At 33.2% G+C, this 72,089-nt stretch overlaps 3 protein-coding genes and 3 long non-coding RNA genes across 8 annotated transcripts in view; 5 read left to right on the top strand and 1 right to left on the bottom strand.

The window, feature by feature from the left end:
- LOC131949285 (uncharacterized) overlaps positions 1-4,620 on the bottom strand; it is a 7,169-nt gene extending 2,549 nt beyond the window's left edge. Inside the window, exons 1-2 of one of the 2 annotated variants that reach the window (XM_059311107.1) lie at positions 4,597-4,620; positions 1-79 (exon numbers count right to left, since the gene is read on the bottom strand). The exon at positions 1-79 is cut by the window's left edge and continues 23 nt beyond it. The gene's annotated coding sequence lies outside the window, so the exon portion shown is untranslated. The remainder of the gene's footprint in view (positions 80-4,596) is intronic. The other variant, XM_059311106.1, reaches the window with a different exon arrangement.
- Positions 4,621-26,243: 21,623 nt separating this feature from the next.
- On the top strand, positions 26,244-28,753 carry LOC131949287 (uncharacterized). Its single transcript, XR_009388143.1, has 3 exons — positions 26,244-26,314; positions 26,414-26,484; positions 28,673-28,753. It is a non-coding gene; the product is annotated as an uncharacterized LOC131949287 (long non-coding RNA).
- A 7,896-nt stretch (positions 28,754-36,649) lies between these two features.
- LOC131949290 (uncharacterized) lies at positions 36,650-42,960 on the top strand. Of its 2 annotated transcripts, none has more exons than XR_009388145.1 (6): positions 36,650-36,868; positions 36,960-37,030; positions 37,234-37,353; positions 42,000-42,036; positions 42,507-42,571; positions 42,876-42,960. It is a non-coding gene; the product is annotated as an uncharacterized LOC131949290 (long non-coding RNA). The 2 variants fall into 2 exon arrangements; XR_009388144.1 differs by having other exon boundaries at positions 36,650-36,873.
- A 2,815-nt stretch (positions 42,961-45,775) lies between these two features.
- Positions 45,776-48,994, top strand: LOC131949288 (fucolectin-1-like). Its single transcript, XM_059311108.1, has 4 exons — positions 45,776-46,032; positions 47,120-47,314; positions 47,914-48,045; positions 48,979-48,994. The coding sequence occupies exons 1-4, from the start codon at positions 45,776-45,778 to the stop codon at positions 48,992-48,994; spliced, it is 600 nt and encodes a 199-aa protein (XP_059167091.1).
- A 1,585-nt stretch (positions 48,995-50,579) lies between these two features.
- On the top strand, positions 50,580-52,876 carry LOC131949291 (uncharacterized). The gene is made up of 4 exons (XR_009388146.1): positions 50,580-50,651; positions 51,485-51,559; positions 52,298-52,327; positions 52,844-52,876. It is a non-coding gene; the product is annotated as an uncharacterized LOC131949291 (long non-coding RNA).
- Positions 52,877-62,571: 9,695 nt separating this feature from the next.
- Positions 62,572-64,817, top strand: LOC131949289 (uncharacterized). The gene is made up of 2 exons (XM_059311109.1): positions 62,572-62,639; positions 63,743-64,817. Exon 2 carries the CDS (start codon positions 63,760-63,762, stop codon positions 64,633-64,635), a length of 876 nt encoding a protein of 291 aa, XP_059167092.1. The 5' UTR covers positions 62,572-62,639; positions 63,743-63,759; the 3' UTR covers positions 64,636-64,817.
- Positions 64,818-72,089: the final 7,272 nt, after the last annotated feature.

Genomic DNA, 72,089 nt, shown 5'->3' with positions numbered 1-72,089 from the left:
TTAATGTTGTCCTTAAAATAAATACAACCTCTTTTCTTGATAGGAAGGAATGGCATTGAACACACAGCAGCAGACAAAACTTCAAAACATGAAAGCATACAATTAAGGTTAGATAAACACATAGACCCTTTAAACCTTTAAAGTATTATGAAGTAAATAAAGACATGCAATTAACTTAAGAATGTGTTAAGAAATATAACACCTTTGGCCTTTACTTATACAAGTAGTTATTCCATTATATATCAATGGCTGCTGACCGAAAAGTCTCGAGTTCAAATCCGCGTCGAAGTCAAAACAAGTAAAACTACGAATAAGCACTCTCTTATAGAATGCTGAACTCGATTAATCTAGATTAGAAATTAGATTTGTTACAATGTTTCAAGTTTAGTCGTTCAAAATGTAAATTCTATATTCTAGAAGGCCTACTTAGTAGAGTAGAGTACTATGATGAGATCTAGATCTAGTCTAGATCTAAATCTAGTCTAGATCTATACAGTTTATTAAATTAGTTGTCTCTAGACTTTGAAGTTCAAACCTAGACTCAAGTAATGATTAGATCTAGATCTAGTTTTAAAAGAAGTTTTATTTAAACTTTAAACCAGAAATCGTAGAGAGACATAACATCATTACTCTTCTCTTACTCTAGGCTAGGAGTCTTGAGTAGTCTAGCCTAGATCTAGGATCTCTGTCTCTAGATCTAGATTATCTCTAGTCTAGTCCTATCGAGATAGTATCTACTATCTAGTTCTATATAATTTAGTAGATTCTAGATCTAGATCTAGATTCTAGATGCAGGCCTGGACTTCAAAATCTAGTTTTCAAGTAAGATTTAGATTTTAGATTTCTAGATTCTCTATATACTATATTATATAGTATATAGATCTAGATCTAGATCTACATCTAGATCTAACTAGAATCTATAAATGTAGATAAAGTGTAGATCCTTAATCGTTTTGCATTTTACATCTAGATCTAACTACTATCTAATTAATTAATATTTAATATGTTATTGCTAACTCTAAGACGTGTAGGCCAACCCGACCAGTTTGGCAGTTTGCTAATGAAAAGACGCGAAATGATCGTCTGCTGTAAAACTGCTTTTTGGAGTATCGATATCATAATTTAGCGACCAACTTGCCATTTAGGCCATAAGCCTAAGTTAGAGAAATTATGCTATTTTACCGGGATTATTAAAAACAAGGTAATAAAAAGTCTAGTGACAATTTTAGCGCAATTTCCTTATGTTATCTAAACATAGCTCTGTCTTAGCGTAAATCAAGAGCAAATTCAAATTCAAATTCAAATTTATTCAAACAACGGTTACAATTGTAGGCACAAAGGCCTTTTTTTCACATTGGCCGTTTAAACAAATAAAACAATTCAATAACACATAGCAGTAACATAGCATTAAAAATGTGGAATAAAGAAACTATGTTACATAGTTATCATACATAATGAGATAAAAAAGAGAATATAATAGATGAATGAGAAATGTTACAATGAGTCAGTTAGGTCATTAAATAATTTTAGTTTTAGTTTAGATTTGAATATATTTTCAGATCTAGATAGCTTTATTTTATTAGGAAGATTGATCCACAAATTAGAACCAGAGTAGGCGAAGCTATGTTTTTGGAAAAAAGTTGAATATGGGAATGGTAAATTAAGACGACGATTTAATTTTATGTTAAAAGAAAATAGATCTGATAAGTAAGAGGGGGCTGTTTCGTGGAATATTTTATAGACTCTATAAGAAAATTAATTTAGTATATATTATCTTTTTATTTAATGGAAGTACTTTAGTTGTAAGAAAAGAATTAGTAAAACCATTGGTTAGTTATTAACAGTGTTTCTTCCAGACTTTTTTCTCCGGGGGGCACTTGAAATTTTCGGGGGGGGGGGGGGCGGTAAACTTTCTTCGTGGGGGGGCGGACACTGTTAAAAGTATATATTTTCTATATAAATTATATAAATTTCATTTCGTTCGGGGGGGAGGGGGGGGCGGTAAAAAAATTTCGGGGGGGGGGGGGGGGGGCAAAAAGCTCATGGTTGAAAAATTCGAACAAAGTTTCGAGTTCAAACCCACTGGCAGATAAATCTCGATTCCCTTCAACACTAATAATTAAGAACGAAGAAGAAGACTGACCTTTGGCAACATTTTTGTAAAGTTATACACAATTTTACTCTAGAACAAGTCCCGTAATTCCATCTTAGCCCCCCCCCCCCACACACACATATTGTATAACAATCCTAAAAACACTGTTACCGTTTAACAAAACGCACGGGGAGTGGGGGTGGGGGTAAATATAGAGCAAAAGTTAAGTTTCTGTGGTGGGGGTTGGGGTGTTATATTTTTAAATATGTAATTTTTGTGTATGCAGATTTAATAATGTTTAAAAAGTTAAATTCACAGCTAAATCCTATGTGTGCAGATAGGTCGAAGCTTAATGATAGCTGTTTAATTTTTATTACTTAGTTAATTTAATGGGTATACGTGTATACCAGTAAAATAATAAAATAATACACACATTTCTTTATATCTCTTACGTTATTTTAATCATCTGCATATGAATAATATATTCAACTTTAATATTATCTTCTGCATGTGTATGTATATATATATATATATATATATATATATATATATATATATATATATATATATATATATATATATATATAAATGTTATTGTTTCTAGTGGTTAAAAAACATCTGTAATAAATTTGCGTCAGAACGTCCTTATTTCCTTTAAAAACCACACACACATTTAATCCACCCCATGTGAACTCTATTCTTCCGCAAAAAATAACTAGTCACAAACGAGTTAAATTTTTCAGCGCCCCAAAAAATCAGTAACTACCCACCCCACACCCACCCAATTCAAACAGCCATTCAGCTGCCTACCGGCAAATGCTAGCTAAAAATGAAGTCTATATGTTAATATATTAACCACGGACGATATATGGATGATAGATGTATAATTTTTAGTTGACTTAATTTATTAAGAATAAATCAAATAATAATATTTCAGTTCATATTATTTAATGTGTCACAGAGAAAATGGGAAGGCAAACAGAGCAACGTTTAGAGTGTGTGGTGCAGGGGCGGAACTACAGTGCCGCCAGACCCCGCAATGCGGGGGGGCCCACGACGTTTAGGGGCCCAATTCCGACCAAAAAAACAATGAATTTTCTTTTCATAAATAATGTTTTTCGTGCACCTTGATAGTGGTTTTGTAAAAAACAAACAGGTCTACTATAGCAGTGATTGTTCTACAGTAACTAACACACACTGTTGCGTAGAAAAATATAAAATCTACAAGAGCTCTGCTTTGAAAGATAGGCAAACGTTCATACTACTTCCATGACTTACTGCCCTTCATTAAAACACAAGGGCCCATAAAGCTCATTTAAATAGTTTTGTACTATGTAAATTAAAGAGCCATTTATTCTCTTATTTATTATTTAAATGAGGCATACTAAAGAATTCTATAGCTATAAAAATGAATGTATTCAAAACTAATAATATAAATACAAAAAATCATAAAAATAAACATAACGCGAGAAACCATTGCAAAATCAAGCTTACGTGTTTATATAATTTTGACCAGCCAACATTATTGTGGCAATTTTCGGTAACCATAAAACGTAATACAAACATTTGTAAAACACGATTATTACGGGCCCGAAATGAGTTAGGACTTATTGTTGACTTTGTTATCTGGTTCGTTATCTCAGAGTGGTTATACATTGCTATAAAATTGATTAAAATACTCAGGTAATAGACTATTTAAAATTTAGAGGAGCGGGCTACTTATATATATATGTATGTATGTATATATATATATGTATGTATATATATATATATATATATATATATGTATATATATATATATATATATATATATATATATATATATATATATATATATATATATATATATATATATATATATATATATATATATATATATTTATTTATTTATTTATTTATTTATATATATACACACACACATATATATATATATATATACATATATATATATACATATATATATATACATATAGGGGGGGGGGCCAAAAATTTTTTTTGCGGGGGAGCCTTTTTTTTCTAGTTCCGCCACTGGTGTGGTGAGGGGTGGGGGGGGGGGGGCTGAATATAAATTAATTTTGTATATAGATATATATTAATATAGATTAATTTTCAAAAAAAAAATTTGTCCCATATTTTTAACGATTTTTTTTTATTTATGAAGCAAAATATTAAATCTGCTTTTTTGTATTCTTTTTAAAAAGTTGAAAAAAAAATGTAGCAAAGTTGAATTCCTTTGGTGCAGATTGGTCGAAGTTTCATGATAGGCTTTCAATTTTCTTTACTTAGTCGTTATAAAATGTATAAGATTGACTAATATTATTTCTATCAGAAAAATTATACGCACATTTATTTTTATATCGGTTACTTTTTAATAATTTGCATACTTATTTTCTTATAACACATACTGCCATACTAAGACACATTTGTTTTTAAATTCATCTATAATTTACAATCAAATCAACTAAATTAATAAAACTAGGTACAGAAATAAGTAGCCTACATACCCTCAGCAACAGTTCGTATAGGACTATGGCGGATTCCTCATAGTGTTTTTTTAGTGCCACGTAAACTCCGTAATCTTAGGTTTTCCCGATCTTATTTAATATGTCTTAGACATTCCCGTTTGGCCAGTACCTTATGAACATTCGCACATTTGCGAAACAATAAACAATATAACTAAAATCAGTTATTTAAAAAATAAACAGTTTGAAAATATTTTTTACGATTATATTTATGATTTAGGTTAAATCTCCATTCTTATTTGTATTATTAATAAAACATAATAAGAACAATCCGTGGTTTGAAAACACTATTGAGTTTTCTTTACAAACCAACACTATTTATATGCAAAACTTTTTTAGCCCATGCCCCACATATTTATAGGCCTATATATATATATATATATATATATATATATATATATATATATATATATATATATATATATATATATATAAATATATATATATAATATATATACAAACACAGAATACGAACATAGGATACTCTATGTTAGAGGACGACTAAGGGACTACACTACTGTTTCATTTAGGAGTTTTCTCCCCTTGATAGGTTGCTGTTCCTAGTTTACAACCCGCATCTGCCAGAGGGGTTAGAACTGATTTGTGTAAATGTAAACAATAGCGATGGTATATCTTAGTTTAAAGGGTCGGGGGTTGATCATACTTACGCCAGCACATACTAGTGAGGTAAATCATCTTGCCGAGACACACGTAATAGTGAAATATATCATCTATTCTAGAAGAACGAGTGTAACATTAAGGTAGATCATCTTTATGACATACATGAAATAGTGAGGTAGATCATCTTTATGACATACATGAAATAGTGAGGTAGATCATCTTTATGACATACATGAAATAGTGAGGTAGATCATTTTTATGACATACATGAAATAGTGAGGTAGATAATCTTTATGACATACATGAAATAGTGAGGTAGATCATCTCTATGACATACATGAAATAGTGAGGTAGATCATCTGAAAGACACGAGTGTAACAGTGAAGCAGATCATCTCGACGACACGAATATAATAATGAGGTAGATCATCTCTACAGCCACAGGTATCTAGTTCGTCAATGGGCACCCTCATGAGCCTTCGTTGATATTGCCGCATGGGTGCCGGGTCCGTCCCCTGGTACGAATAAGTCATCACATGTAGTATCCCACCGTGTCCATGATGTAGTGTGCTCTTTAAAACAAATGTATAAGCCTTAGTGATCGTTAGAAAGCACGGGACGCTCCAGGTCATACCACCGTTAGAGTTACAACTGACGCGCCAGATTCGGTTATCGAATGTACTGTCACACCATGTCCTTAATGCATGGCAGTCTCTGACACGAGCGTAGCTATCATAGTGCTCAAGTAAAATCCCGACTGAATATTTTATTAATACTTTACACTTCAGTAAGAATGTTTCACACCATCACACACAAAATTTTATTTTCGTGCGAATTAACTAGTTCTAAATTTTTTATGAAGTTAATCCACGCAATCAGCATTCAAGTAACAATGTTTTAAAATTAAAAACATTTATTTTCCAAAATATTTTTTTTAGTAAAACAACAAACGTAAATTGTAAATATAATCGTATTGTTTATTGTATATGAAAAATAAAAAAAATTAAATTGTTATAAAATTATTTTTAAGACATTATGTTTTATTCTGTTAAACTATACGTTTCTTAAAGCATATTCACTACATTTATAGCAAATTTTATTTGATATTTTGCAGAATGTTTTCGAAAATCAATTATCTAGAGACTTGAAAAATTCAAGTCGAATAAAATATAAAAAAAAATTATTAGGTAAACAGAATACAAATACAATACGAGCTTAAAACAAAATGAAGAAGTAAGATAAAGAAAAATTGCCAAATTGTACATGTAGATAAGTGAATCTCGGAGATTGTATAAATACGTGTATCTTTAGAAACTATCCCAGGATTCCCCTCTTAATGTCCAGACTTGGAGGGATAAAATAGAAATAAAAACTCTCAGGTTTGTAACAGCCATCAGAATCTCAACGGTTTCAGAATGTTGTTCTAAAAAATTAAAGGTTGTATTTAAATAGTAAGTATTTGACGTGACATTTTTACCAAATTATAAAATATGCAATTGAACAATAAATTCAATAAAGTGAACACATCTTTTAATACATAGAAGACTGTAATTAAAAGAGTAACGTTGGTGTAGAACTGAGAACAACATTATTATAGATACAGATGTCACAAAAATAGTTTAGCTACTCATCTTAGATTCAATACTTACTTGAATAAACAGAAAGCAATAGGTAAATTAAATAAATATGAAGATAGTCTACTAGATCATTGGATGATAGATCAATAAAAGTCCAAGCACCAAATGGACACGACGTTAAATACAGTTTGGAATGAAAAGTGTCGCACTAGTAGCCTTAAGGAAACCAATGTTGGTAAACCTATCACCTAAAGAGCTCCACTCCTGTTTCATTTAGAAGTTGTCTTAGATAGGTCGCTGATCCCAGTTTACAAGCTTCACCTGCCCGCGTTGTGTTGGGGTGGGGGTTCAAATTATTTGTGTAAATGTAAGTGAATCCGTCGTTATATATCTTAGATCCGTGTTGTAATGGCGAGGGTACACCAAAATATCGCCTGAATATAATAGTAAGGTATATCATCTCAATGACCTAAGCGTAATGGTGAGGTTTATTATATCGACGACCAGAATGTAATAGTGATGTAGATAATGTCGACGCCCAGAGTGTAATAGTGGGGTACATCATCACAACGACATACATGTAATAGAGAGATGGATAATTTAGACTACCAGAATATAAAAATGAGGTAGATTATCTCTACGACCTGAATGTAATAATGAGGTAGATCATCTCTACAGCCACAGGTATCTAGTTCGACAATTGGCCCTCTCATAAGCCTTCGTTGATATTGCCGCATGGGTGCCGGGTCCGTCCCCTGGTACGGGTAAGTCATCACATGTAGTGTCCCACCGTGTCCATGATGTAGTGTGCTCTTTAAAATAAATGTATAAGCCTTAGTGCTCGTTAGAGAGCACGGACAGTCCAGTTCATACCACCGTTAGAGTTATAATTGACGCGCCTGATTCGGTTATCGAATGTAGTGTCCCACCGTGTCCCTAATGCATGGCAGTCTCTAACACGAACGTAGCTATCATAGTGCTCAAGTAAAATCCCGACTGAATATTTTGTTAATGCTTTACATTTCAGTAAGAATGTTTCACACGCAAAATTTTATTTTATTTTCGTGCGAATTAACTAGTTCTAAATTTTTATGAAGTTAATCCACGCTATCAGCATTTAAGGAACAATGTTTTAAATTAAAAACATTTATTTTCCATAATATTTTTTTAGTAAAATGACAAACGTTAATTGTAAATATAATTGTATTGTTTGTTTTATATGAAAAATAAAACAATCAAATTGTTATAAAATTATTTTTAAGACATTATGTTTTATTCTGTTAAACTGTACGTTTCTTAAAACATTTTCACTACATTTATAGCAATTTTATTTTACTTTTAGCAGAATGTTTTCGAAAATCAATTATCTAGAGACTTGAAAATTCAAGTAGAATAAAATATTTAAAAAATCATTAGGTAAAAACAACATACACATACAATTTAGATAAATTTGTATCTACTTACCAGCTTAAAACAAAATGAAGAAGTAAGATAAAGCAAAATTGCCGAATTATACGCGTAGATAAAAGAATCTCGGATATTGTATAAATATGTGTATCTTTAGAAACTATCCCAGCTTCCCATCAAAATGTTACAGACTTGTGGGATGAAACAGAACTAAAAACTCTCAGGTTTGTTTACAGCCATCAGAATCTCAACGGTTTCAGAATGTTGTTCTAAAAAATTTAAAGGTCGTATTTACATAGTGAGTATTTGACTTGACATTTTTACCAAATTATAACATATGCAATTAAACAATGAATTCAATAAAGAGAACCAAACTTTTGATACATAGAAGACTGTAATTAAAAGATTTACGTCTGTGTAGAACAGATAACATTATTATAGATACAGACGTCACAAATATAGCTTAGGTACTCATATTGAATTCATTACTTACTTGAATAAACAGAAAGCAATAGGTAAATGAAAGAAATATGTAGATAGTCTACTAGACCAATTTATGATAGATCAATGAAAGTCCAAGCGCCAAAAGAACAGGACGTTAACTACAGTTTGGAATGAAAAGTGTCGCAGTAGTAGCCTTAAGGAAACCAAAGTTGGTAATCCTATCGCCTTAGGGGCTCCACTCCTGTTTCATTTAGAAGTTGTCTTAGATAGGTCGCTGATCCCAGTTTACAAGTCTCATCTTCCCGCGGGGTGAGGGGGTGGGGGTTCAACTGATTTGTGTAAATGTAAACGAATCCTTCGCTATATATCTTAGATCCGTGTTGTAATGGCAAGGGTACACCAAAATATCGCCTGAATATAATAGTAAGTTAGATAATCTCAATGACCTAAGGTTAATGGTGAGGTATATCATATCGACGACCAGAATGTAATACTGAGGTAGATAATGTCGACGTCCAAAGTGTAATAGTGAAGTACATCATCTCAACGACATACATGTAATAGAGAGGTGGATAATTTCGACTACTAGAATATAATAATGAGTTAGATTATCTATTCGAACTGAATGTAATAGTGAGGTAGATCATCTCTACAGCCAAAGGTATCTAGTTCGTCATTGGCGCCCTCATGAGTCTTCGTTGATATTGCCGCTTGGGTGCCGTATTCGTCCCCTAGTTCTGATAAGTCATCACATGTAGTGTCCCTCTGTGTCAATGATGTAGCGTGCTCTTTAAAAGAAATGTATAAGCCTTAGTGCTTATTACAGAGCACGGGACGCTCCAGGGCATACAACCGTTAGAGTTACAACTGACGCGCCTGATTCGGTTATCGCAAGTAGTGTCACACCGTGTCCCTAATGCATGGCAGTCTCTGACACGAACGCAGCTACCATAGTGCTCAAGTAAAATCTCGACTAAATATTTTGTTAATGCTTTACATTTCAGTAAGAATGTTTCACACCACCACACGCAAAATTTTATTTTCGTGCGAATTAACTACTCTTAAATTTTTATGAAGTTAATCCACGCAATCAGATTTAAGTAACAATGTTTTTAATTAAAAACATTTATTTTCCATGATATTTATTTTCAGTAAAACGACAAAACGTAAATTGTAAATTTAATTGCATTGTTTATTTTAGGTGAAAAATAAAAAATTAAATTATTATAAAATTAATTTTAGACATTATGTTTTCTTCTGTTAAACTATACGTTTCTTAAAACTTTTTACTATATTCAAAGCAAATTTTATTTATGCAGAATGTTTCGTAATGCAATTATCTAGAGACTTGAAAATTCAAGTCGAATAAAATAATTAAAAAATCATTAGGTAACAGCATACAAATACAATTGAGATAAATTTGTATCTACCTACCAGCTTAAAACAAAATGAAGAAGTAAGATAAAGCAAAATTGCCGAATTATACGCGTAGATAAAAGAATCTCGGATATTGTATAAATATGTGTATCTTTAGAAACTATCCCAGCTTCCCATCAAAATGTTACAGACTTGTGGGATAAAACAGAAATAAAAACTCTCAGGTTTGTTTACAGCCATCAGAATCTCAACGGTTTGAGAATGTTGTTCTAAAAAATTTAAAGGTCGTATTTACATAGTGAGTATTTGACTTGACATTTTTACCAAATTATAACATATGCAATTAAACAATGAATTCAATAAAGAGAACCAAACTTTTGTACTTTTCTCTCCTAGATAGGTTGTTGTCCAAAGTTGTCCAGCCTCATCTACCGCTGGATTCGAACTCGGGACTTCTCGGTTTAGCTACCATGAGTTCACCTATCCAACGCTGACCTAAGAAACTTTATTTAAAGTTTATAGCATGTGGGCGTTATTGATTGGGTTACAATCTTAAAGACAGTGCTTAAATTGATTGTAAATCTCATCCGCAAGCGTGTAGCTTTAACTCCTGATTGAGTGTGATAAGATATAACTGTGTTGGTAAATTGTCAATAACCACTGCGTGTATGTACACAACAACACTGTCGTGTCAACAATATTTTAATGAGTACATCGACCTTGTAGCTTAGTTAAGTCACATTTCAAGGCCAATATTTTAATAGAATTGTTTAGTTAAAAGTAGGCTAAATTTTTAATGTAATTACTGAATTTAGCTTCTATTTATTTTTTATTTTTTTTGTTTGACTGTATGCTTACATGAGAGCATCTGCACTATCTGTAGAACTATTATGTCATTTATTAAAACTTATTGCTTGCCTAGTGTATGGACTATCGGTTATTATATCCATAGCCAGATGCGTAGCGAGGGGGGGGGGGATATATGTCCCCGGGCGCCGACCGTAGGGGGCGCCAAAATGGGTTGAAAAAAAATATTAAAAACTCATTTTAGCTGCAGTTTTGCATTATAAATATAAAAAATATATGGAGGGGAGGGGGCGCCAAATTGAAAGTTTGTCGCCGGGCGCCGGGAAGGGTCGCTACGCCTCTGTCCATCGCAAATGCATTTAATCGTTTTAATTGGGAATGTAAAGTGTGGTATAATACTAATACAGATCTTGAATTTTCTCTTTTACATAATATGTCACCCCTCTACTCCTTTTATTTATTAGAACATTGTAGCTTGAGCAGTTATTTATAAAGTTGTCTACTTGAGATGTCCAAAAAAAGTAGATGTTATGTTAAAATTACAACAACGGTATGTTGTAATTCCGTATTAGCTTCTTGTAATATGTATTCAAACAAAAGCTGAACTATATAAACAGACTAGTAAGCCCATGTACAATGACGCTGTAGTGGCAGAAATTTAAAAGACCTTGAACACGGTTTAAGTTATAACACATGTTTTAATTAGAAATTATTTATTTTACGATATTTTTTTTTCATTTATAGAATCAACCCACATTTATAAAATTAACTGACAACGTTTAAGCCATTAACACTCTAAGCTGAGTTATTTAGTATTTATTGCTGGCACCAAATACTAAACAAACATTTTGTAGGAATCTTGTGAGACAGAGCTCTGGTCTATAAAAATGTTGGTTTAAATGTAAACAAGGAAAGCTGTGATGTTCCATTTGTTATCACACACAGCAATTGTCAATGTTACGACTGCTCTTGTGAGAGGTTTGAGTCATTTGATCCAATACCCAATACTATATCTCCAGAGTTTCTTCCAGGCATCTCTTCGGGGGGGGGGGGGCAAAGCACCCCCGAAAATTTTTTACCGCCCCCCCCCGGACGAAATGAAATTTCAATAATTTATACAGAAAATAAAAACTTTTAACAGTGCCCGCCCCCCCGAAGAAAGTCTACCGCCCCCCCCCCCACCCCCGAAAATTTCAAGTGCCCCCCCGGAGAAAAAAGTCTGGAAGAAACACTGTATGTCTCTACCATATAACGAGATTACAAACTTATTATGTCATTTGACATACAGACGACCAGGTGACAATCCATAGATAAGACGAAGTCAATAATTCCTTATTTCACTTTATTCTGGTACTAGGCTTGTGTTTATGATCTTCATCTACATTCACAACTCACGAAACAATCTCCCAACTTGAGTCACACAAAACGCCCTTTCACCACGACGATCAAGATATGACTAACTCACACACAAATGCCCAGCAACCAAGTTTCTGCCCAAAAAAACGTCACTACCTTTCAATCCATGTCATCATTCCAATGTGTTGAACATACCTTCGCACCAACATTCACTCGCACAAATATCTAATTGAAACATGCATCATAAAAGTCAATTTTACCACGTGATCGTCGAGTAACGCTATCTCTGATAGCTGGTTGAGCTAAATCCTATCAGCTGGTTGAGCTAAATCCTATCAGCTGGTTGAGCTAAATCCTATCAGCTGGTTGAGCTAAATCCTATCAGCTGGTTGAGCTAAATCCTATCAGCTGGTTGAGCTAAATCCTATCAGCTGGTTGAGCTAAATCCTATCAGCTGGTTGAGCTAAATCCTATCAGCTGGTTGAGCTAAATCCTATCAGCTGGTTGAGCTAAATCCTATCAGGTGGTTGAGCTAAATCCTATCAGCTGGTTGAGCTAAATCCTATCAGCTGGTTGAGCTAAATTTTTACAGATAAATGAGCTAGAGTCTTTTGTTGGTTGCGCTTCAGTCTAAGGGACGTATGAGTTTCAACATTACAGCTGGCTGAACTACAGATGTATGTGTTAACGTCTTGCAGGTAGTTAGACACTACACTAATCAATAAATGATCTGACGTTTTAAACATTTTAAAAAAAATGTGCAATACATTTTTTTTCAGATGCTATATTATTGAATAAAAGAACACAACACATCGCTTAATTATAGAGAACAAACGTGCAAGCTAGACGATTCTTTAAATAATTTAAACATATAGATCCCATGCAATCGATAAACTTAACATTAACAACATGAGCAAATGACTGGGAAGCCAACATCAGAGGCGAGTCTATTATAATTATTAAGTCAACCATGCATGTGAAATACTTTCAAGACCATTCACATACGTCTTGAAAATTAATAATTTTTTTCCACCCTTCGTTACACTTCTTGAATGTGTTTTGTCCAGAAAATCAATTTACTTCGATTAGTTAAAAGGTACAGAATATATAATACCATGGCTAGTCTTATTCCGTCTTTGGTCAATAAAAGTATGATGGTTAAATATTTATGCACGAGTTGACCATGTACAACATTGCTTTGAAGGAGTAAATAGTGCGGCGACTTTTGAAATAGTGTGTCACAGTATAATTCACAGATCCTAAGTAGCCTTGTGTAGTTTGTCTATACGCTTCCAACGTTAACTAACTATTGGTGGCTAATGCTGCCATATTGTAACTTAAGGTTGTGTCAGTGTATGGTTGTGTTAAACATCTAATTTGGTCGCTAATGTTAAAAACGTCGCCCACAGGTGGTACCAAGATTTCGAATTATTATTGATCATTAATGATCGGTATAAGAAATATTTACACAAAACATCTTACCAGGTCCTATAATCTATAAGTAACAGAAACAGATTTTTATAAGTTTGAACATCTCATCAAAACATTTCAGCGCAGACAAAATGTTGCAAATATCTAGCTAACTTTTAAGTCAAGCGTATACGTAATTTGCACAACTACAATATCAAAAAGAAATTATATTTAAAAGAAAAACAACGCTTACAGCTAACGCTAAATTTATATAGCAGCGCTTGCGCAGTAATGTAAGCTTTATCATTATAGAACACAAATAAACGCATATATACACAATTAAAACTAAAATCTTTTTCACACACTGCTTGTACAAATTAATAAACCCATGTAATAACTTATTGTTTCACTTATATTCAGATTTATGTAAATTTAGCAAATATTGAAAGTACATTGTAAAATGTACAATAGAATTGTAACCATTTCTCGCAGTACGATTAATCTGTTGCATAATATACTTTAAGAACAGTTTGATTTCAAATGCAAAAAAAATAATAAAAAAATGTCATAACTATTCGTATATCACTGTGTTGTGTTGTAATATAAGCGACGATCTGGAGTGGCGAACTGGTATAAAGTGTCATCTGATTTATGTAGACCTACTGTTTTACGACATAGAAATTGACATCTTGTATTTTGTTAAGTTGTGCCACAACATTTACAACTCTCGTATCAACATTCAACAGTTGACACAGACGTGTAGAGGGGAACCAGTTGAAAGCTGTACAGCCGTCTGTGTAACGTTTCTTTACACATTCGGAAACACACATCACCGACCTTGACACAGTGAATTCAAACATTGACGCCATGTTCAGCATCTGGTTTTTATAAACTTTAAATTCACTGGTTTGTGTTGCTAGAGGGGACATCACTTGGATTTCACAAAAATTGAGAAACTGTGAAGAAAACCTAACGACAAAGAAAACACTAGTATTTAAAATAACGAATGCGACAAATGCACGAATAAACGTTTACTAAACTTGGGAAATTAACAAATAGCTCATGCTTGATAAAAATAAAATTTTTTACTATAAAGTACAAAATAATTAACGAATTTAATAAAATGTTTTCATAATTTAATAAATTCTAAGCATTAAAAACAGAAATTTAGCTTTCATATTTAGAAATTAATTTTAAAAGTGTGTTATTAAAAATTATAATTTATGGTTTGCATTATCTCAATAAAAATAATAATAATATAACACTACGGGGGATGGCAACTCGGGATAAAGACAATATTTTTAATCCATTTTTAATTACTTAATTTTTTTAAAATAGAATAGAATCTCGTGGAAAAAAGAATTGCACACCGAGTGAACGCCAAACAAAATTGTTGACAATTGACAATCTGAGCATTTGGATCAATGTCCCTTTAAGGCAATCGTCCATCGAGTAAACTGCATTCGGGCAAACGGCATTCGGAGAAGTGTATTAATGTGTACGAGCCGACCCGCGGCGTATGATACGCCGCTATTTAGTTGTTTTATTTTCTACTTTTCAGTAATTCATAATTTGTGAATTCGACAGTACCAACCAATGCTGCCACTGAAAATATTTGCTTTAAAACACTAACCCCCCTCCCCTTTCCCCCAACCCTACACCCCCCCCCCCCCCCCCCCCCCCGTGAAAGCAGCCTCCTCTTAGTTAAATCCTATAAGTTTAAAATCGTTTCAAACTAAATTATCTGCCCCTAATAGCCGTTAACAAACCCGGCTCTACGATTTGTAAACACAGCGTGACCACAGCTCACCAGACCATGTGGGGGTGGGGGTGGGGGTGGTAGTGATAGTGATAGAGAGGAAGAGAGGGGACTGCAAAGGCGCGCTTGCAGCTTGTTTTCTAACGGCTCCCAGAAGAGTATTATATATATAGATGTGCATAAAAGCTAATGTCTTTTTAATAGTATAACTAATCGTTTACACAAACAAAACCTAATAATGTATTGATGTATGATCTTAATCAAATCAACTTGACAAAAGAAATATTTGACACTCACATGATTAACCTGACGTAACGACCAACAAGAGGCTTGACACAGTTCAGTGTAAATACACCAATTGTCGCTGCTTCTGTCTGTTGGTAACAGATGTCTCCAGACACTGAAGGAAAGGATGGCGTAAGTCTGGGATCTTTGGTAAATACATCAATCTGGAAATTGTTTAATCTCGTAGCCCATTGTATGTTGTCGTTTCTGGATAAAAAAGTTAACATAATATTTATAATAAAGTTTATTAATTTTAATTTACATAAATAACTACTCTCACATAAACGCATATATATATATATATATATATATATATATATATATATATATATATATATATATATATTTATTTATTTATTTATTTATTTATTTATTTATTTATTTATTTATTTATTTATTTATTTATTTATTTATTTATTTATTTATTTATTTATTTATATAAATAAATAAATAAATAAATAAATAAATAAATAAATAAATATATATATATGGTTCCATGACAAATGATCTCAGGACAAATGATCTCAGACAAAATATCTCAGACAAAATATCTCACGGACAAATGATCTCAGGACAAATGATCTCAAGGACAAATGATCTCAGGACTAATGATCTCAGGACAAATGATCTCAGGACAAATGATCTCAAGGACAAATGATCTCACGGACAAAAGATACCAGGACAAAATATATCAGGACAAATGATATCATGGATAAATGATCTCAGACAAAACATCTCAGACAAAATATCTCACAGCGAAATTTTAATAATATGTACGATGATTTTAGTTGATTTGAACCTTTTTTATTGACTGTTAATATGGGCTTGTTTACTTTTTTTACGCATAATAATTGTGAATAAAATGAATTTGTTAAACCTAACAAACCATCAAAAGATACAACATTAAGGTTCAAAACAGGATCGTAACGATAAACTATTGTTTTTATTGCATCATTAACACAAACCTAACGTTTACGTTTCTTTGCTGGCAGGTACATCAGTATGATCACACCTCTCATATGTGATTATATATTGTGTGAACTCTTGCTCGACATGTCCTAATTTTACATTTCCAAATCTCTCAAACCTATCTGCGAGGTAACGAAAGAGGACATAAATGAGTAATCACCACTAATACTGCTTTGTTTGATGCACACTACGACAAACTTAGCTCCGCGATGACCGCTGTTTGTTTAAAAAAGAATTTGTCACCTGATCACTAAGGTGTGACCGACGCATAACTATTGACTGTTGATGCTAGTTGTATTGTCCATGGAGGGCGGATGTCTTTTCCTTAAGGCATGTCTCTGCCATCAAAGCGGGCGGCCACCTTGATACGAAGGTGTGTCTTTATTGTTATTTCATTCCTTTTATCTAGTTTCGTCCACCTGACGTGGTACGATTGTCTCATGTTTGGCAAGCCCACCTAAGCTGTCTATCAAAAACAATCTTTAATCTTCGTATACTATATTACTAATACTAACTTTAAAATGTTTAGTGCAATATTACAAATTTATACGGCAAACATTTCTTACAATTATTATATAGGCCTATAAACAATATTAAAACATAATAAACAAAACCATATGACAATCAATAAAAAAAAATTCAGATCAGCTAAAATCATCAACTACTCTATTAAAATTGGGTGTGAGATATTTTGTCTGAGATATTTTGTCTGAGATCAATTGTCCGTGGTATCATTTGTCCTGATATATTTTGTCCTGGTAACTTTTGTCCGTGAGATCATTTGTCCTTGAGATCATTTGTCCTGAGATCATTTGTCCTGAGATCATTTGTCCGTGAGATATTTTGTCTGAGATATTTTGTCTGAGATCATTTGTCCTGAGATCATTTGTCCTGTCACCATATATATATATATATATATATATATATATATATATATATATATATATATATATATATATATATATATATATATATATATATATATATATATATATATATATATATATATATATATATATATATAAAACATTTTTAACACTGCGGATTGTCTTTCAGTGGCCGCGTCTAAACGATTACGTCATCGCATTATAAAATAAACTAAAATAAAATTATTTATACTAACACTAATTAGATCCATGATTTATGTAGAAAAAGGGCACTTATTTTCCATAAATAAGAACTCATGTAAAGTAATTCTTATCATTAATTTTCCCGACAGAAGTGTATTTTTTGCCTGAAAAAAAATCAACTCTTTATTTTTTTTTTCTTTAAAACTAAGTAATTATTTTTCTTCAATAAATAAATAATTACTTAAAATTTGTATCAGCGATTATGGCATTCAATTACGATTAATTTATATCGAAGATGTGTTGGGTTTAAATCAACGGGTAAAAAGATATGGGTCATTAAGCCGCAGAGGTACTGAAAATAAATAAATGGAAACGAAATTCCGGTAAAACGTGAAAATAATTACGGGTTTGAAGAGCTAAAACCCAGACCCGACACAAAATATCAATAACTCCACATAACACAACACATAAATCACCTAACACAACACATCACATGGAGTAAACCAAAACACCACACAACTCGTCCCACAACTGAAAACACTTACATAGCTCGGCACAATGAACAACACCCCCGAACTAAACTTGAAATAACCCTGCCTCGCATGTCACAAATGACACTATACTATCAAAACTCTTCGACAGAGTTTCGTCGGTTAGGCGTGTAGGGTTAGATTTGGTTATTTTTACATGGACAATACTATAAAGCAAAACAAGTGTTACAATACCTGATTTACTCATGTATAAGAAGGAGAAAAAGAAAATGTATAAGTCCGTCTCAAAACACACCTGTTAGTTAAAACAACTGATTTGATGACGTAATTATCCATTAGGTCCACCATCCACCAACCGTTATTTTCTAACAAGGTGTGTACACATTGTACACCCGAATCTGCAACAGTTGTTCCACCATCGTTTCCTTTAATCGGAGTCCAGTCCTCATACACCGAAGATTGGTAAGCTGGCTTGTAAAGAGCTACGTTGTATAATTTATATGTTCCAAATGTAGACTTACAGTAGTACACGAAGAGCATAAACAGTATTAACATTTTGATAATGTTAACGCACATCGTTTCTTTTCAATAGTGATTTTTTCTTTTCGAGTTCCTGTGGGAGTAAAGGCTGCACCCACACCTCACCATCGGAATCTGTTAGGGCAGCTCTTTTTATTTAAGCGGAAGTAAGCAATGCAGTCCTTGGTTGTTTTCAAAATCTCCTACTATAGGATAGACTAGGTTCGCCTACTTTTAAATAGAATATCAATATAGAATTGATAAGAAAGTTACATTTGAAAATAAATAATATTGACAAGTAAAGGCTATGGAAGCAAATCCAAAAAGAAAAGCAGGCTGAAATCGGAGACAATGGCCTCAATGGCGCATAACCAGTTGACACGTATCCTTAATTGTGATGGAGGCGTTGTCGAGTCAACGAAAGCTCATGGTTAATCAATTCGAAAAAACTAGTCTCGAGTTCAAACCCTTTGGCAGATAAGGCTCGATCCCTTCCAACACTAAAAAATAAGAACGAAGAAGAAGACAAAGAAGAGACAAGTAACGATTTGAAATAATTTAGTGCAGATTTTATATATCTAACATCTTATTGATTATATCCGTTGTAATCAAAGTGGTATCTTTGAAAGCACAAAATACCAGCACTATTTCCAATAATGATCTTGAAGCTAAATAACACAGACGATCATTTTCAAATCATTAACATTTCTTCGTGTTTTTTGGGCCATTGAACGAATACACGTTAAAAGAGTAAACACAATTTTATTTTCCTAATAGACCAACTTAGTTCACTAGTCTTTTGATACTGTCAACAAGTATTGATTGTGATTGAATCGTGACCTACTCGAATTTTCTGATGATCCGATGATCTATGAACCTCACACCAAAGAAATAGAACTGCACTTTAAAACCGTTTTGGGACTATATTCCAACTGAATGTTAAAAGTTTGTTTCATCCTAATTTGCAACGCTTCTAGCGAAAGCTAACAGTTACCATTCTTGTACAAACAATTTCAAAAACCGCTCGGCTGGACAAAAAGTTTACAAAGGGAATAATTTATTGATTATAGTGCTCATTATTCAGCCGTGACCATGCGAAAATGTTTAGTGTGTGTGTTTGTACTGACGGAGGGGTGTGGCAAGTAACAGGTTCGTCAAATAAATTTATAACAATAAACGAGTCAAATTTCGCAAAGATTTGTTATATTTCACTACACATACTTGGTATGTAAGTGTAAATATGTAAAAATCTGCTATATATATTTTGAACAAAGAAGCAGGATAGAATTATATCGTACAATAAGTGACTTAATGCAATCTATGTGTTGTTGAGCAAAACATGATTTTTCTAATAGAAAAATGTTATAAATAATTAAAAAAAAAACAGTGCAGCAGTCAGAGACATGAAAGGGAACCTACTATAAGAAAATGTGTCTAACTATCAGGAATCGATTATTATTTAACTATATAAAAACGATATTCAATAACAGAGCGTAAAACCCTTTTAGTGCACTACATGAATGATCATAGGCTATTGAAGTTTAACGAATCCAGACAACATCAAAGACATAATACATTCTCAACAAATGAGCCATGTCTATAGCTGCTAACTCAGCCAAGCATTTGAATTTTACTTGGTTACGTTACAATTCTATTTGCTTTAGAAGTTTAGTTTTCACAAAAATAATAAAAGGATAAAAACACAATATCTTAGTAGTATGAGAGAAATTATGTTGTATAATTGAATAGCAGCAGACTTTGAAAGATACAGCAATCAAATTGTGTATTTCGTTTTGTCAAATATGATTTATCCCTAGTGACGATCACTTGTATTCGAATTGTTAAAATTATCAGTGAAAAATTTACATTTATGCTAATCTATGTGAGTTCAATGGTTTATTTAATTCCGTGTATGAAACTGGTCTTCTGGTTTTTACAAGCGTTTATTTAACTCACTTCCTCGTCAGTCTGTCAATTTGTCCAGACTGAAACGCCCGAGCGAAATTTCGGACACTTCTAACTGACATATTTGTTTCAACGTTGGCACGTGGGTCAAGACATAAAGACAATGCAACCTGACATTAAATTTGACTTAATTGGTTGCCTGATTAATGTTTTATGAATTAATTAAAATTTTGTCCAAATTAGAGGGCTGTTTAATCAAACTATTCCGCACTTTTAGACACGCGTCATTACGTTCAATAGGTGCGCAGTGGTGTTTTGTCATGCAACTCTAGTTTCAATAAAACATGTAAAGAAGTAGCCTACTAACATATTTTTCATAAAAAAACGTTTTAATAACAAGCCCTTGCGAAATTAAGAATTATTTTTTTGACAGAACACTTCCCTAGAGTGTTCTAATCAACTCCCAAGTCTCATGGCTATCGGGTGAACGCTGTCAAACCAAAATCGACTTTTATTTTTATACGTCGTATATAGAGAAAAAACTAATCGCGAATTTGAAAATGTTTTTAACGCAGAAACCTCCCCAGGAATATTCTCAACATCTTCTCAAAGTTTCATGGCGATGGTGTGAACGATGTCACGGCAATTCACTTTTATTATTTTTATATACGATATATAGAGAAAAATTGCACACTCCCGTGGCGCCGCCCTTGTGAAATTAAAAATATTTTTTTTACAGAACCCTTCCCATAGTGTTCTAATGAACTCACCAAAGTTTGATGGCGATCGGATGAAAGCTGTCAGGGGCGCCACCCCTGCGAATTTGATTTTTTTTCGCAGAAACCTCACAAGGAATATTTTCAACAACTTACCAAAGTTTCACGGCGATGTGATAAGAGGTGTGGTAATGCATAAAAGACACACAGACAGACAGACACACGCACTCACATACATTGCTTTATATATATATATATAGATAGATAATTTAAATAACTATAAAGAATAGCGTGGGTCTCTTCCTAAATATTAGTAAAGGTATCCAATAGATACTAACGTGACCCACGCTTTTCTTTATAGTTATTTAAATGGTAGTGTCTAATATTTAGGAAGAGACCCACGCTTTTCTTTATAGTTATTTAAATAGTAGTGTATAATTTATTTTCTACATTTTAGTGCAATATTACATAAAAGCTTGTTATTTAAACGTTTTTTATGATTTTTTTTCTTCATGTTTAGCAATGTAGAGGAAGGCGAATGATGTCGTAGGTAAGGTATATTTTGAAAAGTTGTAAAACTTTTATCAGTTAAATCATCAATTTAAAAAACTGAAAATTACAGATTACTTATTCGAGTATCTTGTCCTTTCTCCTCTATATTAGGAAATACGTTTATTTGTACTATTGATGTTTGGTTAAATGAACGCTATTTTAATTTATTCTTTAACCCAATTCGTTTGTTAAAACAAAAATTTCTTATTGAACGTTCGATTGTTTTCCAGTCGATATTTCTTGATAAAGACATAGGCAGTTACTGTTTTTTGGACATAGAAAATCGATATTACACTAAATTATATATAAAAAACTATCATATGAAATCAAATATGTGTATAGACATAGGTAATATGGAAATCGTATGCAATAAAACAATAGACCTATTATTGAATTTACAACCAATTTTTTTATGTTTTTTTTTTCGATTGTTTTTACGTCTAGAATCTGAATAGAGAAATAAAATTAGTTTGCAGTTGCTTACGACCTTCTTTTCTATGCACTATTGTTTTTAGCTCTCATTTTTATAAAAATTGAGCAGGTGTTCAGGTGCTATGATGTAACAATAGCCTAAGTTTCAAAATGACGACCTAGGTCTACATGCTTGTTAATTTTAGAAAGTTGTACAAATAAGGAAATGAGTTAACCAGGCAGTGTTAACAATGTTATAGAAAAAATAAATTAAACTTCAGAATGTAAGCTTTTAATATTTAATCAAAGTTTTAGAAAGTAAGCCTTTGTTTAAATATCGATAACCTATTTACTAAACAACCAAACTGAAATTTTTCAAATTGTAAATATTCAAAGTGCTGTTCGGTCTTTTTGCAAACATTTGATGAAGTGCGTATACATTCTTTTTTATTACTTCCAGAATAACGCTTGTTTTAAGTTCTAATGGATCAAGACAAAAGAAGATAGCTTAAACTATATTTAATTAACTTCTCTCCCTTTGTCAAACTGCTCGCTTTACTAGCCCGTCATGTGGTGTGTGTGTTACAATCTAAACAAAAACCGATAACGTTCACAGAAGTGTTGTAAGCATTTTCTCCTTATTGAATTTAACCGTAATTTTTAATACGATGCTAAAATTAATTTTTAAAGGTGTTTCCTTTGAACTATTTTATTTTACAATTAAAACAAATATAAAATATTATTTTTTAATGTTCTACACTTCAGTTTGTGATACATTTAAAAATAATATAATACCTTATTGTATTAATACTTTTTATTTATTGATTTCACTATTAATTATGCTTTTTAATCCTATCGATTTGTATAATACATTGTTCATGTCTTTAAAATTGTGTTTAAAATGTTTGCACTTCTTTTGAAGTAATTTATTAATAAAAATCATGTTGTTGCCTTTAAAAAAAAACTTAGTACAATTGATTTGAGACGAACGTACTTTTGTTAAGTTACCAAAAGATTTATAATAAATTGTTAAACAAGTGGACACATTACATATATAATGTGTTCATGTTAAATTTAATTAGGTGGAAACCATCTTTCAATTTATCATATGACCTATTATTTTTAAAGTTATCCCTTGGGGAAGGGTCTTTATACTTTGTATATTCTTTTTAACCAATGTCCGTGCCCCAAATGTTCAAGTGCACTCCCACACCCTAAAATATCTGTTGCGTGTCTGAAAGAAACACTGCAAATGAGTAACCTAGCAGTAAATATGGCAACCTTGTGCCCAGTGATCAATGTAAAATGTAACATTGGAATTGCAGACCCTTTTCATTGTAACTAAAATATAACTAACTAGAACTAATTAAGGAACGTAAATAAATCAATCAACATTCTAATTTTTTTTAAAATGTACCCTTATTTTTTGTATTTGGAAATCTCTAGTAATATGTAATGTAAATGTTTAATACTTTGATTCTACCTAACTAAACAATAGAGCCTGGGTTCCAACAAGAGGCGTTGCGAGGGGGGGGGGTGGACGTCACCGGGTGACACCCGACCTAGCGACGCCCATGTCTCCAACAAGTCTCACGCTTTCAGCCTAATAAAAAAAAATACATTATTTTTATTAATTTTGAAATGATAACCATTCTTTAGTTACGTGCCTTAGAATTGCACCGAAAGGACAATTCTTTAAAGAAATATCGAGATGTATTGTAAGTGTAATACTGGTGTACACATCTGAATTATCATGAGTGTTTCACATCGATTTGTTAATGTGTGTGAAAATATTTAATGGCTTGACATATTTTAGCAGAATTGTTATGGATGAAAGCTCTGCCTGGTAATCGAATACGTATTCTGCGTCAACTAAGTAGTGAGTGCATAATTGAAAACAAACAGAAACACTTAAACGAATTACAGTGTAAGACGACTTCGTTTGATAAAGCTCATTCAGAACTTTGCACCTGGCAACTGCAGTTGATTTAACCCACCTGCATTAAATCTTTAGATTTGTGTGTGTGTATGTGTGCTCTAATAGCATTTTTAAAAGCTGGTTACAAAGACCTATAGTCCTACTATTCAAACTTCTGCAATATGAAATTCTAAATAATGCCATATACATATCCAACATACATTCTACATGATTTATATATATGTATATATATATATATATATATATATATATATATATATATATATATATATATATATATATATATATATATATTTACATATATACATATATATATATACATACACACATGCTTATATATGAGTCCACCCCAGTGTTTCTTCCAGACTTTTATCGAGGGGGTCCTCGAAATTTTCTGGGGGCGGACTAAAATTTCCGAAGGGGGGGGGGGGGAGGGAGGGAGGGCGGACCCTGGTTAAAAAAAGATAATTTCTATATAAATTCTATTTCATTCGGGTGGGGAGGGGGCGTTAGATGTTCTTCGTGGAGTCTCTGCTCCCCCCCCCCCACCATGAACAAAGCCGGTCCGCCGTTCTCTTGAAATGTACAAGTGCCTCCTTGAAGAAAAACGTCTAAAAAAATAAACACTTGTTAATTTTAGTATACTGTGTTGTCCATGACCTATATGTATAGTTAGACGTCAGTAGTAACATTTTAACAAGTACATTGATTTAGTAATAAGTCAAGGCCAAATTCTGTAATACAATTACCAAATTTTGTTTTAAGAAAAAAATTAAGTGATGCATTTTTAAATTTAGAACTAATCACCAACACGCTTAAAAGAAATGCACGCGTGTGCAATAAATATAATCTAAAATAATTTCAACACGTGCAAATAAACAATATAAATTACGAGCCGACCCGCGGTGTATCATACGCCGCTTTTTAGTTGTTGTTTTTTCTACTTTTCAGTAATTCATAATTTGCGAATTCGACAGTACCAATGCTGCCACTGAAAATATTTGCTTTTAAACACTAACACCCCCCCCCCCGTGAAAACAGCCTCCTCTTAGTTACCTCCTCTAAGTTTAAAATCGTTTCAAACTAAATTATCTGCCCCTAATAGCCGTCACCAAACCCGGCTCTACGATTGTAAAATGTAAACATTTAACGTGAACCACAGCTCACCAGACCATGTGAGGAAGAGAGGGGATTGCAAGGCGCGTTTGCAGCTTGTTTTCTAACGGCTCCCAGAAGAGAATTATATATATATAGATAGATTGTTATCATGTAAGAAATAGAAGTAGGATGATAGCACGTACCAATTCACAACATTACTTACCATCATACTACGATCACTCATATTCCTTGTATTCTACTATGACCTACTGTAGCTGTCTACTACCATTACTTATCCTCAATGTATGCTACAATCACTTACGATCAAAGTATGCTACAATTAATTACACTACCTCCTTATTACTATTACTTACACTAAATACCTGCACCATCACCTACACCGCCTACCTTCTACCATCACGTACACTACGTACTTGCTACCATCATCTACACTCTCAGTACTGTTCCATAACATACACATACCTAATGCTACATATACTCAATTTCTGGTAACGTTACATATTTTCCCAGTTTACTGTATAACTTAACACGTTGTATCCTACTATTACCAACACACCCTATTAGCGAGTGCTACCTAGAGTCCCTGCATGTTTATTATCACAAATACTATACGCCTACGTATAGTACATATACGGCCTGTATCACCTTTACCTACAACACCTGTAGTCTAATATGACATAAGCTACTACCTGTAAGTAAATTGGATCTAAACTACACGTTAGTCATTATCACCGGTTATACCTTATTTCAACTAACAAGTCCCACGTCTAATGACAAATACAATTTTTGCATTATCTTGAGCTTGATTTTTAACAGAGGATTTGTCAGTACGTGTTAGAATCAACCAATAGAAATCAACCTAGTGTTGTTTATTTTTATCTGTCTACATTATAATAATTAAGTCGAGTCCAACAACGATTGTTTTTTTGTACATTGCAAAAAATCCAATGCTATTGACCTTTTTCCTGTATGTTAAACAAACATCAACATTTGATTATGAAATGTTTATGTATGTTTTTACAAACTACAGAAATGAATTCATTATTTGTTTTTAAATTCTCAACAGCGGACGAAAATGAAACAAATAGTTTTTCTTCTTCTGATGTGTCTTGCAAATCTTATCGTATTATCAGACAGGTAGGATAAATTATTTACAAGATGTGTTCTACATGAAATCTCAAAAAGACGTAAACATTTTTTCAAACCATCAGTTTTATTTAAAACATATTAAGTTTTTTTTAAATGAAATTTAGGTTTTATGTATGCGAAATTGTAAATCGAAAAATTTTTTAAAAATGTTATCGTATATATATAGTAACAATGGTCTAATTATAGTTGTATTTTAAACACGAAAATGATAATTTGTACTTAAATGATGATTTAAGGTTTTTGGTTTTTTTTCTAGCGTTGTGGGTTGAGGGGTTTTGGGATAATAAGTAGAGATGAAAATAAATGTAGGATTACGAAAATTAATATAAATATTATAAGCAGTCGAAATGATATGTCGAGTACAATGAGACACATCACATCAAATATTCCTCCCTTTCCATCATCTAAATCAATAACAGCACGGGTTTGTATTAACATTCTTTAAATAGATTTATTTACAAATTTTAAACATGAATAATAATTGACCACTTGGGATGTGCGTACGGTGGCTTTGATCTATCTGTCAGACATGTGTGGTTGGGGGAAAAAGGGGGGGGGTGGTTTTGGGGTGGGAGTGGTATGTACTTCTTTCTATCTTTCGGATTGTGGGGACTGTTTTAACGTTAATTTACTCCAAGGCTTATCAAGTGATGCATGGTTAGAGACTGTTTTAATCAATATAAATACTGTTTTTCCTCTCTCTTGTTTAGGTTAGGTGAGAGTTTCCAGTCTATGTCGTAGCTTTTCTTGAAATATTTCTTTTAACTCCATGTCAGAGTATTTTTAAAATAAAATCTGATTTAATTCCTATGTTCCCATAAATTCGATCTATAAATAGCCGTTGCCTCAAGTCTATTTTCGTCTTCTATTCTGTAACTAGTCGTGTTAATTAAATTATGTGTGATTGCTTTATTTGCTGTGGCTGTTTGATTGGTAGCTTTTATTATTTGTGCAAGTTTTTGCTTTGCTTTCTGTACTAATGTATAATCTAAATAAATGTGTTTCTCAGTTTCTTGTATATTTTGTTAAAGTGTTTAACATTTTATTTTAACATTTTCATTTGACTTTGTATTTCGCGAAACTTGTCTTGTGTTAAAGATCAGTCTTTATACTTCATGCGTATGTAGCAAGCCGGTCAAAACTATTTAAACACGAAGTGTTATGGTTACCTATGCTTGTTTTATTTTTATGTTTATTTGCATGTATAATTTTGAATACTTTTATTTTTATAGCTGTGTCATTACTTAGTAAGCCTTATTTTAATAATAATTAAGTGAAGAAATAGATTGTAATCTGCTTAGTACAAAATAAATTAAATGTGCTTTTTGGACAACCCTATTAAATTATTTAAATAGGAACGATAAGTTACGAAAGATGTTTGAAGTTTTGTCTATCTTTCATACTACAGTACAGCTCGTGTAGTGTTTTTTTGTCCATGAAACAGTGAGTTAGTTACTGTAGTTGGCTGTAGTTGATTTAAAAATGTTTTTTTACGAATACCCTAGTCTATTATTGTGCAAAAAATGTATTTGATAGTTTTAACATATACGAACCTTAGAAAAACGAAAAACTTTAAAACATTTTCTCACATAAAATTTATGTTACCTAACCTTAATTAGGTCAATCGATTTGGGAAAGTATGATTTCATTAAACAATTATTTTTTGCAACGTTTTGAACGTAAATTACAACAAAGAGGGTTTCTATACAAGCAATAAAATTCGTCTTACTAAAGAAAAAACAATTTAGGCTTGATTAAAATAACTAAAAATGAATCCATAAATGCAAAAAAGGAAACAATATGTTCTTTTGCAGCTTTGATAACATTTATTCATAAAATTAAATTTCCAAAATTGTTTTAGGATGAAGTTAATTTTTTTTTACAAAATTAAATTGACATAAACAAAATATTCTACCATTTTATTCTTTAAACAAAAGTTAAAGAGAAAGCACTTTTTTGGGACCAAACTGGATAATATTGCGGCCTTTTGGTTTTCTTATATTGCATATGTATACATATTAAGTACTTGCATTTGAGACTTTTTCTTCGACATGTTCGTTTTGATAAGTACTATAAAAAAGCATATTTATACATAAAATGAGACGTATATAATAGACGATCTCATCTTACAACTCAAATTTCTACTGCAAAACGTTTGCTTTTTTGTTTCAAACAGTTGCTGCAGCAAGATCGGTAGTTGTGACTCTAAAACTGGTTACGATTGTTGTGATGACTATATATGTGTGCCACTGAGAGGGTAAAAACAAATTATTTTTCTGTTTATTACAATCAGTTTCCATTCCATTCTGAACGTTAAACACAACCTTTAATACCTTACGGTCGATGGGGCAGGTGAAGAAGAGTTCACATGTTTCAGGTGATATCGGCATATGAATGGACAGTGTGGTCAGCACTATGCCAGGCTGACTTTATTTTCCCTTACGTGAATAAGTTACTCATTAAAGCTTGAAATAACACACAGATGACGTACAGATACGAACTTGATATATTTAAATTCGAGATCTTGGGGTTAGCATTCGAAAGTTCTTTTCTTATGCCATAGGGGTCGTCCATAAATGACGTCACACTCGTAGGGGGGAGGGGGGTCCGTAATTTTGTGACGGTGTGTGATGAGGGGGAGGGGTTTAGATGGTGTGACGTCACGTTTTTGCATTATAAAAAAAGCAATGTTAAAAAACGAGTTTTAGCCGTTATTTCGCGTTTATATAGCGTTTTTAATAATTGTAAATGGAATCGATCAAAATATCGATGTTTTAAGCAAAATTCAACAGCAATTTTGAGGGAGGGGAGGGGGGGGGGGGAATTGTAGGCTGAAGTGAGACGTCATTTTAGGGGGGGGTCTGGCTTTTTGTGACGACGTGTGACGGAGGGGAAGGGGGGGAGGTAAAAATAGTAAAAAAAAGCGTGACGTCATTTATGGATGACCCCATACTGTGCCATATAATTTAGATTGAACTATATAATTACACGAGGGATGAAGTTTGGAACTTTTATAACATGCCAAATAAAACGCTACTTTTAGAAGTAATTTTATTTAGAATAAAAAAAACAAAACATTAAAATTATATAATATCAACGCTCCTGTGAGTTACAGGGATTTACGAATTATTCTCGCATATATCGTGCTTGTGATGATCATATTTATAAAGTACAAAATAAAACGCTCATTTTAGAAATATTTAGAATAAAACCAAAACATTAAAATATGTAATGAACGCCGGGTCTTGTAATCGTGCAAAGAAAACAAACTGAGATTTTTGCAAATCTCGACCTTTTACACCTTACTGATACGGAAAAACATAGTTTTGCAATCTTATCCGTATGTCTGTGTGTATGTGTGTTTGTCTGTGTGTGTGTCTGTAAGCACGATAACTTGAGTACCGTTATAGCTAGGTTGATGAAATTTCATATATAAGTATTTTATCAAAATCGTAGATCCGTATTAACTTTTGAGCGATTTCCGATAACCGGAAATGGTACTTTTTGTACTTTGAATTTTTCAAAAGCCTATAACTTGAGTACTATTTCATATAGATAAATGAAAATTTCACATGTAAGTAAAAGATCTAATTCTCTACCTTCTGTCAAATTTTGAGTAATTTACGCTATTTCCGATTTCTCAACAAAAAAAACAATGTAAATTTATAAAGTACTAATAATATCTCGCACTATTATGCACATTTTATTTGGCCTTCACTGGTGCGCAATTCTTTAATCTGCGAGATTTTATTCTATTTTTAAAAGTTTAAGTATTTAAAATGAAATAAAATTCATGTCTATATCCCGAGTTCCCATCCCCTGTTTTTTATATAAGAATATTCGAGAAAGTTTAGGGGAGATAGCTCCCGGTTTATATATATACGGCAAAAAGTAATTCATGCTGAAGTGAGAATTGAAGCGGGGTATGAGCATATAGACGTTTTCGAAATTGTAATAAAGATACAGAGACAAACTCTTACATAGCGATTGGCTATCTGTAAGAAAACGACTAAACAGTGAAGATAAAGACATCTGTATTTTTCATTACATTTATAGCAATTATAGTTTCATTTCTTCCTTATTTAGCTTTCCAGGGGAAGGACAGTGTCACTATAAGTATGGTATGTTATAGAGAGCTTTAGTATTTGTACCTGTTAAATCGTGACGTTTTCATTGTTAAAATTATAATTTATTTCTTTGCTCGACAAAGTATTCCGGGTTTATTACTTAAGTAACTAGTAAATTATCATGTATATTTGTCAAAACGTTTATTTTGTATCATTGATTTTTTGGAACATGAACATATTTTGATTTATTTTTTCTCCCAAATCTTACTTGATGCAAAAATAATTATTCCTTTTTATTATTGGATTGTATTTAAGTTTATAGTTTATATTTATTTTCTAGAAAAGAAAATATATATCAAACTAAATTTAAAAAAAAACAACAACTTAAGAAAGCAAATATATGTATATACACGTTCTTGTGAGCACACTGATACGCCGTTACGGTAATCAAGTGAGTCACACAACATATAAGACAAACAAACACTATCTATACAAACACAGGCAATTCTAAATACTAACACAAACTATTACACAAAACTAAGACACAGTGGCTATAGATTATAGAACTACAGTACTAACCTACACTAACCTTGTAGAAGTAACGTACTGAGACAAGCGATTCACGTGTACCAACAACGTACATACACATACACAAACGGGTACAAACCTAAATATGATTAAGTGAGTGGTACAACTCACCGCACAAGGATTGAACAGGGACTAACGGGGCAGGGTACAAAGTACAAACAACATTCACCCCCATTCATCCCCCTTCACATGTTCACTACATAGGTAAATAGCTATAGATAAAAATGTACTTTAAATCAAATGTAATTCTTATAAAATAAAAATAATGAGATAGCTAATGGCTTGTTTTAACGTTAATTTAAATTATTTTTTTGCAGGTTAAAGCTGAACAAAGAAATAAAATTGGTTTGCAATAGAATATGGTTTTCTTTTCTGAGTTCTATTATTTTTTAAGTCTGATTTTCTTTAGTTCCGTAGTTCACAATATTGAGAGCCAAGTTCACAAGTAGGCACACGTTTTAGAAATAGGACCAAGGTTCAAACGACTTATGTGTTAACAATTGCTGTGGAAATAAGGAAACCATGCCTTTGAGCTATTTAAATAAAACAAAACTAAGCATCGGTTATTTAAACATTTAAAATTGCATCAAAGTTCAAGGAAGTAAAACTTTATTTCACAATTAAATACTTTTATATGGAATATTAAAACTTTGATTTTTCTTATTGTTAATATTCAAAAGTGCTGTTCAATGTATTTTACAAGCCGTGTACAAGCTACAGGTAAAAACAAAACCACTACTTAACATGTTTCGGTATGTTTAATAAATGCATTTTTGAATCTAATATATAAAGTTCAATTATGTAGGCCTATGTTTGTATGTCGTGGATTACAAAGGAATATAAAAAAAAAGGATAATTCCATGGATTGAAGTGTTAGATTTTTAAAATACTCAAGGTCTTAATTTTTGAGTTAAAAAATTAATATTGAAAGTTTTTTAAAACAATTTTCATTTTGCATACTTAAAATAATAATTTTCGATATGAACAATACATAAAATTTAAAAAAATGTATCAACGTTTATAACATTTCTAATTGTGTCTGAAAAGTTTTTGCATTCAGTCCTTTAGCACTCATTACATCCCTCGATTAGAAAAACACAGTTTTTCCCTTTAAAAAAAACATCGGGGAGAGAAGAATTTACTTTTTATTACTTTGTTTTGGTGTTGGGAAAAAAATAATTACATAATTAGCGGGGATTGATTAAGTGCAATGTTGTTGGTATTTTTAATACTGCCTTTTATTTATTCCATACACTAAACGTACTGTTTTCTTCTTATTAGTTCTAATCAAAGACAGGGGAAGTAACAAAAGACACCTTTATTCGGGAACGGGAATTCCCGCAGGTTATTATTTGTGTCTTTTTTTGCGCATTCGTTTTGTCTGTCCTTTTTTAAGCACGAAGGGGAATTCATTTTTGTGGGTCGCACCAAAAAGCTCTTTTATAGACACCTGCATCAAACTACAAGAAGTTATACCATTTGATATAATACTAGCCGTCCCGGATTGTGTTGTGTTGTGTTGTGTTGTGTTGTGTTAGTGTTGTGTTGTGTTTGTGTTGTGTTTGTGTTGTGTTTGTGTTGTGTTTGTGTTGTGTTGTGTTGTGTTGTGTTTGTGTTGTGTTGTGTTGTGTTATGTTATGTTTGTGTTGTGTTGTGTTTGGGTTTGAGTTTGGATTCGGTTTGTTTTCGTTTGCTTTTTCGTTTGTTTTTTCTTTGTGTTATTATTGGTTTTTGTGGATGTGGTTGGGTTTGTTGTTAGGTTTTTGTTTTTGTTTTCGGTTGTGTTTGTATTTGTAATTGTAATTGTGTTTGCGTTATGTTTGCGTTTTTTTTTTTTTTTTGTTGATTGTAGTTAGGATGGGCAATGCCGGGTATATGATGAGGCCAGAGCAGGGCCTGACCGGGACAGCTAGTAGTGTATAAACTATAGACAAAACTAGTTAAACTTCACAACTAGTAGCTGTGGCTGCTATGGAAATCACAAAAAGGTGTGACAATGTACACTTTTTTGAACCTCCAGAACTTTGCCTCCACAAAAGATACATAAAACCTAATTATACATTTTTATATTTTATTTTAGTTAAGCATTACTACGTTTTTTTATTTATCCACATTTTTACGTAACACAATGTGCAAAAGAAAGGGAGTGGTGCTACATTAACATTAATATGTCCAAAAGTATTGCAAAAACCTGAGTGTAGTATTGAAGATGGTATAATGCTTAAAGGATTTGGAAAGTTACAGTCTTAAATGACAAATCGTTCAAAAAAACTTAATTATTTAAATTTTGAATTTTGCGTAAACTTACAAAGATGAGAAAACGTGAAAAGACGTCTGTTTCTGTATTGAAGAGCTGTTTGACTTAATATTTAAAAGTGTTCCTATGACAATTACAGTTACGTTTCTTAACTAAATTTTAAATATTAACCGAAATGCTGTATAAATTAACAAATTAAAGAGAATTTGCAAGTAAAGTAAATTAACGAAGACAGGCGATATTTTTATTTAGGTAGCAACAAATATGGCTACCTAGCCCACGAGCTTAAGGTGTAATACAGGACTAATCAACATGCAGGTTCAGGTGTAATGAATGAGTCACCACGCAGGTTCAGGTGTAATGTAGAACATTTTCAACACGCAGGTTCAGGTGTAATGTAGAACATTTTCAACACGCAGGTTCAGGTCTAGTGAAGGAGTCAGTACGCAAGTTCAGGTGTAATGTAGAACATTTTCAACACTTAGGTTCAGGTGTAATGTAGAACATTTTCAACACGCAGGTTCAGGTGTAATGTAGAACTAGTTAACACGCAGGTTCAGGTGTAATGAAGGAGTCAATACGCATGTGCAGGTGTAATGTAGAACATTTTCAACACGTAGGTTCAGGTGTAATGTAGAACATTTTCAACACGCAAGTTCAGGTGTAATGTAGAACTAGTTAACACGCAGGTTCAGGTGTAATAAATTAGTCAATACGCAGGTTCAGGTGTAATGTAGAACTAGTTAACACGCAAGTTCAGGTGTAATAAATGAGTTAATACGCAGGTTCGGGTGTTATGTAGAACTAGTTAACAGGCAGGTTCAGGTGTAATGAAGGAGTCAATACCCAGGTTCGGATGTTATGTAGAACTAGTTAACACGCAGGTTTAGGTGTAATGAAGGAGTCAATACCCAGATTCGGGTGTTATGCTAAACTATTAACATTAGCTCACAATTTTAAAAGTGTTTCTCTCTGGCACCTCTCAACGACGTACTAAAATGGACACGTTTAAAACATGGTCTAGCATTAAATAAAAACATTGACGTCGGCCATTGTCTTCTTCTTCGTTCTAAATTATTAGTGTTGAAGGGGATCGAGATTTATCTGCCAGTGGGTTTGAACACAATTAAGCGTTACGTGTCAATTGGTTATGCGCCATTGAGGCATTGACTCCGATTTCAGCCTGCTTTTCTTTTTGGATTTGCTTCCATAGCCTTTGTCCAACCAAGAACAAACTACAAGGCAGCAGTTGTTTAATTTTGGAGTTGTCTCTCCTAGAAGAGTGGCTGTCCCCAGCTAACGAGCCTCATCTGCCCGAGGGTTCGAACTCGAGACTTTTCGAAAAACGTGGGTACGTTCACCATCAAATTTCCCGACCCATCTGCCCGACCCACGTTTTTTGTCAGTCATCACAAGAACATGCACAGCTCGAGGAAGCATAAAAGAAAATTTTATTTTCTACTTTTTAGTCCACAAGAAAAACGTGGTTTTTTAAAGTTTTTTTTAAGTATTTTATTTTCTCCTTTTTAGTCCGTTGCTACACATGAAAAACGTGGTTTTTAAAAAGTTTTTTTATATAGTTTATTTTCTACTTTATCTAATGACTTGATTAAGTATGACTTGACTAAGTGTTTATAAATACACGGACTAAAAATCTTGAGCGACCGATACGCTTTAAACAGAGAAAGGGCGTAATTTAATTAAGCCTACATGCCGTGACAAGGATTCGAACCTGGGTTGTTGCGGCCACAACGCGAAGTTCTAACCACTATACGATCACGGCCAGCGCGCTCACATCGATTGGGGCCGAAGTAACTGTGTCAATAGGCCTCCAGTCTTGTCGGTATGTTTAGAAATCATGTCCTCGATTTTATGGTCCTTGGGGCGTAATTTAATTCAGCTAATTTAGGTCTCTAATTGCTAGTTTTTATGATTGCATCTGAAATTGTCAGGCGAAAATAGCCTGCATTCCAAATTTCAGATATCTAGAGCAATCAGAAGTGGGATAATTTTCTATGTCAATTTTAACAACAAACATCCAAACAAACAAACAAATAAACGCGAAGCTGAGTTAAGAAAAACGTGTTAATAAAAATACATGACGAGTCGCTCAGACAGTCCTTCCGCTAGCCAGGTACTCTACATTCATGCAACTTCATGTAAAACACAATATAATACACATGCCTAATAATACAGTCTGTGACAGAAATCAATATGTATTTCTTTTTTTACACTAGGCCACCTGTTCAAAATACGTGTATAATATACTAGACGCTTTTAAAAATGCATGCGGATGAGCTAAATGATTTTCTAAAATAGTTTTATCACGTGCAGGTTAATGTGTTTTGTAAAAAACATGTTCCATCAATCTAAAAAAACAATACTCACAGTACAAAAATGTATGTTATCACAATAGATGAAGAATGATGGTGAGTTTCATGACATTATTTACCATCATGCTACCATCATCTAAACTCACGTAATCTACCATCATCTACATCCATGTAAGCTATCATCTAAACTCCTGTATGGTACTATAGTACTATGGTACTATCACTATATACTACTAATGCCTACACTCAATGTATGCTACCGTCACCTAAAATTAATATACACTAAAACCACCTACACCAAATGTATGCTACCGTTAACAACAGTCCTATCATGCTACCATACCTACCAGCTAACTTAGTCTACACTATCGGTACGCTTTTAAAACATACACCTCCCAAATGCTACCTCCACCACTTATCTGTTACCATCACATAATTTTTATAATCTATACTATTTTCTAGACTTCCTTTACATTACCATTACTCTTTTTTTTTTAAATTTCATATTGAGTCCCCGTATAGTATTTTTACATATATAGCAAACTTACGTCTAGTACCTTTATCACTTGTAAGTAAGCATCACCTGCAATAACTCTAGTCAAATATCGAATAGGTATAAGTAAAGATAATCCAAACTACCGGTAATTCATTATCACTTGTGACAGCTTGCTTCAACTAACATCTCTAACATATTTACACAAACACCATTTTCTCATTATCAGATTAATTTACAACAGAGGATTTAACAGTACGTATTCTATTTACAAACAAAACCAACCACACCAACCAATGTGGGTTATTTATAACTGTCTGTCTAGATCCGGGGTCTCCAAACTTTTCAGACCGAGGGCCGCATTAACTATCAAATTTTAGTTCGTGGGCCAGTTTCTTCCAGACACGTCTTTGATTTTTCAGCGCAAAGTTCCTCAGCCATCACCAACAAACAATTTTTCCTTGGACAAAAAGATCTCCGCGGGCCGGATGAGAGGACTTCGCGGGCCGCATCCGGCCCGCGGGCCGTAGTTTGGAGACCCCTGGTCTAGAGTATAATAAGTGATGGTAGATCCAGCCGTACTTTTTATTTCACATTGCAAGTAATCTACTTTATATAGACCTCTTTTCTATACGTAAAGTAAACATCATAATTTAATTATGAATTATTCTATTTATATTTTTACAAGCTACATGAATTCTTTATTTGTTTTAACTTGTCTACAGCTGATGAAAATGAAGATAGCAGTTTTTCTTCTCTTGATTTGCTTTGCAAATCTCGTTGTCTTATCAGACAGGTAGGAGATATGTTTATTACATGAAACTTCACAAAGAAGTAAACACGTTTTCAAACTAGCAGTGTAAATAACATACGTAATCCTTAAATCTATTTTAGCTTTTATATTTGTTAAATTGATAAAGAAAAGGTTTGCTGTTAAATAATAACTTTTCTGATATAATAAAGAAATTTTATGCGAAGATGTTCTATCATATCATACAGTTGCGCAAGTTTTGAACATAATTGTAAGCAACTTGGTGAACCGTGTTTAATCTCACGGGTAGAAAATGAGTGCTGTCATGAATTCTTTTGTGATTCGAAAGGTGTGGCTCAGGCTATAAGGTAACTAAAATATAATAATATGCTACAAATTATCACTATTACAAACATTATGTGTTTAATAAAACCAAATGAGTGGCCATAAGTGCTGCTTAGTGAGCCGGGTATTAATTTTAAGATCTACAACAATCTTGTTGTTCCAGTCTATTTGTTTTTCAATTTTCTTACAATCTATTATATTACTAAAACTCAAGTTTGTTTACATGTTTGAATATTTAGTTTTTTTGTTTGTCTGATCGATTATTGTAAATATTTCTACTCATTATGGAGAGCTGTAAAATAGTATGTAGGTAGAGAATAATTTTTTAATGCAGACAGACTGTTAATCACACATTTATTTAAAGACGTTATTTAATTTATTGATTTATTCATAGGTAGATTAACCACTATTTTTTTAAAAGATTAGAAAAACAACTAGACTCGACGGAACCGTGACGTCACAGTTTTTTGTTTACTTTATTAGTACAGTAAAATGGCGGCGCTATCGAAGAAGATTGTGTTCCCATTCAAAAGTTTAACGCGTTCTAAATCTAATTTTCTGTCGGCCATAACTTTAACGATACGTCCGTTTGCTGTATGTATTACGTTCCAACGCTTAAAATCAATTTTCAACTGTCTTTTTCATTTAGTTTTACGATAAATTTCACTAGATCTACAGATCAGCTGTCGAAGGAAGAACATGTTATGAAATCTAGATCTAGCTCTAGGGCACTAGACTTTACGTAAATTCTAGATCTAGACTTAATGCAAATTCTACATCTAGAATCTATTTCAGGCCTTATTTTATATAAATCTTTGTTTAGCTTTCATCTATATACTACTAAAAGTCAAGTTTGTTTACATGTTTGAATATTTATTTGTTTGCCTGATCGAAAATTGTGATATGTTCGACTCTATCTGGAAAGCTGTAAAATGGTATGCAGGTAGAGAATAATTTTTTAATGCAGACAGACTGTTGATCACAAATTTATTTAAAGACGTTAATTAATTTATTGATTTATTCCTACGCAGAATAACCCATTTTTTTTTTAAATGTTAAAACCTTGACTAAACTTTGTGGGAATAGTGACGTCACAGGTTTTTGTTTACTCTTTAGTACAATAAAATGGCGGCGTCTATTGAAGAAAATTGTGTTCCCATTCAAAAGTTTAACGCGTTCTAAATCTAATTTTCTGTCGGTCATAACTTTAACAATACGTCCGTTTGCTGTATTTATTACGTTCCAACACTTATATCAATTTTCAACTGTCTTTTTCATTTAGTTTTACGATAAATTTCTCTAGATCTAAAGATCAGCTATCGAAGGAAATTTATGAATCTAGCCTAGATCTAGATCTAGCCTAGATGTAGGTCACTAGATTCAATGTAAATTCTACATCTAGAATCTATTTCAGGCCTTAATTATTTTATATAAATCTTTGTTTGGCTTATTTAAGATAAAATTTAATTTGAAAGTTAGTACTACTAGACTTATTTTTAGATCTAGATCTAGAATCTATACGCGTAAATCAAGTTGCATAAGGAGACACATAGTATAGTATAAAAATTCACTTGTGACGTCACGAGTAAATAGCTAAAATGGTAGCGTAGTCAGCTCTCATGCAGGAGGCACGGGTTCTAGACCAATATGTCAATGAAATATTTTTTTTTCAATTTTTTTTTTTAGATGTGAATGATAACGTTGCCTATCTGAACTTGGCAAGATACAGGGCAGGTGAAGTAGAGTTCATCTGTTTCTTTGTCCTAAGCATATGAAAGGATAGTGTGGTCAGATACATGCTCGGCTGGAATTGTTTTTTAAACGATAAAAACATGTTGTCTGAGACTTGGCAGGACACTGGGCAGGTGAAGTAGAGTTGAGTAGGTCACCTGTGACGTCAGTTTATGAAGGGATAGTCCGAAATCGGTGTTTTCGGTGTTTTTAAAAGATAAAAAACATATATTTGAATGTGGGGTCTGTTTTTTGTGACGATAATTGACACTGCAGTAGCGTACCGAGGAGGGGGGGGGGGGACGGTAGGGGAGGGGAGGCGGGGGGTGGGGAGGGGAGGGGAGGCGGGGGGTGGGGGGGGGAAGGGGAGGCGGGGGTGGGGAGGGGGAAGGGGGGGCATATGTTGGGGCGCCAAAATGGTTTGGAAAAATAAATTGATAGGTTGAGGGGGGTTCAAATCGAAAGTTTGAGTGGGGGGGGGGGGGTGCACATCAAGAGTTTGAGGGGGAGGGGTTCAAATCGAAAACTTTGTCCCCGGGCGCCGGGAAGGGTCGCTATGCCTCTGAGTGACAGACGTGATGTTTTTTGATGGATGACCCCCGAAAGCCACAGTTATCCAACGGATGACGGGTATTCTAGTGACCATCTAATTTGAGAATACATCGGATTTATCTATCTAGAGCTAGATATAATAGGATTACTCGCTTTATTGGAGGCGTGGTCGGTTGCTAACAACAATAACGTCCCGACCGGACGCATGACTTCCGACTATTTTTAGGCTGTGTTTACCACGAGCAAAAGGGCGGGTTTTCACGTTATATAAACAAGCTAAGCGAGTCGTAGATAATTTTAAACCTTCATTATTTAATATAAATCTTTGTTTGGCTAATTTAAGATAAAATTTAATTTGAAAGTTACAATTACTAGACTTAGATCTAGATCTATGCGCGTAAATCAAGTTGCATAAGGAGACTTAAAGTATTAAAGTATAGTATAAAAATTCATCTGTGACGTCACGAGTAAATAGCTAAATTGTTAGTGTAATCGGCTTTCATGCGGGTGGCACAGGTTATAGACCAATACGTCAATGATAATTTTTTTTTTCAATTTTTATTTTATTTTTTAGATGTGAATGATAAAGTTACCTATCTGAACTTGGCGGGATACATGGCAGGTGAAGTAGAGTTCATCTGTTTCTTTGTCCTAAGCATATGAAGGGATAGTGTGGTCAGCGGCATGCTCGGCTGGAATCGTTTTTGAACCGATAAAAACATGTTGTCTGAGACTTGGCGGGACACTGGGCAGGTGAAGTAGAGTTGAGTAGGTCTCATGTGACGTCAGTATATAAAGGGATAGTCCGAAATCGGTAATTTTAAAAGATAAAAAACTTATTTTTGAATGTGGGGTCTGTTTTTATGTGACGATAAGTGACACTGCAGTAGCGTAGCGAGGGGGGCGGGGGAGGGGGGACATATGTCCCCGGGCGCCGACTTTAGGGGGCGCCAAAATGGGTTGGAAAAATAAATTTAAAGGTTGAGGGGGGTGCAAATCGAAAGTTTGAGGGGGGTGCCCATCAAAAGTTTGGGGGGGGGGAAGGAGGATTGCAAATCGACATCTTGAGGGGGGTTGCACATCAAGTTTGAGGGGGGGGGGGGTGGAAATCGAAATCTTGCGGGGGGGGGGGGGTTCAAATCGAAAAGTTTGTCCCCGGGCGCCGGGAAGGGTCGCTACGCCTCTGAGTGACGGACGTGATGTTTTTTGATGGATGACCCCCGAAACCTACAGTTATCCAACGGATGACGGGCAGTCTAGTAAATGTTAAATGTATTGGTACTTTATCATAACATTTGTGAAAATTTGAAAAAAAATTATATTAGAGTGTTTTCTGTTACAAAAACTATTCAGATGACTCTAATATAGTTAGTAAAAGAAAGATCAATGATTATAGGAATAATATATATGACAGTATTTATAATCTTAAGGACGCAGTTGCTATAGCAAGAATCCCTGATGCATGCAAACATTTTCCCTGAAGTACCCTAATTTAGATACACACGCATAAATAAAAGGGCTTATTAATTGAGAATTTTATTTTCAGAACTTGCCCCTTAAAATCAGAGAAATACATTTTATGTGATAAGGGTAACCATTAATCGATAGTACATCTCCAAATTACCACATTGTGTCGCTGCTAATATTATTTACTTAATTAACATGGGTACCATGCCGTCCGACACAGCAATGAAAGGGGAGAGGGCAGAAGGTTTAGGGGCCCGAAATCCTACTTAAAATACTAAATTTATTTTTAATAAATAATGTTGTCATTCACCGTAATAGTGATTTTGTCAAAACGGTCAGGTTTAATGTAACAAAGATTGTTCTACCGTAACTAACACATACTGTTGCACAGAAACATATTTTTAAAATCTACGTGAGCTGCAGCGTGAAAGATAGGCAAGTGTTCACACTACTTGCATAATTTATTGCCTTTATTTAAATAGTCTAAAAAGGGTGCCCTAAAATAGCTTTTCTACTAAGTAATAAAAAAAGCTATCGCTTCTCTTAATTATTACTTTTTAAAAATTTCTAAGGCTTATTTTAACTATAAAAAGAAATGTATTGCCATTACCGAGTTTTACATTTTCACAATTTTCTGCAAACATGAAATGCGGTACAATCATTTTTAAAATACGATTATTTCAGGCCCAAAAATATTTTGAAAATATTTTTGTCCGCATGGTTTATTGTTCCAGAATGGATATATTTTGCAAATTAATTAAATTATTAGATTATTAAATTAGGAAATATAGTTATAAATATTTTAGTTAAGCAGGCAACTATAACACCGGGATGTCTTTTTTTTCTAGCTCCGAAACTTTTTTTAAGATATGATTTTAAAATGACTTGAGTTTGATTTTCTTGTTTTATTTTATTTTAGTTTATATTTTAAAACCGGAAAATGTAGAACACGCTAGGTGAGTAGCCCTAATTTTACATGTATAAGTTATAATCCGGATATATACAGTGAGGTATCGAACATACCAATCGGCTACGACAATATAATAAGAGTTTAATATATTTGAATAATATAACTTTCAAAAATCCCGCATTTTTCAACATATCAGTCTTCAAATTTACATACCATCGCCCTATAGAAACTACTTGTTATTTAATTGTTGAGTGAAGTCTTCCTGAGACTAATTGATCACTAATGTAATATTTGCATCAAACTTTTGTATAACACAACATCAGTCTCCTTCTACTACTTATGCATTGACGTCCCGAATTCATAGATAATAACAAAAAAAAAGAGCTATCTAGTTAGCTTGTAGTAGGATAACATTCCATAACATAAGGATTTATAAAATTACAGTTTTATGTTAACAATAGATTGGAATTATAACACATACATTAAAGTTAGGCTTGAAACCACTTTTATTTTCAGATTCAGTACTATGAATAATTCTTCAGGAAATGAATTTTAACAAACGCACACATATATACATAAACGTATGTACACAAACATATATATATATATATATATATATATATATATATATATATATATATATATATATATATATATATATGTTTGTGTGTGTGTGTGTGTATATAATAATGTTCAAATGGATTCTGCGACTAAGTATGTGGCAGAAAGCTGACGGACACGTGGAACACATGCATGTAGTAAAAAGCTCCACTTTATTGCCAGTGTAATATTTATAAAGTGTATACTTTTAAAAATAATAACGAAATAAATTATTTAAAAAAATCTATATTGTTAAATTGTACATTAATTTTTTTTTTTCAACAGATCATTTTGATTGACATAACCTGAAAAGAACACAATTAAAATAAATGTACTACCCTTCAAAAGATTCCATTATTATGTAAAAAAATGTATATGCATTACATTTTTTTGTTTCTGTTTCTGTTTTTGTTGTGGTTAGTTGTGGTTTAGGTTAAGTTTACAGTTAGAGTTAGGTTTTAAATTAGTCGTCCATATGTGCATAATAACATTTAATTGAAAAAGTAATATATTTCCTTAACCAGGACAATTCTTGGTATATGTTGCTTAATAAACACACAAGTCACGGTTCTTTACAGATAGGTTTTTCATATAGGCCGGTACAGAGCCTGGCCAGGACGGCTAGTTTGATATATATATATATATATATATATATATATATATATATATATATATATATATATATATATATATATATATATATATATATATATATATATGTGTGTGTGTGATTCTGTATATAAATGTGTGTTTCTGTTTTATATTATATATACATATACATATATATATATATATATATATATATATATATATATATATATATATATATATATATATATATAATATATATATATATATATATATATATATATATATATAAATATATATATATATATATATATATATATATATATATATATATATATATATATAATTCTCTACCTTGGATCATGCGGGCCACCACCAAAACTACGTACGCGTTTTGAGACGCCCCCTCCCCAGCAGTGGTTCACGCAGAATGTCTACAATCGTTTCGAATTCGTGACAACTATTAGGGGCAGACAATTTACTTTTCAAACGATTGGAAACTAAGGGGATTTAACAAATTCTGCTTAATCTTTTTATTGTCGTCTGTAAACTGTCTTCAAGGGGGGAGGAGGTTGGAGGGAGGGTCAGATAATATTGCGCTGTATGCTACGCCGCGGGTCGGCTCGTTGGTTATAAAGTGCTTCAGCAATGCTTCGTAACCAGGCAAACAGACAGTTTTGTATCTACCCACAGTGCGTGACACAATCTGGACGTGAAGACTATTTAAAGTGTTGAACTCAGATTTAGAATTATATGCGGGATACGACATCTATAGTTCTGCTAACCCTGAAAAGTGATGTAGATAGTGAAATCCATTTTGATCGATAACATTGATTAGAATTTGATTCTACATAATATTGATTGGATTTATGACATTTTTGTTATTTTTTTGTATTTATGATTGTGTTTGTAGTCTTAGTTCTAAAAATGTTCGCGGATTACTTCCAAACTAAAATGTGCCTTATTTTGATCTTGACTGTAGCTAGGTGCATTGTTCTAGCGGGCTATTAAGACGTAATAATCGTTCAAATTTAGCCGCTGTCTGTGTGATAGTATGAATATTTTGTGGGGAATGACAAGTTTCACATCGCATTACTAAGGGTAATCGCTGGCTTAAGAAGTCCGAAACGTTTGGAATAAAAAGCGAAAAGGTGGTGCTACCACATTAAGGAATAAAATATTTCTAATGATAAAGTGATTTTAATCGAATATGGATATCTTTTATCCTGATTTTGAGCCTGGTACCGAAAATGAAATAAGGTTTCTTTATCTTCATCTTAAGGGGTCCGTAATTTTGTGACGGTGTGTGATGAGGGGGAGGGGGGGGGGGTCAGATGGTGCTACGTCACACTTTTGCATTATAAAAAGTAATGTTAGAAAACGAATTCTAGACGTTATTTCACGTTTTAGAAAACTGTTTTAATAAACTGTAATAGGAATTGATTAAAATACTCTATTTTGAGTTCAAACAAGATTTTGGAAAAATGTCGATGTTTTAAAAAAAGTTCAACTGCAATTTTGAGGGGGGTTGTATGCTGAGGTGTAACGTCATTTTAAGGGAAGGGGGGTCTGGCTTTTTGTGACGATGTGTGACGGAGGGGCGAGGTAAAAATCTTCGAAAAAAGCGTGACGTCATTTATGGATGACCCCAAGTGTAAATGTACTGTAGACGAGTTGTAGGAGTAGGAATACATGTAGATTAATTATCTTATATATATCTTTGTTTGGCTATTGAATTGGCTAATTTGAGATATAATTTAATTTAAAATATTAAACCTATTCGCGTAACTTAAGTTTCTTACGCTAGCTTTACGTCACTAAATAGGCATCTAAATCGGATGTGCCCAGCTTGCTAAGATGATAGTTTAATAAGTTACCATGCGGGTGGTTCGAGACAATGTTATTTTTTTTTTTCTAAAATTTTAATGCACAGTGGGAAATTAAACCACACGCGTTTGGTTCTAATGTATTATTATTAGTTTGACGTTAGTTTTTATAGTTTATTCATTTATTAATCCAATGAGGTTTGAGCTCAGAAAATATTGCAGAAAGAAATCGGTGTTTTTAAAAGACTAAAGTATGCAAGCGGAGGTGTGACATCTGTTTAGATGTGAATGATAAAGTTCCCTGACGTGTCTTGACGGGACACTGGGCAGGTGAAGTAGAGGTTACCTCTCTGTGACCTCAACATATGAAGGGATTGTGTTGTTAGACCCAAGCTCAGCCGAAATCTGTATTTTTTAAAAGACAAAAACATGCCTTCTTTTTAAATGCGGGGTCTTGCTTTTTTTGAAGATGTGTGAGAGTGGGAAGGGAAGGGGAAAGAAAAATCGTCAAACAAACGTGTCGTCATTTATGGATGTTCCCCGAAACACACGGTTATTCAAGAATAACGGGTAGTCTAGTTCTATTTAAAAATTGTAATACTTCAGAAATTTAGGGGAGATCATTCCAGCTTTAATTTGTTCTTTGCTTTTGTTATCATTTCTAAATGTGTCTTGCAAAATCTTAACTTGAGGCAACACAAATCTTTTTAGCTTGAATGTCCATTGTTTTAGTCCCTAAAACATTAAAAATAAGTGTCTGATAAAATTACGATGATACTATCGTGGCTGTTGATGCAATACCTCCTGTCTGCTTCGGGAGCTGATACATTTTACAACGTAGCTCTTTATAAGCCAGCTTTTCAGTCAACGCTGTACAAAGATTGGACTTCGGATAAAGGAAATGACGGTGGCACGAGAGTCGCAGAGAAAGGTGGACAATGTGTACAGACCTGGCCATTTAACAACAGTTGGTGGATGGTGGACCTGCTAGACAGTTACGTCATTAAGTCCGTTGTTCTAGACAACAGGTGGGTTCACACTATGTTTTATGACTTTATGAAACTGTAGTTATAACGTAAAAGTACATTATTGAAATGTGGAACATGCATGGAGACGACAATATGCCAAAATCAAACGACTAGGTTGAAGGCTGGCACAGAAGTTTCCAGTCGAATATGGGATGTTGCCACCCAAATATTTTAAACTTCGTTGACCTTATTAAAAGGGACAATCGCTCCAAGATATTTATTGTACCCAGATAAATTCAGAACAATGTTTACAAAAACACTTTTTTTTAAAGCAGCGCTGAAAGTTCAACAACTTTTAAAAGTTTTAATGCTAGCAAACTCTATACTAAAAGATGGGCATACACATTAACACATGTGTCGTATACAGTCCGATGTGAAGTCTGATGAACGCATTCAAGCCCATCACAGCATGCCGTAACAAGATTATAAACTGGCCGTTGGTTGAATGGCAAGAAGTGGACGAGGGGGATAAAGGGGATGGACTTAGTACATTCTTCAAACTGATAGACATGTGTATGACGCATGTTTCAGCTTAGTATAAAGCGTACGAAACAGTGTTTAATAGTGTTCCAGTGACAATCAACAGTACATTTCTTGGGAAAGTTTCAATTAATTATCTTAATGATGTAAAACTTTAAAACAACAAATAGAAGAGTATTCGCAAATAATGTAAACAAACGACGACAGGAGATTGTTTTGTTTATCTAAAAACAAGATGGCTGCTTAGCACACGTGGTTAGTTGCAACCAATCATCGATTATTTTGATTTACTGTACTATTTTATGACTGGTCAAACGTATCAATGAATTTCTTCCCATTCATTATATTTACGCGCATGCCGTTGTATGTCAGCGTAGTAGTGTGAAAATGTGATGGGGGGGGGGGGGGGGGGTACCATGTTTCACATCCCAATAAACGGATTAACGTTGGCTGTAGAGGTTGGAAACGTTCAGGCTAGATAGCTAAATGGTGTTACTATTAGAATTAGTGTTAAACCCATACAAGTAGAAATAATTTTGAACTGTCGAAACGTGTGATGTCTGGCCTTAAGTTAATTCAATAAAGAAATAATTGTCTTCTTTACTAGAAACGATTATCTGGGGGCATCCACGAGGCTACGTAATTTCAAGATTGATGTGTTTAATGATGATCCCAGACTGGTGTCCACATTTCCTACAGTTTCTGGAGACATTTGCTACAACCAGACAGAACCTGCAACGAATGGCACCTTCACGTGGAACTGTAGAAGACCTCTCATTGGTCGTTACGTTAGAATAATCATGTGAGTTTTTAAAGGTTTAGTGAAAATGCTGCTGACGTACAGTGGCGTCGCTAGGTCGAGAGGGTCAACCGGTTCGGCACCTCAAGGTGTACCCCCCTTTTTTTCTCTGTAAATTTCGCAGTTGGTGTCCCCCGCTGTAAAAGCTTTAAAGTGTTCATATTTAATATTAATGACGTTATCTATACACTGTTGTTAATACTGCTGGGTGTTGCATTGATTTCTTTATAGTTTGCATGTTTAGAACATGGTTTCCAACCCCCCCCCCCCCCCCCACATCGACACTGTGTATTTAAAAATTTTTCAAACTCTAATTAACCGTTCATTGAACTGGCAAAAAACATATTTATTCTATATATATATTGCCTTTTTTGTGTCTTGGTATAACCCCCCCTCCCCCAAATGGTATCAACCTGTGCGGTCCGCAGCCCACGTCCCCGCCTCACGACGCTTCTGCTAACGTATACTAATTTAAAGACTTAAATTAATTAAAGTGTTTTATGAGTAAAATGAACGATTACATACGTCATATTAATATTGTTATAAATTTTGCATTGCAACATAATTAATAAGTATTATTTGTTTTGTTTTTTAAATATCAGGCTACCTGCAGAAATTCTCAATTTTTGTGAGCTGCAAGTGATGTCCCCTTTACCAACAGAAACAAGTGAATTTAAAGTTTATAAAAAACAGATGCTGAACACGACGGCAATGTCTAAAGTCGCAGTGTCAAGGTCTGTGATGTGTGTTTCCGAATGTCTAAAGAAACGTTACACAAACGGATGTACGGCTTTCAACTGGTTCCCTTCTACACGTCTCTGTCAAATGTTCAATATTGATACAAGAGTTGTAAATGTTGTGGCAAAACTTACTACAGCACAGAATGTCAATTTCTATGTAGTTAAATATTAGAGAAGCATGCTCCAATATGTAAATGTTATTTTTATATATACATTCGCAGAAAGATTGTTTACATATTATAAAAATCATAACGCAACCCTTATTTGTATATATATATCTGAGTGGGGTAGGGTAAGGATCACATCACACACCTAAGGACAATACCACCCACCAGACCACTGAACAATAACACGATAACCTACAACATACACCCCATTTTAAAAGACAAATTCCACTACACACATTCATTAAATAAAAAAAAAACAGAACACATTCCTCAATCCATAATAAAAAGCCGTATTATCTAATACATACACTCTATTTCCACTACGCACGCTCCAAAACGCACATACGTCAAGTAACACAAGCCTTAGACCAAATGCCACATCATAACACCCTACTCTCAAAACAGCAACCACACACTACGCTTAAAAACACTTTGAACCATATCCCAAAAATCACAGCCATTTCTTTTTTCTTATTTTCCAACTTTTCATTCAGGAATAAATTGTTGTATTTTATTATATTAAGAAGATTTTGTGTAACACTGTTCTATTGTGTTACATTTTTTTGCTTTGCATTTTGTTGAGCTATGATACGATTTACATTGTTGCATTTGAATTGTGGTTGTTGTAATTAATTTATACCAAAGTATGTTGAATCCTAATTTCCGTTGTTACATTTGCTTTACTGTTTTTAGCAATGTTTTAAGTTATGTATCTTTACATAAGGTGTTGCGTCCATTGTTGTGTTTGATTATGTTTTAGTTGTGCAGTGTTTTAGTTTTTATTAGATAGTGCCTATTTAATATTGCGTCGCGCTGTGTACTATTTCTTATTCATATTTTTAAGTTTTATATTTGTTACATTGTGTTTTCAGCAATGTTCAATATAATTTTCTAAAATGTCGCTGTTTCGTAAGTTATTTTTACATATCGTGCTAACTGATACTTCGATATCTTTTACTGTTCAAATTGTTATATAAACATACTTTGTTGATGTTTAATTATACAGAGCACTTTTATTTGTATATTTAATTAATAATTTCATAAACGTGTGCCGTTTTTACGCTAGAAAATTTATTCTCATATATTCCGTCTCCTGTCAAGAAATTTCAATTACAAGGAATAAATTTGGACGATTTATCTTCGGTAACTTCAACATCTTTCATTTTGACTAAAGAAAAGTTGAGTTCAAATATAATTGCTTCAACACTGATAAAAATTAATGACACGCTCTCTTTCAAATGTGGACTTTCTTGACTGTTTCTCACCTGATTCTATCCTATCCTCGCACAGACATGAATTTTTTAAAGTAAATCTAATGTTATGTCAGAATGATTTTACTATACAAGTAGCAATGTAATTTACATGGAAATTTAAAAAAAAAGTAAAACCTCCAGCGAAGGTCTTTAGGATATGCATGGCTATGTCGATATTTGTTATAGAAAATTGCGAAATAAAGGTCAATGTGAACCAGATCGAAGTGGTTATGACACGTCTCATCTTTTCACTTTACACTATTTATTCTCGGCTCATTTTCCACAACATGCTCCACAACCATTTCATAGGATGCCCTTTCGTGTGAAATAGCCACGTGATGTAGGACTGTGAAATACATCTTGATATTTATTACCACTTGATACTTCATTGTGAGATTTCATAAACACTATTTTAAAACATGTATCAACATACAAATAGAAACGAAACCCAGTGTTCTGTCATAGAGGTACGAAGTGTTTATTTAATATTCTTTTAGAGTGCATTCTTTACTTCATTACTGTATCAGTTTAATTATTCATCTTTGTATAATCTGGGGAGGTATCTGTGGGAAAAAAATCAAATTAGCTGTGGTGGTGTCCCGGCAGGGCGCGATTTGATTCTTCTGTATATTCGGTATAAAAATAAAAGTCTATTGCGGTTTGACACTGTTCAACCGATCGCTATGATACTTTGGGCAGTTGATTAGAACACTCAAGGAAATGTTTCTACACTGGTAAGTTTACATCACCTGAATTAGCTCTAGTCCAATACTAAACATATATAAGTTAATATAATCTAAACTACCGGCAAGTCATTATCACTTGTGATATCTTGCTGCAACTAACATCTCAAACATTAATCAGAACAATTCAATTTTCTGATTATCCTGAGCTTAATTTACGACCGAGGATTTGACTGTACGTATTAAAATCAAACAAATAAAAACCAACCACAACAACAACCAGCAATACATCTTGTTGCACCTTGCAAGCAATCTTATATAGACCTCTTTTCTATACGGCAAGTAAACATTATATTTTGACTATAAATAATTTTATTTATATTTTTACAAGCTGCATAATCTTTATTTGTTTTAACTTGTCTACAGCTGATGAAAATGAAGATAGCAGTTTTTCTTCTTTTGATTTGCCTTGCAAATCTCGTTATCTTATCAGACAGGTAAGAGATATGTGTTCTACATGAAAGTTCGCAAAGAAGTAAACACGTTTTCAAACTAGCAGTGTAATTAAAATACGTATTTCATAAATGTAGCTGTAATATTTCTAAAATTATAAATAGAAAATTATTTTGGTTTTGTAAATAAGAATATATTCGAATAATCTATCAAATGTTTTAAATAGTATGTGCATTTTACTGAATAATAAAATATAAAAATCTTTACTGGGAGGTTCTTTTATCGGACTTTGGGTGTATTTGAAAGTTAGAAAACCTTAGAAAAAAAAACCCGATAAACACGATCCAAGTGGGAAAGTACAAACTATTTTCATGTGAAACTGATCTCTCTAAAATTAGTTATTCATGAAAGATCATTTCTCGATTTCTTAACTAAACAGTAAGTTTCTCTCTCTCTCTCTAAATATATCTATCTTTCTAAGACCATCTTTATATGAAGTTGTATTACTAATACAACGTACAAGAGCTTTCAAATTCGTGTTTATTATTAAGTTATGTTTTCAAATAATTTAATAAATATTTCAATGAGCATTTATTTTAAATAAAAGTCTAATTTTGTATTCTCTAAGTTGTTTGTGTTTTTGAACCTTAAATTTATGTTTCCACATCATACCCTTTGATTTTATTTAGTAAATGGCTGGATAAATGTTGTTATCCATTCATCATTACATCGGAAGTTAATTAACATAACGTTTTTAACCTATCAGGTCATTACTCTTTTTATTGCATTTATAATCATCCTAGGTGGATTATATAATATACGATCTTACCTTGTAACTGATGTAATTATACAAAGCCTTTGCTTTTCCTTGAAACAGTTGTTGTAAAAAAAGTGGTTACTGTGATGTTGATGATGATTGCTGTGAGGACTACTACTGTTTGTGTAAGCGTAGGTAACAGCAATTAATTTCAATTCTTGAAACGGAATCAATAATTTTCCCATTAAAAAATAGCCTACCCTTTTATATATTACGGTCCATAGCTTAGCTGTAGTAGAGTTCACATGATTCGGGTTCACATTGGTATATGAAAGTATAGTTTGGTCAGCACTATGCAAAGCCGTCGTAATTTTCCTTAACCTGGTTCATGTACCTATAAGAAGTATATTGCCTAAAAGATATTCTACGGACTTTATGAAGGTATCCGGATTCGGACTTTGGGGTTAGAAGTCGCAGCCCTATATAGTTAAGATGTAACTTAATTTAATAATTACACGAGAGATGAAATTGGAAACTATTTATAAAGTGCCAAAAAATCTCATTTTAAAAGACATTTTTTTTAGAATAATTAAACAAAACAATATTATTGACTTTCTTTTGTGCGCTATTTTATAACTGGTTAATTATAACAACTTTGGTAAAAAAAACTTATGTGTGTAAATATAATAGTTATTTATATTTAGCCTAATTTTTTCTTCAACTTTCCCTTGTCTGAGTGTATTTGCCCCCTTAAGATATAAAACATGAGCACATAGAACGATTCATATTAGTAACTAAGGTACTGTAACAAACGATTCTATAACCAATGGGTGACCAAAACATAAAACAACGCGACAGTCTCGATTAAGACATTGGTGTTTTTTCATTAAATTGTTATCTAATATGGTTTTATTTGGTTTTTTCCTTGTTTAGCAATATACATGAATTGGTTTGCCGAAAAGAGTAAGTTTAAACAGTTTCAATATTTGTACTAATTAAATCACGAATTGCACAATCTTAAAGCAATTATTGGTTACGATTTCTTATTTCGCTCGACAAAGTATGCTTTATTTTTTTCAAGTATCTGGTCTATTATCTTCTCTATTTAGAAACACGTTTATTTTGTATGATTGAATATTGTTTACATGTACGCAATTTTGAGTTATTTTCTCTTAAAACATATTTGATGCTAAAATATTTATTTCTTTTTTTTAAATTTGACTGTCTTTCAGTTAATATTTTATTTTTACATTGACATAGGCAGATAAAGTTTTTTCATAGAAAAAACATCAAACTAAATTTAAAAAAAAAACAACAGAAGAAATCAAATGTTTGTAATTACACGTTAGAAGCTAAAGATTTTATTTAAAATTAGATGGTTTACATATGAAATTTATAAAAAAATAGACCAATAAAAGACCAATAAAAGATTCTTAATCTAATGATATGTTCTAAATGTTTTTAAATCTTGTTTTACAGATAGAAGCTGAAAACAGAAATAAAATTGGTGTGCAAATGGAATACGATTTTCTTTTCTTTGCTAATATGTTGCAAAGGTAACATGCGCGCACAGTGTGTGGTGTGATATGATTTAACATTTCCGCACAAGTTGTGTAGCTAAGTGCACAAGTTGTTCCGAGTTTCTAGAAATAGGACCTAGGTTCAGACGACTTTTGTTTAACAATAATTGTACAAATAAGAAAATGATCAAAGCAGCCAGTTAATTAAAAACAAATGAAACTAAACATCTATAATGTAAGCATTTAAAATGTCATCAAAGTTCAAGGAAGTAAGCCTTTATTTCCCAATTAAATACTTTTATATTAAAAACATCACTCTATGGTGGTTTCATATTGTAAATATTTAAAGTGCTGTTCAATCTATTTTCCAAAATTTGACAAAGCGCAAATTAAATTTTCCTTTTTCACTTTCGTGATAAGATGTGTTTCTTGTCCCTAATTGCTCAAAACAAAAGACGGCCACTTAAGATATTTTATATTCATTAGTTCCTCTTTGTTGGACTGACTCGTCTCACTAGCCAAACAAAAGACTGCCACTTAGTGAGACTCGTCTCACTAGCCAAACAAAAGACTGCCACTTAGTGAGACTCGTCTCACTTGCCAAACAAAAGACTGCCACTTAGTGAGACTCGTCTCACTAGCCAAACAAAAGACTGCCACTTAGTGAGACTTGTCTCACTAGCCAAACAAAAGACTGCCACTTAGTGAGACTCGTCTCGCTAGCCAAACAAAAGACTGCCACTTAGTGAGACTCGTCTCGCTAGCCTGTCATGTGATGGAGCCTGCATCTTTAAGCCAAAACCATTACTGTTGTAAACAGTATTAAAAACCTTGCCATCTACCTAATCGCAGAGGCGTAGCGATGGGGGGGGGGGGGGAGGGGCAGGGGGAGATATGTCCCCGGGCGCCGATCTTAGGGGGCGCCAAAGTTGGTTGTAAAAACAAATTAAAATGTCATTTTAGCTACGATTTTGCATTATAAATAGTTTGAGAGGGGGGTGGTGCAAATCGAAAGTTTATTGGGGGGGGGGGGTGCAAATCAAAAGTTTGAGCGGGGGTGTGCAAATTAAAAATGTGCTACCGAAAGGGGCGCCAAATTGATAGTTTGTCCCCGGGCGCTGGGAAGGGTCGCTACGCCTCTACCTAATCGTTGTAATGCTTTTATGAATAAAGAGATATTATATGTGTTAACTTATACTAGACAACCTGGGTATCCATTGAACAACGATGTGATAACTAATACTATACTATATTTTTTAAAGTGTCCTTTAACCTGCTAAAGCACTGGGCAACACCAGTCTAAGTTTTACCGTATCCACTACCCGTCTCACATATCCCAACAACATACTGCTAAACCCACCCTTTTCTAAATCTCCTTTAAATGTCATGTAAAATGTATTTCCCCTTAAAAGTGACTCAACCATCAAACAAGTTGAATTAATGCAGGACGAATGTAAAGTAAAAGTAAAGTTCCCTTTAGAAACCTGACGGTCTACGGGGCAAGTGAAGTAGAGTTCACTTGTTGCAGGAATGTACACAAAGACAATATCTGCTGCCCGATCTGGCAGAAAATTGATTTTGAAAAAAAATTAAGAGATTTATTGTATTTTGGAAATTCCGCTGTAGACATGTTAAACCATCGAGCGAATGTTTCCAATCGATTATTTAATGGGTTTCAATGGTTCTCGTAGTAGTGTTTACTGAGTGCTGAGTGCATCTAAAATTGGATGGATACGCTAAAACAAAAGACAGTGTTGGACCCATGTGGTATATGTAACAAATTGTGTACTCTGCAGCTGGAGATTGCTGACTATTTTTTAATCTTCAAGTAACACGTTAAACGCAAATTTACTTTAACATGACCAAATCTACTATCCCACTATATGGTCATTAATGTCTCCAGTGATGCTTAGTAACCAGACAGACAGCAACAGCCAGAGGCGTAGCGATGGGGGGGGGGGGGACATATGTCCCCGGGCGTCGACGGTAGGCGGCGCCAAAATGGGTTGGAAAATGTAATCGAAAGTTTGAGGGCGGGGGGTGCAAACAGAAAGTTTGAAAAGGGGGGGGGGGTGCAAATTAAAAGTTTGAGGGTGGTGCAAATCGAAAGTTTAATTGGGGGCGAGGGGTGCAAATCAGAAGATTGAAGTGGGGGGGGGGGGGGGTGCAAATCGAAAGTTTGTTCCCGGGTGTCGGGAAGGGTCGCTACGCCTCTGACAACAGCAAAGAGAATCGCGTATGTCTTTCACCCCTGTTACCAGCAAAAAAGCGCGTGTCACCCGGAAGAGTTTCGATTCTACCCACAGTGTGTGACACCACTTGGACGTGAAGGGGCAGTTCGTTTAGAAGACGGTATAAAGTGTTGAGCCCAGATTTACAATTGTTGTGTGGATATGGCATTTATCGTTCTGCTACCTCTGGATGGAAAATATTTAGTTACATCTACGATATGGACTCAATAGTTCTTCTATATCTGAATAGTTTGTATGAATTCACATGTTAAAATCCATTTTCGACCGATAACATTGAAGAAAATTCGATTCTACAGTACATAAAATACTGTTGGATTTTTTTCTTTCAGTGGATATATGTTTGAATTGCATTTATAATTCTTCTTAATCTGAATAGATACTATTTATGTACAACTTGGATACGACATCTATAGTTCTGCTAATCCTGAATAGATAATATTAATTTACATGTTAAAATCCATTTTCGACTGATAAATGAGTAAAATATGATTCTACAGTATACAAAATATTATAGGATATCTTAATTCAGTGGAGAAAAGTTTGTATTTATTTGTGTTTGTGTTTGCAGTCTGTTCTAAAAATTTTCGTGGACTACGTTCAAACTAGAATCTTCCTTATATGGACCTTGACTGTTGCTAATATAGACAGTTCTATCTAATGCTGAGAACTACTTATCGATTTTCCAAGGTATCAGCACATTGAAAAAAAATAAAATGGGAGACAAAGTCTTACAAAAAATTGTGATGCTAATGATATTCTACTGTCATACAACTTTAGAAGATGATCCATTATACAACGTTGCTCTATACAAGCCAGCATTCCAATCGTCAGTGTATAACAACTGGGGTGCAAATAACGGAAACGATAACAGAAAAAGTGGATGGGCGAATGATGGCCAGTGTATGCATACCAAGAACGAAAGCAACAGTTGGTGGATGGTGGACCTAATGGACACCTACGTCATCAGCTCAATTTTTTTTATTAACAGGTGGGTTAAATTTTTACTATATGACTTCGAATCTCCAAACTCTCATAATAAAACATCATTACATCCATTCTATCATCATAGGCATGCATGCTTGATTTTAATACACATTTAAATATACTTTCTTATAGATACGAAGTATAGAGAAAGTCTTGTAATCGTGCAAAAAAAAATCGAGAAAAACATAGTTTTGCAATCTTATTTGTATATCTGTGTGAGTGTGTGTGTTTGTGTGTGTGTGTAAACACGATAACTTGAGTATCGTTACAGCTAGTTTGCTGAAATATAAATGTATTATATCAAAATCGTAGATCCGTATCAATTTGTGAGCGATTTCCGTTTACCGCAAGTGGAACTTTTTCTACTTTCAATTCTTCAAAAACCTATAACTTGAGTACTATTAAAGATAGATAAGTGAAATTTCACATGTAACTAACAGATCTTATTCTCTTCTCTGCCTTCAGTCAAATTTAGAGTAATTTTCGCTATTTCCGTTTTCTCAAAAATAAACGCATGCAAATTTATAAGGTACTTATAATATTCCGCACTATTATACACATTTTGTTTTGCGCTCACTTGGTGTGCACTTTTTTTTATATACGAGATTCTATATTATTTTTAAAAGTTTAAGTAATTAAAAATATTGTCTATATCCCGAGCTGCCATCTCCCGTAGTATTATATAAAAATATTCGAGAATGTTTAGGGGAGATCACTCCCGGTTATTTTTCCTGAAATCGATTTTTGTAACACAGGTCTACAAGACGGCTACTATTCCGTGAACAAACAGAGGTGGGAGATGTTATATATATATATATATATATATATATATATATATATATATATATATATATGTATACATATATATATATATATATATATATATATATTTATTTATTTATTTATATATATATATATATAAAATTATTATGCTTACTATTTCCAGAAATGAAAGGTTAGAGTTCAAAATGAGGTTAAACCATTTCCAGATTGACGTATTTAAAGACGACCCTAGACTGCTACCGTCATTTCCTTCAGTATCTGGAGACATTTGCTACGAGCAGACCGAAGCTGCGACAAATGATACCTATACATGGATTTGTAACAAACCTCTTGTTGGCCGATATGTGCGGTTACTCAGGTGAGTCTAGTTGTAGGATAGAGCGTAAGGCTCTACTCTCACATTGTAGGTTCAGATAACTGTTTAAGCACAGTGATTTTGATGCACGTTCATTCTGTGCACCAGTGAAGTACACACCTATTTTTTAACACAAAAAAAATTCTTAAAACTTTTCGGTGAATGTGTACACAAAGATGGTGGTGTTTGGCACCACCAAAAACGGTAAAGAACAACTGTAGGTATGTTTATATATATATATATATATATATATATATATATATATATATATATATATATATATATATATATATATATATATCAAATTGCATATATATATATATATATGTATATATATATATATATATATATATATATATATATATATATATATATATATATATATATATATATATATATATATATATATATATATATATATAATTTGATTTTTTTTTGTAAACTTTTGTCAGGTACTTGGTAGAATTTCTTACTATTTGCGAATTTCAAGTGATGACCTATATCATACCACTGGAAACGGCTGATTTCAAGGTCTACAAAGACAAGAAACTAAACAAGACTTCCATGCTTGAGTATACAGCAACAAAGCCTTCGTCGTGTGGAACCCAGTGCTTAAGGAAACGTTACACAGACGGCTGTACTGCTTTCAACTGGTTCCCTTCTACACGTCTGTGTCAACTGTTGAGTGTGGACCCGAGAGATGTCACTGTTGTAACTAAACTTTTCTCAGTGTCTGGTATACGGTTCTATATTATACAATATTAGAGAAGTATATATATATATATATATATATATATATATATATATATATATATATATATATATGTATATGTATATGTATATGTATACATGTATAAGTTGTAGGGGATACTGTATAATGCGTACCTTAAAAAATAAACCGGGAGTGATCTCCCCTAAACTTTCTCGAATATTCTTATATAACTTGGAATATAGACATGATTTTTAATAACTTAAACTTTTAAAAATAGAATATAATCTCATAGAAAAAAGAATTGCGCACCAAGCGAACGCCTAATAAAATGTGTATAAAAGTGCGGGATATTATTAGTACTTAATTTACATGCGTTTTTTTTTTTTGAGAAACCGGAAATAGCGTAAATTAGTACTTTCGGTAAACGGAAATTACTCAAAATTTTAAAGAAGGTAGAGAATTAGATCTGTTACTTACATGTGAAATTTCATTTATCTATATGAAATAGTACTCAAGTTACAGGCTTTTGAAAAATTCAAAGTAAAAAAAGTACCACTTCCGGTTATCGGAAGTCGCTCAAACGTTGATCAGGATCTACGATTTTGATAAAATACTTATATATGAAATTTCATTAACCTAGCTGTAACGGTACTCAAGTTATCGTGTTTACACACATACAGACACACACACACAGACACACATACGAACTATGTTTTTCCAACTCAGGGAGCTGTAAAACACTCCACTGATTGAAAAAGCAATACACGATTCAGCTGATCTCATCAATGAAATGGCTACCCCTCATGAAGTATTTTACCCCATTTATGTAAGGAAAATCCACAAAAGTTTGTGTTAATACATCAGCTTTAATGTGTTGCACACTTTTACACTTGAAATATTTTAGAAGTACATTATAGATTATTAAGCTACGAACCGACACGCGGCGTATCATACACCACTATTTAGTTGTTTTATTTTCCACATTTTAGTAATTCATAATTTGTGAATTTGACTACCTTTCTTCCTCTGCGAAATTATTCTCTGTGACTACAGTATACAAACGACCATGAAAATATCAAGCATAACTTGTTACCTCCTCTTAGTTTCAACTTATCTATCCCTAGTAGATTAATTCGACTCCGTTCTCTTTGTAAATATTTGGAGTGAACCACAGCTCACCAGCTATACGCTTAGAGAGCGGGGAGTAAAGGCGTGCATTTACGTTGTGTCTCGCATGGTTCCCAATGAAGAGAATTTTTTAATATATATATGTATATATATATATAAATATATATATATATATATATATATATACATATATATATATATATGTATATATATATATATATATATATATATATATATATATATATATATATATATATATATATATATATATGTATATATATATATATATATATATATATATATATATATATATGTACATATATATATATATATATATATATATATATATATATATATATATATATATATGTATATATATATATATATATATCATTTGTATTGATGTGCACATTAAATTTTATATAGGTGTCTTAGTCTTTAAAAATAAGGTAGTGTGTGTCGATTAATTTCTTAAAATATAAATATTTTATTGGATACATCTATGTCGGTTAGTATTACAAAAAAAATACTTTGTAATATTTCAGTCAAGCAATTGCATCTGTAGGGTGAAACAAATTATTGTGAAAAAATAAATGAAACAGCTATTGCATGTTTATACATTCTTTAATAAAAACTGGAAGCTTGATAAAATGTATCTGTTTCATTTCCTTTCCTTTCTGATTAAACAAGGAGATATGCTAGACACACCAGAAGAACAAGAACTGAGATATTCTTTTCAAAATGCTCTGGGATACATAAATAACTGTCTCAACATTAATCGAAACGACTTAAAATATTTTTAAAATCATCTTCGATGATCTTAAAATAAATATGATTAGACAAATGTGTTTGATTTTTGTTGAACTTTACCAAAGATTGCAAGTAATTGATTTTTAATATTTACGATGATTAAACAATTTTTGTATAGCCAAAAATAATTGTATTGTTTACATTTATCACACACATTGAAAACAAAAATGACTAAACTATCTAATGAGTGGAGTGTGTGTACCTCTGGAATACGTCTGGTTGTATGGACACTCCAATAGTTTCATTAAATGGTTTGTGGTAAGACTTAAATGTGCATTTTGTTCTACATCTTATTAATCAAAAGAATTGTTTGTTTACAAATGTTTGACGGTTATTATTTTCACCTGCCAAGATATTATTTAGTTTCCAATGTTGTAAACATGTTGTCTATAAATGAAATACAAATAAGTATGTATGTCTGTAAATTTTTTGCTCTTTATTTTATATGTGCCAGTTAAAAGTGTTATGATTTTATTAGTTTAGACAATCATTTCTTAAACTGAAAATAACTACCACTAAAATGAATTGGTGATCAATTTACCGATTTTGGCTGATGTTTTATTTGCAAATTATTACGTTTGTTTTAATTGGTTCCACGAAACATTTTAATCTCTTTTTTATCTTCAGGTTGTGATTACATTTAAATAACTTTTAAAATTTATCTGCACAGCAAAGTCGCCATGGTAAAATGGTGAAAAAATGTTTCTACAAAAAAAGCAATTCTTATTAAGTAAAGATAAAACTGAGCCATCAAAACGCCTGTGTTGTTTATGCATGTGTATAAATCGACACATCAGTGCTAAACTTATTTTCGCTTTACCCTTTAGTACTAATAAACCTCAGGAGTGGTACAATTTGAACGCATATGCAGGTAATTAGTACCATTTTGTCAATGTTTTGTCTTAATTTCTGTGCTCTTCAGTTAAATAATGATTTGTTTCTTTTGAATTGGTAAAAATTATAAGATTTACCCCAAAATGAATAGTGGTGCATTTTAGATTATAATTTACAGAAATCATTGTATGTTATTTTTTTTAAGTTATAAATAAAATCTTTGTTTATTATAACTGTTTTTTTTACTTTTTATTAATTACATAATTATATAAAGCCGGGAAATAAATAAATATAAGAAATAAACGGGAATATCCATTCTTATTTGTAAGCGGTATTTTTAGTATGAAAATTTCCAATTAGGTCGCCATATTTTAAGCAACATACATCTGTTTTCACCTGAAGGTAATAGCTTATTTATAGTTTATAGGCCAGCTAAATATAATAAACACCAGTATAAAAAGTACATTTATCCACAGTATTAGCTTTTACTGGTAGACATTTGAAAAATGGTTCAGTCAACTTCACAATTCATTGTTTACGATTATATATAGGCCAACATGTAGTAAATTTGATTTAACTAATATTTAATTATTTTTTAATATAGCTTTTATACTTTGAAATGTATTGATGAAAACGATTGTTTGTAGTTCTTGCAAAACACATTTGTAACTTAGCAGTGATAATCAAAACAAACTTCGGTGTGATGTTATAAACTGCATATGACCACCTGTCGCTAATACAACCGATGTAAACGAGTTTGAGCCACCATTCAAATTTATGGAATATAGATTTTGATGTAGAGAGTGTCATAAATAATTAACGTAGCATTTTTAAATGGGCATCGACATATTGTTAGGAGAGAGAAGGTTTTTATGGAAGTGAAATCACACACTTTTGCATAACAGTGTTAGAAAAAAACCCTAATAAAACGGGTTTTGTGTTGTTGTAAATTGAAATACAAATTGATTAATATACTCTTTGTTGATCACGTTCAAATGATAAATAAAGAAATAAATCTGTGTATTAAATAATAAAGGTGTAACTTAGGGTTTGAGGTGTTGTAGGGTGAGGTTCGACGTCATTTTAGTGGCGGGTGTCTTGCTTTTTGTGAGAATATGAGTGAAATAATGTCTAAAGTAGCATGGCGTCATATATTAACGACCCCTTATATAAACTCTTTAGCTTTGATTTTTACTAATTTACACTCTTTAAGTAGGAGAGGGGGGAGGAAGGGTAGTATTCTGCCTGTTATTACCACGCTTACAGTGCTAAAATACATGCTCTACTATGTATAGTGCTTAAGTGTATCTACAATGTATTTAGGCCTACACTTATTGATGGCCTGCTGCATCAGATGTTGTTTTTTTTTAAATTCGTGTATAGATCTTTGTTGTTATTATTTCAGTAATATATAGTAATATTTCCTTTTTTTTTGAGACATACAGTCAAACAAGCACGGGCTACAATTAAATATATAAAAGTAAAAAAAAAAAACATTATGTTATGGGGAACGCGAGAGGGGGGGGGGGGACACAATAAAACATATCTTTTAAATTATTTCGACTATCATCCTAACTTACTGCTTTGGGTGAATTCAAATATAGTGATTCGAGTGGATTGTTTTTCAGTTTTCAATGGCAAATAAGAGGGAAATAGTAGTCAACTTTCTTTAAAAAATCATTACATTTTTTTTTTCATTTAAAACATGTTTTCAAAATAATTTTTACATTTTTTTTGTATCTTTTTAATGTAAATTTTCTTATCTAAAATGTGTACTGCAGAGATTAAAAAAAAAACACTAAAATCTATAAATCATATGTTTTAGATGTAGGCTTATCAGGTTGTGAAATCCCAAGTAAAGCTACAAAGGAGGACCAAGAAAGAGTATTTTACCCAGGTGTGATAAAAAAACAAAGGCCAATGTAATTTTTATAAAATTATAAATGTATTTATTGCAACATATTGTAAACGTAAGCTGTATTCCAATTATTCGATGTTCCGACTCAACTTTCAGCAGTATTTGTCTCAATTTCTTGCAGTATGTACATACATCTAGTTAATTGGAATCTATGCTAAAGGGTTTGTGGTTAACGAAGGGATATAAGAGTTTCATTCAGGCTCTGCAGTTTCCGATTTCTTAATAAACAAGGAGTGATCTCCCCTAAACTTACTCGAATATTCTTATATAACACTACGGGAGATAGCAACTATAGACACTATTGTTAATCAATTTTTAATTACTTAAATTTTTAAAAATAGAATAGAATCTCGTAGAAAAAAGATTTGCACACAAAATGAACGCCAAACAAAATGTGCATAATAGTGCGGGATATTATTAGTACTTTATACATTCACATGCGTTTTTTTAGAAATCGGATATAGCGTAAATTACTATTTCAAGTCAACGGAAATTACTCAGAATTTGACAAAAGTTAAAGCGTTAGATCTTTAAATTACACGTGAAATTTCATTTATCTATCTGAAATAGTATTGAGGTTTTAGGCTTTTGAAAAATTGAAAGTAGAAAAAGATCCACTTCTGGTTATCGGAAATTGCTGAAAAGTTAATACAGTTCTACAAATTTAATAAAATACTTATATATACATTTCATCTACCTAGCTGTAACGGTGCTAAAGTTATCGAGTTTACACACACACACACACACACACACACACACAAACACACACACACATGCACACATACGTGCAGACACACATACACACATACACACATACAGACAAGCTTACAAAACTAAGTTTTTTTCCGAATTAGAGAGGTGTAAAACGCAGAGTTTTATAGAAATCTGGAATTTGATTTTTGTCACGATTGCAATACTTCCTCTATAGGCCGTCTTCATATACGAAAAAGTATAAACAATCAAAAAATTATTTACAGAATTGCTTTGGAAACGCCGTCCCCCTTATTGTTACCTACTGTTACTTACGTTTATATAAGAATGTACGAGAAAGTTTAGATAATACTCCCGCTTTATTCATGTAGGAAAACATGAAGCTGAGATGTGCTATGGAGGAGAAGCTGATCTACACAAACATGTGGCAGACTGTACTAAGAATCCAGGTCACAAAGGTTTTATACCTCTTAAAGATTTCAACATAAATTGTCTCCCTTCACGTTACCAAGACGACCTCATGTCTGAGTCAATCAAAACATTGGCAGCCCTAACTGTCCAGGTAAAAACTAAATTCACCAGTCAAGAGAGACCAGAGTTTTACCCAGGCACTCAAGTTCCATATCCATGTTATAATGACAGAGGAAGTCACGTGATTAGGTTATTGACGGGGAGGATTTGTTATGTATACAAATCAACGGACATTGATGAAGATTGTCAAGTCTCTGCCACACCCAGCAAAGTCTGGGGTGAGATCCGTGTAATAACAGCCACACACATGGTGTTTGATGACAGTGAGGCGAAACAGACCAGGTGTGTTTTAGGTTTTGATGACAATACAAGTCCAGTGGTCAGTCTTGATGGCTGGGAGGTGGTGGGGAAGGCGCACACTGAAAGAGATAGATGTGAGTTAAAATACTTGACATGTGATTTAAGTCTAGTCGATGATCTTGAGAAAGACTGGCGAAGATTTGATGATCTACACTCAGAAGTAAAAAACAAATTCAGAGATACTGTTGATATAGACAAGTTGACAGTTATAGTGTCATATCCGCATGGTTGTCCTAAGCAGATCTCTGTAGGACAGTGGAAATACAAGAAAAAAAGAGAAGATAGGTACTCTAGGTACTGGTACACAACATGTACATGTCCTGGTTCCAGTGGAGCGACTGTCTACATTCCTAGCAGTGGTGGCTGGTGGCGCCAACATCCACACAGTGGATCTAATGATGATGGAAATTACAGTGGCGAGTGGTTGAGCTAATATAATCACCAGTTCTCCTTTGGCTACACAATTTAAAACAAAAACAATGCTCGATATATCAATGTTTTGACAATAAGTGTCTAGACATGTTTGGCAACATTTCGAATATAACATAACTTGCTTTTTAAACCGCTTAACAATTATGATTATTACCAAAGACAATCACATTTTTAGTCAAATGTAAAAAAAAATGTTTTTAATAAATTGTATATGGTTACTTACATTTTCTTCAATACATAACTAATATCTGAAAGGAAATAAAATTATTGTTTTATTAATACTCTTCACATTGTGTTGCGCTATGAGAGTTTGACATTGCTATTGTTGTTATTATGGTCCATATTGTTGTTGCAACTGTGGTCTATACATTTCTATTTATTGATACAGTAGCTTTTAGAAGCCTATTCGGCTCGCAGTATTTCTTTAAGTTATCTCTCCAGGACAACAACAAAAAATGTGTCAGTCTTTAAAATGTTTTCAACCCATACAGCCCAGATTTATACTAACTTCTTCTTCTTCTTCTTCGTTCTTAATTATTAGTGTCGAAGGGGATCGAGATTTATCTGCCAGTGGGTTTTTGAACTCGAGACTGTTCGAATTTATCAACCATGAGCTTTTTTTTTTTTGCCGACTCGACCATGCCTCCAACACAATTAAGCGTTACGTGTCAACTGGTTATGACTCCGATTTCAGCCTGCTTTTCTTTTTTGATTTGCTTCCATAGCCTTTGTCCAACCAAGAACAATCTACAAGGCAGCAGACTTTTCGGTTTAGCAACCATGAGCTTTACCGAATCGACCACGCCGAACCCTTTATACTAACTGAAATTTAAGATTCTTTAGAAACGTCAAATTTTACAGATGGCTCGATGTATAATTAATGAAAATAGGAGGTACATTTACATAGCCATCCTCGCCCTCCCGAAAAAATGTACAGTAAAAAACAAAAATAATATTAATTTAAAATAGACAACTATACTATTTCGGAAACATTATGAAGTAAAATGTAGAAATCTTATAAGAGATACCAATTAAATTAAAGACATAACTGAATTAGCATCAGACTCACGCACAAATTAAATCAATTTATATTTTTTTAGGTTCACGAATTTACAAAATACTAGGGATTCAAAGCGTTTAACAAAAATGCACGCTTAAGAACTTACTGAATTCTAACGTTTTTCAACACGTGCAGATTATATATGTTGTAATGTATCAACATGTGTAACATAAATGAATGTTGATCACGTGTAATATAAATGTAAGCCATGAGTTATCAATACTTACGATTTGAAAGTATGTAATTAGTTAACAAAAAAAAAAACAAGGATGATGGCACGGACCAATTCACAACATAACTTACAATTATGTTACTATTATCTACATCCCAAGTGTTCTACCATCATCTACATTCCATGTATGTTACGATCACCATCTACACTACATATATGCAAACATCACCTACATTATCTTTCTACTACCATCCCCTATACAATCTATCTGCCACCTTCACCTACATTATCTATCTGCTACCATCCCCTATACCATCTATCTGCTACCTTCACTTACATTATCTATCTACTACATCACCTACACTCCATGGCTGCTATAATTACATATAGTATTTATCTGATACCATCAAATACACTATTTATCTACTACAATCACCAACATAAGCTTTCTGTTACCATTATTTACACGTCCTGTTTTCTACCATCACTATCGACGGTACAGTCAAGTTGTTGATTCGTAGTCAAATTACATAATTATATGTCTGATTTTACAATTAATGTATAACCAGATTTTAATTTGAAAATTATGTTCAGATTTTTAATAATCTTATTAAATATTAACAGCAATTTACAGCTAATATGTTAATTAAAATACATATTTTACCCAGTATGATCTGATAAAGATAATTTAATTAGTTGAATCATTCTACATTTAGTACATACTTTAACACACTTTATACTGTTACGCTGCAATTAAAAGAGATTAATTATTATCTATCAGATGCTTCATCATATCGAGATTTAAGAAAACATGACTGCTGTGTCGGATTAGTTTGCAATACGAATAAGGCCTCATGGCATAAAAAGTGATTAAAATATAATAATATATTATATGATGATAGTATTGTTAAAAATACAGTGGCGTAGCGAGGTCGGGTGTCACCCGGTGCGGCACTTAATGGTGTCACCCTGTATAAATACTAGATGTAGGCCCTATATCCTAACCAAATGCGTATGCACAGGACCGAGAGTTAATTTTAAACTCCAACAATATTTATATTCTGTTTATTTTTAGACTCAAGACAAAATAGGAACAATTTTGAAAGTAGATGATATGAAGATCTACGGGGTGTTTTTCGTTAAAGCTGAAAATGAGAAGAATGCTGAATGCCTGGCGTGTCTTATAATCGACAGTGAAAACATAGCTTAAATAATGTTCACTGTATAAAATTCCGAGAGGTAACTGGAGTGTTAACAACTTCAAGGGAGTATTGTTGCCCAACAGGTTACGCCTATGTTTCACAGACTAACGAGTAAAGTGCATATCAAATAGATACATTACCAAGTAGAGTTCATAGAGAATAGATATTATAACAAGTAAAGTGTCTAGCAATTATTCAAATTAGGCTAATTGCTAGTGTTTTAGAAATCCCGAAGTAATACAAAAATATTAATTGGGATATATATTGCTAAAAATAACTCACAGATTGTGGCTCACGGATGATAACACACTTCTCAATTGTTTTACAAAGTGTGATGTCAAGCAATCACCAACAGCATCTGCCTATTTTACTTTCTCGTATACAAAGTATAGAGAAAATATTGCAAACGTGCAAACAAAAAAACAAAAAATATCCAGATTTTTTTTTACAAATCTCGACGTTTTACACCTGCCCGAGTCGGGAAAAAATAGTTTTGCAAACGTATCCGTATGTCTGTGTGTGTGGGTGTATGTTTATATGTGTGTACGTGTGAAAGAGTGTCTGTGAACACGATAACTTCAGTACCGTTACAGCTAGGTTGATGAAATTTCATACGCAATTATTATATCAAATTTGTAAAATCGTATCAACTTTCAATCAATTTTCCGATAACCGGAAGTGGAACTTTTTCTACTTTCAATTTTTCAAAAGCCTATAAATTGTGTATTTCAGATAGATAAATAAAATGTCAGATGTAAGAACAAGATATAATAATCTGCGTTATGTCAAATTTTGAGTAACTTCCGTTGACCGGAAGTAGTAATGTAGGCTATTTCCGATTTCTCAAAAAAAAACCGCATGTAAATTAATTTTATAAAGTACTAATAATGTCTTGCACTATTATACACATTTTGTTTTGGCGTTCACTTGGTGTGCAATTCTTTTTTCCTCGAGATTCTTTTATATTTTAAAAAGTTTAAGTAATTAAAAATTGACAAAAAATATTGTCATATATCCCGAGTTGCCATCCCCCGTAGTGTTATATAAGAATATTCGGGAACGTTTTAGGGAGTTTATTATTGGTTGGTTTAGGGAAAGTTTTGTGTAACATTACGTGTTAATGAATTTCTTGTTTTTCAGTGTATTGTTTGCTCACTTCTCAGTTGGTACATCTCGTTGTTTCTTTGCTTAACTGTTAGTGAGTTAATTAATATGTTTATCTCTTTATGTTTTTTTTATCCCCCGCACATAACACATGTATCCAGAACACACCACCCATTTGTCCTTCACACACAACACATTTGTCCTTCACACACCACACATTTATCCTTCAAATATCACACATTTGTCCAAACAGATCACACATTTGTCCTTCAAACACTCTATATTTGTCCTCCACACATTACTCATTCATCTTACACACACCACACATTTGTACACCACACACCACACATTTTCCTTCACACACCACACATTTGTCCTCCACACACCACACATTTGTCCTCCACACACCTCACATTTGTCCTCCACACACCACACAATTGCCAACTTTTTGTCAAACATAAGATGACATCAGCAGCAAATTAAACACAGTGACCTCAATGAAACATAATGACATTCAAGTGGGGGGTGTAAAATAAAAGTGAAAACATTTTAGATATTTACAAACAAGCTTGCGTGTTGACAAAGATTTTAGTGAAGAATGAGGTCAAGTGTTAATTTGTATAGGCCTAAAGTATGTAGTTTAACTTTAGCTGTTTCAATCAACGTTTACTTTTTGTGGCTCTATAGTGTAGATGTAAGTTATTTAATTTGCTTCTTGTCTGTTACACATTAAAAATCTAACTTTAAATATATACTAGAATACCCGTCATCCGTTGGATAACTGTGGGTTTTGGGGGGTCATCCATCAAAAAACATCACGTCTGTCACTCAGAGGCATAGCGACCCTTCCCGGCGCCCGAGGACAAACTTTTCGATTTTAACCCCCCCCCCAAGATTTCGATTTTCAACCCCCCCCCCCTCAAACTTTTGATGTGCAACCCCCCCCCCCCCAATCAAACTTTCGATCTGAACCCCCCTCAACCTTTCAATTTATTTTTCTAAACCATTTTGGCGCCCCAACATATGTCCCCCCCCCTCCACCTCCCCCCGCCTCCCCTCCCCTCCCCCGCCCCCCCCCCCCTCCTTGCTACGCTACTGCAGTGTCACTTATCGTCACAAAAAACAGACCCCACATTCAAAAATATGTTTTTTATCTTTTAAAAACACCGAAAACAACGATTTCGGACTATCCCTTCATATACTGACGTCACAGGTGACCTACTCAACTCTACTTCACCTGCCCAGTGTCCCGCCAAGTCTCAGACAACAAAAACGATTCCAGCCGAGCATGTCTCTGACCACACTATCCCTTCATTTGCTTATGACAAAGAAACAGATGAACCCTACTTCACCTGCCCTGTGCCCCGCGAGGTCCTGATAGTCAACCTTATCATTCACATATAGGGCTTAAGAAAAAATAATTGAAAACGTAAAAAAAAAAGTTCTATTAATGTTTATGACACTGACTTTAAAATTTAGCCTTCATTCTCCAAAGCAAATTTTAAAATGCTTTTCTGGCATATCTAGCCCTGGACACCTATACCATGTTTAAATAATGTGAACACCCGCCATTTTGCTCGTGGTAAACATGGCCTAAAAATGGTCGGAAGACATGCGTCCGGTCCGTACGCCATATTGTTGTTAGCAGCCGACCACGCCTCCAAGTTAGTGAGTAATCCTACTATATCTAGATATAGAACCTAGATAACAAAAAAATCCCATGTATTCTCGAATTAGATGATCATTGAAGCTAAACAAAGATTTATATAAAATAATTAAGGCTCGAAATAGATTCTAGATGTAGAATTTACATTAAGTCTAGATCTAGAATTTACATTGAGTCTAGTGACCTAGATCTAGAATCTAGATCTAGGCCCTAGGCTAGATTCTAGATTCATAACTTTCCTTCGACAGCTGATCTTTAGATCTAGAGAAATTTATTGTAAAACTAAATGAAAAAAGACAGTTTAAAATTGATATAAGTGTTGGAACGTAATAAATACAGCAAACGGACGTATTGTTTAAGTTATAGCCGGCAGAAAATTAGCTTTGTAACGCGTTAAACTTTTGAATGGGCCACAAAGTCTATGATGGAGTCCGCCATTTTTATTGTACCAAAAAGTAAACACATCAAGGGACGTCACTATTCCCACAAAGTTTAGTCAATGTTTTAACATTTAAAAAAAATGGGTTAATCTACCTATGAATAAATCAATAAATTAATTAACGTCTTTAAATAAATTTGTGATTAACAGTCTGTCTGCATTAAAAAATTATTCTCTACCTACATACTATTTTATAGCTCTCCACAATGAGTGCAACCATGCGAGATAGTCAATCAGCCAAACAAACAAACAAACAAAAAAACAAATAAATATTCAAACATGTAAACAAACTTGACTTTTAGTAGTACTAGAATACCCGTCATCCGTTTGATAACTGTGGGTTTCGGGGGTCATCCATCAAAAAACATCACGTCTGTCACTCTGAGGCATAGCGACCCTTTCCGGCGCCCGGGGACAAACTTTTCGATTTTAACCCCCCCCCCAAGATTTCGATTTTCAACCCCCCTCCCCCCTCAAACTTTTGATGTGCACCCCCCCCCCCCACTCAAACTTTCGATTTGAACCCCCCTCAACCTTTCAATTTATTTTTCCAAACCATTTTGGCGCCCCAACATATGTCCCCCCCGCCCCCCTTCCCCTCCCCCCGCCTCCCCTTCCCCCCCCCCCGCCTCCCCTCCCGCCACCCCCCCCCCCCCTCCTCGCTACGCTACTGCAGTGTCACTTATCGTCACAAAAAACAGACCCCACATTCAAAAATATGTTTTTTATCTTTTAAAAACACCGAAAACACCGATTTCGGACTATCCCTTCATATACTGACGTCACATGTGACCTACTCAACTCTACTTCACCTGCCCAGTGTCCCGCCAAGTCTCAGACAACATGTTTTTATCGTTTAAAAAACGATTCCAGCCGAGCATGTCTCTGACCACACTATCCTTTCATATGCTTAGGACAAAGAAACAGATAAACTCTACTTCACCTGCCCTGTATCCTGCCAAGTTCAGATAGGCAACTTTATCATTCACATCTAGAAAAAAAAATTGAAAAAAAAAATATCATTGACATATTGGTCTAGAACCTGTGCCACCCGCATGAGAGCGGACTACGCTACCAACTTAGCTATTTACTCGTGACGTCACAAGGGAATTTTTATACTATATTTTAAGTCTCCTTTTGCAACTTGATCTAGATCTAAGTCTAGTAGTAGTAACTTTCAAATTAAATTTTATCTTAAATTAGCCAAACAAAGATTTATATAAAATAAAGAAGGTCTGAAATTATCTAGATCTAGATAGAATTATGTAGATCTAGATTAGATTCTACGACTCGTTTGCTTAAGTCTTAAGTTTAGTTTTTCTTGCTAGATCTAGATCTAGATCTAATCATTAGGCCCGGAGCGAGCATTTCAAAATTACCATATTCCAAACAAAGATTTATATAAAATAATAAAGGTCTAAAATAGTTTAGTATATAGAAAATCATTATTATCTAAATCTAGAAAGAAAATTATCTATATTTTAGATCTACGACTGAGCTATATTTAGAATTTACGTTTATAATTTAGCAAACTTACCGGCATCTAAGCCGCGTATGAATCTTAAGCTACACCAATAGGCCCGGGAGCGAGCATTTCAAAATTACCATATTCCAAACAAAGATTTATACAAAATAATAAAGGTCTAAAATAGTTTAGTATATAGAAACTCATTATTATAATAAATCTAGATAGAATTATCTATATTCTAGATCTACGACTGGTTTGCTAAAGTCTCGTTTTTTTTTTTTGGATTGTATTTATAACTAATAAATCATTGATTTGACCTAGATTCTAGATCTAGATCTATAAAT

This window comes from Physella acuta, unplaced genomic scaffold (genome assembly GCF_028476545.2).
Source record: "Physella acuta isolate Inbredline_101_S28 unplaced genomic scaffold, ASM2847654v3 ptg000686l, whole genome shotgun sequence".
NCBI lineage: Eukaryota > Metazoa > Mollusca > Gastropoda > Physidae > Physella > Physella acuta.
The sequence above is the reverse complement of the archived record's forward strand: the minus strand, read 5'-3'. Positions and strand labels throughout refer to the sequence as shown.

Excerpts from the sequence above, each read along its gene's own strand:
- LOC131949288 (XM_059311108.1), top strand. The coding sequence starts at position 45,776 with ATGATACTATCGTGGCTGTTGATGCAATACCTCCTGTCTGCTTCGGGA. Across the intron at positions 46,033-47,119 it reads TCCGTTGTTCTAGACAACAG|AAACGATTATCTGGGGGCAT; the intron begins GTGGGTTCACAC and ends CTTCTTTACTAG. Across the intron at positions 47,315-47,913 it reads CGTTACGTTAGAATAATCAT|GCTACCTGCAGAAATTCTCA; the intron begins GTGAGTTTTTAA and ends TTTAAATATCAG.
- LOC131949289 (XM_059311109.1), top strand. The coding sequence starts at position 63,760 with ATGTGCTATGGAGGAGAAGCTGATCTACACAAACATGTGGCAGACTGT.